Source organism: Dipodomys spectabilis, unplaced genomic scaffold (assembly GCF_019054845.1).
Source record: "Dipodomys spectabilis isolate Male_0828 unplaced genomic scaffold, ASM1905484v1 ptg000034l, whole genome shotgun sequence".
Lineage (NCBI taxonomy): Eukaryota > Metazoa > Chordata > Mammalia > Rodentia > Heteromyidae > Dipodomys > Dipodomys spectabilis.
This window is the reverse complement of record NW_024870711.1, coordinates 8,782,506-8,852,216: the sequence shown is the minus strand read 5'-3', so window position 1 is coordinate 8,852,216 and position 69,711 is coordinate 8,782,506. Positions and strand designations below refer to the sequence as shown.

The window sequence follows — 69,711 nt, the reverse complement described above, 5'->3', positions numbered from 1 at the left end:
ATCCCGCACCTCCGTGTCGAACACGCCGGGGGTGTCCACCACAACGATTTCTTTTCCTTTCCACACACACGTCCTCTTCTCACAGGCCTTGGTGATGGACTTGGCTGAAATGCCCGAGTTAAACACCTTCTCTCCCAGGATGCTGTTCCCTGTGGCACTTTTTCCTGCTCCAGTTTTCCCCACTAACACAATTCTCACTTGGGGATTTCTGGGGAGTTGGTTTGCAGGCTCTGGAACAGCAAGGAAACAAAGGCCACAGTGATAGAAATCTCATCTTGCAGATGACATCTGAGATCTGAGAATTGCAGTTCGAAGCCAGCCCGGGCAGAAAAATCCCTGTGAGATTTTATCTCCAGTTAACCACTGGAAAACTGGAAGAGGTGCTCTGTGGCTCAAGCAGTACAGCGCCAACTTTGAGCGCACACACACACACACACACACACACACACACACAAAGGTCGGGAACAGCACCCAGGCCCTGAGTTCAAGCCCCACAACCAAGCCTTCATGGCTTCTGGTGCTTGGCCCCAAGGTGGCCTCTTCCCTCTCAGGGTCTATAGACAGACTGTGGGCCTAAGGTCTAAGTTCTTTTTTTTTGGAGGGGGGGTCTGATTGTGGGGCCTGAACTCTGGGCCTGAGGGCTGACCCTCTGCTCTTCAGCTCAAGACTAGCGCTCTACCACTTGAGCCACAGCACCACTTCCAGCTTTTTTTCTTTTTGCTTATGTGGTGCTGAGGAATCGAACCCAGGGCCTCAGGCATGCAAGGCAAGCGCTCTACCACTGAGCCACCTTCCCAGCCCCTAAGGTCTAAGTTCTGTGGTGCAGCTAGAGATACCTGGCCCTCCTTGGTCCCCTGACTTCTTCTTGGTCTTTCTTTTTTTTCAGGGTTCCTGGAAGCTCCTCACTCTGGTGCGTGTGGGTTACCGCTCGCAGAGGAGGAAATGCAATGGTGTCAGAGCAGAAGTGTAAGTTGCTGGTGGTCGCTGTTCAATGAAGGAACCCAGGAAGGAACCAAACCTGACTCTGGGGTGTCTGCCGTGGTACAGTCTCAAATTTACTTCTTTATCTTTTGGCAGTAGTGGGGTTTGACCGCGGCCTCGTGCGTCTAGTCTAGGCACTCTACTTCTGAGGCATACCCCACTCCTAGGAACTTTTTTTACCTTGATTACCTTTGAGATAAAGTTCTTGTTTCCTGCCCAATGTAGGCCTGACTTTCGGTCCTACTATGTTATGCTTCCCATCATAGCTACGATGACAGGCGTTTGCCACCAGTCCCGGCTTCTTCTTTTGAGATGGGGGTGCCTGGCCCCATGATCTTCCTAATCTTGACTTCCTGCTCACCGGGATGATGGGTGCTATTGACTGGCATGGCCTGTCACAAAATGTTTGTCTGGGCTGGCCTGGAACTGCAGTCCTGATCTCAGACTCCTCAGTAGCTGGGATTAAAGGCATGAGCTACTGTGCCTGGCTTCAAATTTGTTTTTAGGCTCAAACAGGAGCTTTTCTTTATCCTGTGAAGGAGGCAGGTAGGGGCTTATACAGCCCATCGTTCTCCTTAGGCGAGCTCCAGCGTACTTCTATCTATCTATCTATCTATCTATTTGTCAGTTGTGGGGCCTGAACTCTGGTCCTGGGTGCTGTTCCTCAGCTCTTCAGCTCACGGCTAGAGCTCTACCACTTGAGCCACAGCGCCACTTCTGGCTTTTTCTGCTTATATGGTGCTAAGGAATCGAACCCAGGGCCTCATGCGTGCAAGGCAAGCACCCTACCACTGAGCCACCTTCCCAGCTCTAGTGTACTTCTAAAAGTGCTATGACTGAAAACAGCCCAGTGCTGGTAGCTCACACCTATAATCCTAACTACTCAGGAGGCTAAGATCTGAGAATCGCAGTTCGAAGCAAGCCGGGGCAGAAGAGTCCCCTTGGGAGACTTTTATCTCCAATTAACCACTCAAAAACTGGAAACGATGCATGGTGGCTCAAGCAGTAGAGCACCAGCCTTGAGCACAAAAAAAAAAAGCTCAGGGACAGCGCCCAGGCCCTGAGTTCCAGTCCCACAACCAACAAAAAAGAAATGCAAAAAAATAGAAGTTCTATGACTGAAAACAGTGAATACAGGAAAGCTAAAATTAACTACAGAAAAAATGTGAGTGACAAAGTCGTCTCTGCTTGAATGACTCTGTCATGCTCTCTCTTTTCAGAGAAAGGGGCATTACAACAGTGTATGGGTTGCTAGTATATGGTTAGTGTATGGTTAGTACGTGGTTAGTATATGATTAGTGTATGGTTAGCATATGATTAGTATATGATTGGTATATGATTAGTGTATGGTTAGTACATGGTTAGTATATGATTGGTATATGGTTAGTATATATGTTCTCCCATCAAAATTCAGCGCTTGAACGTGGGTGGGCTGTGTGATGGGCTTAGGATGAAGCACCATAGAAGAGGCCAAAACCGTGAAGTACTGTGCTAGCCTTCTCTGCTCAGCTTTCCTGCCACTGCAGGCAGACACCGGGATCAGTGAGCTTACTGGCCACACTGGCCTGCCCAGAAGCAGCGACTCTCCCATGTGCAGGTGAGCCAATCAAGACCCTGCTTGCTTCAGAGCCACTAGCTAACCGCAGATGGGTCAGTGAGCACACAGGTTAGCAGAAGGACAACCCCCATCAACCCACTCAGCCTGGACCAAGCAGATGGATGGTTTGAAGGTACAGTCCGTTTCTTTGGGTAAAGGAGAAAAGGGAGGGTTATGTGAGAGGCTGAGTGAGCCCTCTGCTTACTTTGTGGATAACGGGAAACTAGGCCCATCCTGTGTCCTTCTTTCCAGTAACCCTCTGGACTGAAGAACTGGACAGTAAAGTATCCAGACAGGCCATAACCAGCTGTTCTGCTATGACTACATTGTGGGAGCCAGGAAGTCATGGACCAGACCGGCCTGAGGCCACTAAGCAATCTGCGTTGAGGAAAAAGAATAGAAAGGCGGGAGACGTGAAAGAATGGGCGCTGGTGGCTCCCGCCTGTCATCCTAGCTACTCAGGAGGCTGAGATCTGAGGATTGCGGTTCAAAGCCAGCCAGGACAGGGAAGTCTGTGAGATACTTATCTCCAATTAACCACTGTGGCTCAACAAGGTAGAACAGTAGCTTTGAGCAGAAGAGCTCAGGGACAATGCCCAGGCCTCAAGTTCAAGCCCTACGACCAACACCCCCGCCAGAAAAGAATGGGGTACATGAAGGGGAAAAGAATGGGGTACATGAAGGGGAATGAGGGCAAAGCAGAAACCATTTTCTCTTGCTCAGCCAGGGACTGGCTGTCAGAAGAAGAGGGACCCCCTATCTGCAGCCTGCCTAGGGACCCCAACTCCCCTTACCATAGCTGTCCTTGGGTTGGCCGGCGTAGGAACTCACACCTTGGTACTGGGCTGCCATGATAGCTAGAATTCCTGTACAGACAGAAACACAGCCCTGCTGTTTAGTGAAGTGGACAGTAATCCCCCTCCTTCCGTAGCAAACATTTTTGTGTTCCCACAGAGTCTCGGCTTTCATTCCCCCTGCCTGTTTCCAAGCACTTGCCTCCACATTTCATTTTTGGTCTTGTTTTCCTGTCAGTCCTGTATTTTTCAGGCGTTTCCTTAACCTTTGTGCAAACATAAGCTCTTCCAGCACTTTCCAAGGCACTGCTCCCTGGTCTGGCCCTCTCTCCCTGGCGGGTCGGCCCTGTGCTGGCAGCCCAGGCTCTCTCAGAGTTCCAGACTTCTGGTTTTGTTATCTGAAATGCACGCCTTCCCTCCTTGGGCCCTCGCTGGCTTTGAACTGTGTGATCCACAGATCTCAGCTGCAAGCAGAGAGACGCTGGACAGCACTGCCTCCATTTTGTGCGAGTCTTTGCTCTGAGCCATGCATCTGGGCAGCCGCTTTAGAATCCAGGAAGGACAGAGTGACGGATGGCAGGCTTACAGGAGTGATGAGGACACTGTTCCCGAGAAGAGGAGCAGCACAGGCCCCTCGGGACCGGCCAGCCACCCGGGGCAACAGGGAATGTTTGTCCACATGGCTCCCCGAGGGACGGCAGGGACACCAACTTTCCAGAAGGAGGACTGAGGCAGGAGGGACAAGGCTACACCTGCAGCTGCTGTGCCCACCTGTGGCTCCCAGCCCTACCCTTGCTCTATTTAAACCTAAACTCAGCTCTGTGCCCTAAGATCTCAGAAGAGGTGTTGAAGTGTCAGCTTCACCTTCCTGTGGCTGCCTGCCTGTGCCCTGAAACCAATCTTCTTCCTCTCCTCGGCATTACTCGTGCTTTGTGTGTCTTGTAGGAGAGGGGCCAGATCTGACATACGGAGCCTCTGTCACTTGGGCCTGAGGCCTAAAACTCTGGTTTCACCGCCGTCAGTGCCAGCCCACAGGCCACTGACCCTGGCTCTAACTGTGCTCCAGAGATTTCTTCCAGAACGCATACTGTAAGCGGACATTTTATCACCTGCCCTGACACTGAAGGCTTTGTGGTGGGAGGGGCATATGTGCCTGGTGGCTGCCTTTATTCACAAGGAACCAACACTACCCTACACAGAGGGAAGGACCCACTAAGTGCTTGCTCAGTGAGCTGATCCACGACCCTCTGCTTCTTGCCTGTCTCTGATTGAACATTTCGTCCTGTCATGTCTGATCTGTGAAAAATGAAAATCTCTTTGCTTATTAATCAACATGCATTGGCATTCATTCTCTTCTCTCTTTCTTTTTCTTCCTTTCTTATGTTCTTTCTTTTTTTTTTTTAATCTGAGACTGGGACTGAAATTCACTACCGATACTTTTGCTCATCAGCTAGTGCTCTACCAACTGAACCGTATCTCCAACTCCTCAGAGTTTTCTTTCACTAGTACCAACAAACATCTTAAATCTAACTCTCTCAGCCATCCTTTTCTTTTTCTCTGTCTCCCTTCTTCCTTTTTTCCTGCCTTTCTCTCTGTGTCTGTTTCTCTCTGTGTGTCTCTCTCTCCATCTCTGTCTGTCTGTCTGTCTGTCTGTCTCTCTCTCTCTCTCTCTCTCTCTCCATCCCTCTCTCCCTCTCGTGTCCTTGGCAGAGTTTCATCATGTAGATCAGGCAGCTTTAAAGTCATGACTCCCCAGTCTCAGCTTCCAGAATGCTAAGATTTCAAGTGTGTACCACTATGCCTGGCCCACAATCCTTTGGAAGAACTTTGTCCAGGAAGTGGGGAAATGTTTGTTCCTCCTTAAGGTCAAGGCCACCCAACTGGGAAACCAAAACTTAAAAACATATAAGAAAAATCCAGGCATTCCTTTTGAAAGAATTAATTCTTTATAATAAAGACTTAAGAAAAGGCTTCTTATACACTGGGGAGAGAAGTCAGAGAAATTTTTAAAAAATCAGCTTTGACACGAAGCTGAGATTGATGATTGGTGTTAGGAGAGGAGACGGGGCGCCCGCATCAGGAGAAGAGCGGGTGGCTGGATGTGTGTGCACACCCCCCTCCCTCATGGAGGCCCCTCAGTGCTGTTCTGATTCTAATCCAGATATAGAACCAGGAGACTGGTTTCTGCAGGAGCTGACCTGGTGCTAAACTGCCTACCAGCCAGCGTCCCTCATTCCCAGGTCTGGCTTCCATAAATCAGAGCGACGTAGGTTGGCAACGCCTTCCGCCCTCGGGAGGGGAGCCCAGACCTCCACCAACTCAGGAAGGGACTGTCCCTGAGGACAAGGCAGCTGAGCAGGTAATAACAGGATAACAAGGTCTCAGTAGTGGGGTAGCCATGGGGAGACCAGCCCTCAGCCGGTGCCACCTCTCCTCCTGGCCTGCAGTGGAGGCGTAGGGTGAGCTGTGCCGGTCCCCACTTCCAACGCTCTTCCCAAAACCTCTGCCACCCGCCTCACTCCTTTCTTGCAAGAATCAAGTTTTAGACTCTGGAGCCAGTACAGAAATCATTTGTTTGTAAAGCGATTCTCCTCTAAGCAACCACCCTGGAAAGAGACATTCATTTGTACGAATTGCTCCACGAAGACAGGAAAAGGAACTCACAAGCAATACATTCTGGTAATAAGTTTGCTGGAAGGTTTGGGAAATAAAACTAACAGAGAGGTCCCTTCCTGACCAAATTAAAGTCGTCCCCCACCCTACCTTTACCTCCTCCCCCCCAACCCCTCTTCCCTTACCTTGAAAATCTGGGTCCCACACCTTACCCTGATTTCTCAGGCAATGGTAAGCCACAGCTTTGGAGGAGAAGCAGAAAGGAAGCAAGGGGAGGAGTTGCATGCATTTGTCAATGCGAGGGATCTGCCCACCTGACCATCAACTCCATTCCAGAGCGTTCTGCAGGAAGGGACAGTCTTGTGCTCACGTACAGCGAGCAAAATCCACTCCTAGCCCCTGAGCACAGGAAATGGGACACGCAGATTGCACAACGGAATTCTTATTTCATTTATTTTACGTTACAGTTTAATCACCACACTGGCCTGGTGGCTGTGTGCTAGACCAGCGCAGGACTCCTCAAGGGTCCATTTTGTTTTTTGTTGTTGTTGTTTAAAAAGAACAATAACTCTCACATCTGCTGTATGATTCTTAAACGCTATACTTCTTCTTTGTCCAGTCTTTTGCATTGTCATTGCTATGAGTTTTCATCTAGATAAGCTATCAAGTCAGTGCTATTGCTTTCAAGAGTCATTTGCTTCTTTTTGTTTGGTTGGTTTCATTTTCTTGTGGTGCTGGAGGAAAAGCAGTAGCTTTTTGTCAAACCAAAGTGCTCTGTGTTGTCTATTGATATTTCCTGCTATTGATAGTTCCTGGAATTAACTGGGTTTGGCTGGTTGGTTGGTTTGTTACTTCAATTGTAACTACTGTTTGTGAACAGCAGCTTTGCAAGGAATATGAATCTTGCGTGGAAGGAGTTAAAAGGATAAGCTGTAATTACCAGGTATGTTGCTTGTGACCCGCTAGCCTTATTAGGGAGATTAATCTTCATCGACAGAATTAGAAGGAATGAGACCCCTCATGAGTGGTAGCGCTCCACCAACCTCCTCCAACTGCATTTGCCAGCTACCGGCTCCCAGCTCTGCTCCCAGCCAGCCGTGACTAGAGGGGGAAAATAGAACCTTTGATAAGAACAAAGAATAGCCCTCTTTCTAAGCTTGGTAAGCAATTATGCCTAGAAGGTGAGCCTAACTCCTTGACAAGGAAGAGGCACAGTTTGGACAGTGCCTGTAAATTACCTATATCACGTGTGTCTGTTCATTTCTGAAGGTCATTGTACGTGCTCGGCACTCTGCCACTGAGCTAGATGCCTGGCCCTCAATTACCTCTCCAAGTATTTTTAAATGATAAAAAGAATCTTTTTTTTTTATTCAAGTATTTATCATCTTTGGAAAGGTTTTCTGTGTCATTTAGAGATGGCATTCCGAGATGTGGATATATTTTCTGAAAGGAAATTGTAAGCATACACAATAAACAAAGTGTTTGTTTTCAGAGAGTAAGCAGTGACACTGAACCAAGACTCGAGGTGTCCCCTTCCCCAGTGTTGTTCCTTATCACAGGCAATTCTTCTGACTTTTAAAATGTTTCCTTCCGCCTTTTGAAGAGAAAGGTGCTTACGAGCAAGCTTCACGCTGCCTGCAGTTGTATGAGTTGGTGCGCACCTGCCGCTGCTCTACCTGCGTCGCTCCACAATTCATATACGACCTAATTCTTAGGCCAAACCATTTCTGGCTTTTACTTTTCTGGCTTTTATGTTTTTTTTCTCAAAAAAAAGTAAGAAAAATCCCATATATTTTCAGGAACCATCACCCATTAATACTCAAAGCTTCGATGATCAGAATCAGGGGAGAACCCTGTGAGTGCATGTTAGAGTAAATTAGACTTTGCCTGAAAACCACGCAGACAACCAGATACAAAGAACAAAGAAAAGCTTTATTGCCAGTAAAGGGTCCAACAAGGCCCCTTCTCACAAGAGAGAACAAGCGCCAGCTACTGTGTCCTACAAGGTTTTAGAAGGCAGAGACCCCGGTGTGGACGTGAGGGCCAGGGGCTTCATCATGGTGGTCTAGGGTTTATGGCTGCTGCCCAAGTAGTAGATAAGGGTCCTGCAGCTGCCCAGACCTGAAGGTCACTCTAAGGGGCTCTTGCTGCCTTCTATGGTGGTGGCTGCCCCAGAGGAGTGCCATCCCAAGGTAAAGGGGGGAAGTTGGAAGCTAATTATTTACTGCCTTTACTACATGGGCCAGTGTTGCCTAGGAAGGGAGAGTGCCAAGCTATGGGAAAGGGAAGGAGCGTGCTAAGCTACGGGAAGGGAGCTCACTGGACTGACTAACACTATACAAGAAAGAATCTGGCAGAGGGATATGGTTGCAAAAATATAAAGAACTATCCTTAAAGTACCAAGGACTTTGGAATTGATGAGGAAAATGAAAAGGCATAAAATGTGTACAGCTGAAAATACCATTGTATTTGTTCCTAATTTATTAAGTGTTTTTTAACAATAAACTGCTGTTAGATTTTGTCAAATATTTCTTGTGCATCTATTGAGATGATCATGTGTTTTTTTTTTTTTGTCTTTCAGCCATTAATATAACATGACACATTGATCACAGTTTATGCGTATGGGGCCAATAGTGCTACTGGGATAAATTGTTTCATTTTAGATTGTCACATTCAATTTGCTTATATTTTGATGAGTGTTTTTATATTTAGATTACTAAATCTATTTGCCCATAGTTCTCATTTTATGTAATATCTTTCTAGTACTAACCTCATGGAATGCATAGTATGGCCTATACCCTCTCTTACTTACAGAAAGTCTTTGTAAAGTATTGGTGTTGATTCTTCTTTAAAGGTCTATCTAGTTCTATAACCTCTGGGTCAGGAAACACAGGCCTACCACACTACTGCCCACTAACAGCTCTGAGGACCATAGTAAGTGAAAAACAACAAACAGGAAATGTGTGTGGTCGGGGGCAGAGGGGGTAGAGAGACACAGACACAGACACACGCTCACAGCTAGAGTTCACTCAATGCCCTGTTGGGTAGATTCCATATCTATTCTCAGAAATGTGAGAATCAAGGCCACAGAGGTTGCTCATGGGTGTGGCTGCGGCCTCTCTGGGGGAAATGGGAGGTTAGACCTCAGTCTGGGAAGCACCACAAGACAGCAGAGAGACAGGGCCAGCCGTATCAGAACAAACAAGCGAGAAGACGGGACAGGAAGGTGAACGGCCTTGCAGACACAGTGCTGATTCCATTTGAGTAAGAGGAGGCAGATGCACGATCAAGTAGGATGAAGTCACTTGTAGCTCACAGAGTTTGCTGACCATTAGCTTACTCTCCGTTTTGGGAATTTAGCCTATTTGTATGGGACTTTGTCTTTTAAATTATGTGACAGAGAGAAAGGGGCGGGGGAGGGAGGGAGAGTGGTGTGGGTGTGTGCATACACTCTCATACCAGTCCTGGAACTTGAAATCAGGACCTAGGTGTTGTCCCTGAGCTATTTTGCTCAAGGCTAGCAATCTACCACTTGAGCCACAGCTTCACTTCCAGGGTTTTGGGAGCTTTTTGGGGGAGGGAAAGGGTACTTAATTGGAGATAAAAGTTTCACTTTTCTGCCCAGGCTGGCTTCAAGCTATGATCCTCAGATCAGCTTCCTGCAAAGCTAGGATTACAGGTGTGAGCCACCAACACATGGCTAAAGGCTATATGTGTGTGTATGCATATAGGTATACATACATATTTTTTGAGGGGGGGGGAGTCCTGTCGTGGGGCCTGAACTCTGGGCCTGGGCGCTAGCCCTCAGCTCTTGAGCTCAAGGCTAGCGCTCTACCACTTGAGCCACAGCGCCACTTCCGGCTTTTTTCTTTTTGCTTATGTGGTGCTGAGGAATCCAACCCAGGGCCTCAGGCATGCAAAGCAAGCACTCTACCACTGAGCCACCTTCCCAGCCCCACACATATTTATTTTTTAAAGTATGTCTTTCTCAGTGTAGGAAGAGAGAAGTGAAGTCATGGGTTACTTTGAGAAAGGCAGGATGGTCTAGGGGTGCTAGATGACTCACTATGAAAAAAACGAGCACACTGTGAAGTGTATAATCGAAACTCATCAGCCACTGATGGCTCATACCTGTGATTCCAGCTGCTCAGGAGGCCGAGATCTGAGAAGCACAGTCAAAGCCAGTCCAAGCAGGACAGTCCATGAGATTTGTGTCTCCAATTAACCACCAAATGCCAAAAGAGGAGCTATTGCTCAAGTGGTAGGACACTAGCCTTAAGCAAAGAAAGCTTAAGGACAGTACCTATGCCCTGAGTTCAAGGTCCAGATCCAGCATACAAGAAAAACAAAAACAGGGGCTGGAAGGTGGCTCAGTGGTAGGGCGTTTGTCTTGCATGCCTGAGGCCCTGGGTTCGATTCCTCAGCACCACATAAGCAAAAAGAAAAAAAGCCAGAAGTGGCACTGTGCGCTAGTGGTAGAGTGCTAGCCTTGAGCTGAAGAGCTGAGGGACAGCGCCCAGGCCCAGAGTTCAGGCCCCATGTCTGACAAACAAAAAAAACAAAAAACAAAAAACCAATCCTGGAAATGCTCAGTGCTCTCCGCAAGGGAAATCTCTCTCATTTGGGAACCGCTGCATTACACGGGTGATGTCACTTGCTGAGCAACATGTCCAGATGGAAGTAGGTGGCCAGCATCCTGATGGATGAGACACCCCATGCGCTAAGACTCACAGGCTGAGAGAGTGGAAGATCGATTCTGGACTGCTGTCCCTGAGTCAATCGGTAACCTCTATGGCATTCTGTGTCCCCAACAAGAAGACGCTGAGAACCCAGAGGAAGGAGAGGCAGGAGCGTTCCCCCCCATCCCCAATTACCCACCGGGACACCTGGGGCTTCCTGTCCCAGAGCAGTGCAGGTTAGATTCAGGGCTGCAGCACAGAGCTCACAGAACTATGATCTATGGCTGCCACCTGGACACTTGGGATTCTTGTGTCCAGACACCAACAGACACAAAGAGCAGGCTCATTTTGCTGAGGCTGCACAGCAGGAGGAAAAGGGCTGCTGCCGCATGATGGGGGCCTAGAGGAACACTCGTGGACGGCCACGTGGGCACCTCTGGTGTTCCCTTGTCCAGTGGCAATTATGACGACAACTCATCAACTCCAGCCCAGGACAAACATGGTCAGCAGGGCCTCAGCTGGAGCCCGTGGAGGGAGGCTGTTGCTCACACCAGCAGGTAAGCACCAAGGCAAGCAGACGTGAAAGCTGAAGGGAGCAGAGCGTGAGAGGCAGACAGGGAAAAGCAGCTCAGGGCCTGGACGGCACAAGAGCCAACCACCAACATCAACCTGGACATCTCCCTCATTTCCCTTCAGAACATCCAAAACCCTGGAGGAAGGGATCCCCCAATCCTCACGCCAAAGTATGTCTGCATGATACATGCAGCTAGCAATGGCAGCGAGGACCTGCACCGCCCTGGAGGTGTAACCCTCCTGAACAAAGCCACAATCTTCCTAGACGTTTCCTACAGCAAGACCTGCCTGTGCCTCTCCACTGCAGGCCTTGGCTGCTGGCTGCTCTTCACTCCGAAGCTCCCAGGTCAGCCGGCACAGGCTGGGTCGGCTCTGCATCTCTCCTCCCAGTGCTCCCGTGATGGGTGCCTGATGATCACCACAGTCCAATTCTGCTCCATTCCCCTTTCCTCCTTAGCCCTCCTCAGGCATGAACCCCCACAACCCTCCCTGTCAGCACGCGCTTCTTCCCGCAACTGACACTGCAGCGTCGGTGCCCTGCTCAAGAATGGTGGAAAAGGAAAATCACACCTGGCGCCAGTGGCTCACGCCTGCCATCCTAACTGCTCAGGAGGCTGAGATCGGAGGATCATGATTCAAAGCCAGGCAAGGAAAATCTGTGAGTCTCTTATCTCCAATGAACCACTAGAAAACAGGAAGTGGTGCTATAGCTCAAGTGATAGAGCGCTAGCCTTGAACTGAAGAGCTGAGGGACAGCGCCCAGGCCCAGAGTTCAAGCCCCATGACCAACAAAAAAGAAGAAAAGAAAGAAAAAGAGAGAGAGAGAGAAAGAGAGAGAGAGAGAGAGAGAGAAAGAAAGAAAGAAAGAAAGAAAGAAAGAAAGAAAGAAAGAAAGAAAAAGAAAGAAAGAAAGAAAGAAAAGGAAAGAAAGAAAAGGAAAGAAAGAAAAGGAAAGAAAGAAAAGGAAAGAAAGAAAAGGAAAGAAAGAAAAGGAAAGAAAGAGGAAAATCACAGCACACCGGTAGCTTACACCTGTCATCCTAGCTACTCCAGATGCTGACATCTGAGAGTAATATTTCAAAGTCAGACTGGGGGCTGGGAGAGGGGAAGGAAAGTCCATGAGACTTTCATTTCTAATTAACCACCACAAAAGCCAGCAGAGGAGCTGTGGCTCAAGTGGTAGAGCATTAGCCCTGAGCACAAAAAGCTCAGGGACAGTGCCTAGGCCCTGGAGTTCAAGCCCTCGGGTCTGGCAAAGAAAAATAAAAGAAAGAAAAACCACAGGATATTCTTGTGACGTGTTCTTTAACGCACACACTCTTGCCTGGCGCAGGTCCAGTGTCACCTGCTCAGTCACCAGTGGTTCACTGCGATTTGTTCCGGCCTTTCAACAGAAAGAAAGCTCAGGGAAGAGGCACAAAATTGCTCTCAGACTTTATTCCACCACGTTCCCGTTCTAATATTACTTACATTTATTAGTCCTTACCGAAATGAGATATCTAGAACAGAAGATTCCTGAGCTGCCAGCGGCCTCCCATCCGCGTGGCTCTCATTCATTCGGAAGAGCCTCGCACACCAAAACGTGCACACCCTGCCTAGCTTGAGTCCTCTGCACAACTCAGCCGCCCCTTCTTGGCGGTGTACTCTTCCCCTACGTCAGAAAAACGGGCATCAGAAGAGGACACGCCTTCACAATCTAATTCATCTTTATTATTTCATCACTGATATACTTAGACATGCATTTTCTAGAAGTTAAAAAATAGGTGGCATTCAAAGGCAGTAGAGGTGACGGTTATATCTGAAAAACAAGCTGATCTGGAAGGTAACATTTTCTGGGGAAAGTGTATAAATGGCATAGCCCCTACTTCCAATATGCATCTAAAAGGGTGAATGCCAAAGATGTCTGACCCTTCATCTACCTTGCAGGAGATTCTAGATTTGCTATGTCATGTACACCTCAGGTGGCTCCCAATAGAATTGGCTCAGTCATGGACAGGTACGCTCATCCTAGAAGCAGGAAGCCACATGTCCACAGAGCTGGGGCAGGAAGAACAGAGCCAGAATGTTGCTGTCCACTAGCCCCGGAATGCTCATTCCCAGACTTCCTGACATGAGCTACAGTCAGGCTCTAATATGTTTAAATCATTATCGTTTCATTTGTCTGAATTTTAACAATCCCATGGGGCTGGGAAGGTGGCTCAAATCCCCAGAGATTTAAAAAGGGGAGTGGGCATTACAAAGGAATTTCCAGAAGCTTTCTTTGAATAGGAATAGAGCTAACCTTTGAATTTGAGAATTTTGCTACATCTTCAAATTTAAGGAATTTCACTTCAAATTTTTGCTTTCGTCCAATTCACTGAGATGTTTAGCAATGAACTCTCTCTCTCTCTCTCTCTCTCTCTCTCAAAGACTGGTCAGGTACAAATGGCTCTCGCCTGTAATCTCAGCTCCTTGGGAGACTGAGATCTGAGGATTGTGCTTTGAAGCCATGTCAGGGCAGGAAAGCCCATGAGACTCTTATCTCCAATGAACCACCAAAGGCTGGAAGTGGAACTGTGGCTGAAGTGGTAGAGTACCAGTCTTGAGCAAAAAAGCTAAGAGGAAATGCCTAGGCCCTGAGTTCAAGCCCCAGTGTTGGCTCATGCACACGTACACACACACACACACACACACACACACACACACACGTACACACACACACACGCACACGCACGCACGCACGCACGCACGCACACACGTACACACACACACACGCACACGCACGCACGCACGCACGCACGCACGCACGCACGCACACACACACACACACACACGCGCCATCAGAAGGGCCGCCAGAGCCCACTTCTCCATTCTTCCATGACTAATGGTGTGCTGAACATGGCTCCGCTCTCTGTATCTGGGTGCTCTGAGTCCTGTTAAATGTTTTTTCTGGTCAGCATGGGGCTTGAACCCAAGCTCTGGGTCCTATTCTTAAGTCCTTTTTGCTCAAGGCTCATATTCTACTGCTTTGAGTCACAGTTCCACTTCCAGTCTTCTGGTGGTTAATTGGAGGTCAAAGTCTCACAGACTGTCCTGTGTGGGCTGGCTTTGAACTGTGATCCTCAGATCTCAGCCTCCTGGGCAGCTAGGATGACAGGCGTGAGCCACCAGCATCCAGAGTGAAACTGTCTTTATTCTGGCCCCATGCTGACGTGGAACTTACACAAAGTGCCCATTCTGACTCCATCTTTCCTACACTGATACATTACTGAGGGATTTTTGTGATTCGACTCTAATATAGCTGGCTATAGTCCAGCCATTTATTTACCTAAAATAGCCACAGCATCGCAAGGTGAGATGTGTTTGCCTCTGTAGCCTTCAGAGCCGCACACCTTCCTACCATTGAAGCCAACCTGCCACCCCCTCCTCACGAGCAGACAATGTTCTGAGCTTCCCCAGACCTCAGGCCTTCCAGCTACCTGCCTTTTAAATTACTAAAAAACTGTCTGAAACCATCCTTTACCTGCACACTTTTAATATACTGTCTGACTTTCTCCAATGGATAGGGATACCCTTGCTCATCATGGCTCTTTTTCAGCTCATTGGCCATTGTCAAAAGATCTTTCACCTGGGTGTCCTGGGATCGGTCAGTCTGTCTGTTGTTAAAAGCACACACTCGCCCCCTACACTTTTTAACTATTTTCTTCAGGCCTTTGTTATTTGTCTTCTGGATGTAATCTTCAAACGTCTCGCTCCCGAGGTCCTCTTTCCGAGTGAAAAGCAGGATGGTGAACTGCAGGACATCACTCCCAAAGATGGCTTCCAGCTGCGCCACCGCTGCCTCGTCCGCCTTGGTGAACCGCCCCAGCTGGAACACCAGCACAAGAATCTTAGTTCCTTCTTCACAAAGAGCCCAACAGCGTTCCACCTCCTTCTCTAACCAGGATGGATCTTTCTCCACACCAGGAATCTGGGTGAACAGCGGCGTGTCCACAACCACAACCTCCTGCCAGTCAAATGCCGTCCTGCCACTCTGGCATGTCCGGGTGACCGGCTGGGCACGGAGCTGTGACAGGAAGACGGATCTCCCTAGGATGGTGTTCCCCGTTGCGCTCTTGCCCGTCCCACTTCTCCCTACGAGGACCAGGCTCAGGGTTTCTGTGCAGAGGAAATAAAAGACTCATGGTCACGGGCTGATATGGAATTCACCTTCCCAAGTTATTTCTTTGGTGTTGGGGGGGTGTTGAACTTAGGGCCTGGGGCGCTGTCCCTGAGCTCTTCTGCTCAAGGCTAGAGTTCTACCACTCTGAGACACAGCTCTGCAGTTTTCTGGTGGTTAATTGGTGCTTGGGTGGCTTTGAACTATGATCCTCAGATCTCAGCCTCCTGGGTAGCTAGGATGACAGGCATAAGGCACCAGAGCCCAGCCCCCAAAGTTATTTCTAGAGCAGGGTTACATCACTACCTGCCTCTCCGGCAGCCGACAGGACCACCTCTGCCTGAGAGGGATTTGTCCCTGTTCACAGAGTCCGTGAACTCAGCAGCACGACTCAGACACTGGTCTCTGTCAGTGCTCACTCATGAACGTGGCCCTGCTCCTGCGTCTGATCTGCCCTGCTCGCTTCTCCCAGGAATCCTCTGACTCCCTGGCATCTGTGACACACACTGGCTTGATCTTTGCCTATCCCAGCTGGGTGCAATTCATCCCCATCTTCTCTTTCTGCTCCAACTCTCTCTCCCTCTCTCTCTCTCTCTCTCTCTCTCTCTCTTTCTCTTTCCCTCTCCCTCTCTCTCTCTCTCTCTCTCTCTCTCTCTTTCTCTCTTTCTCTTTCCCTCTCCCTCTCTCTCTCTCCCCCTTCCCTCCCACTACCACAGGAAATCATCGCAAAATCTCTCAGAGGTATCCAATAACTATTCCATACAATTGATTTTCAGTAACCACTAAAACTACTATGCTAGTTTACAGAATATAAGGCAGCTTAATCCTCTGACACCCCCATATCTGCTGTGTATTTCAGCCTCTGCTTCCTTTTCTTTTCTTTTGGTACCTACGAAAGATCTGGTTCTCGGTCAGGCACCAGTGGCTGTAATCCTAGCTACTCAGGAGGCTGAGATCTGAGGATCATGGTTCAAAGCCAGCCCGGTCAGGAAAGTCCATGAAACTCTTATCTCCAATAAACCACCAGAAAACTGGAAGTGGCGCTGTGGCTCAAGTGGTAGAGCACTAGCCTTGAGCTGAAGAGCTCAGGGACAGCACCCAGGCCCAGAGTTCAAGTCCCATGACCGACGAAGGAAGGAAGGAAAGGAGGGAGGGAGGGAGGGAGAGAAGGAAGGAAAGGAAGGAAGGAAAGGAAGGGAGGAAGGAAGGAAGGAAAAGAGGGAGGGAAGGAAGGAAGGAAGGAAAGGAAGGAAGGAAGGAAGGAAGGAAATAAGGAAGGAAGGAAGGAAGAAGAAAGGAAGGAAGGAAGGAAGGAAAGGAAAGGAAGGCAGGCAGGCAGGCAGGCAGGCAATGGCTTTGTGTGTGCAGCTTACCTTTCTCTCTGAAGACGCAAGGCCTGCCCCCGTTCTCTTGCGCTACACTCTCCACTTGAAGCAGGAGCTCGTCCACCTGACTCTGCTTCTCCCCTGGCATTGCCCAGTGGTCGAAGATTCTGTATCTGTGTTCACATTTCTCAATGAGTTCACACAGAGCTTTGTTCTTGCTTAAGTGTGTATTTAGGTCTTCTCCCTGTAAATCTTCTTTCCTAGTGAGGAGAATGATCATGTATTTAATGTATTTGTCTCCAAACTGGCGTTTGATGGCTTGTAGCACCTCCATGTCCCTCTGGCCAAAAGAACCCAGTGGTGTCACCAGCAGGAAGGCATGGGGGCCGGCAGCCATGCTTTTCCTAAGCTGAGACGCAGCAGACTCTGAAGCTGAGAGCTCTGGAGCATCAATGACCAGAACTTTCTTCTCTCTCCAGATCCTGCTCTCACACGCACAATGCTGGGTTACTGACTGCTGGCTGAATTGAGTCTTAAACACCTGCTTCTCCAGAATGCTGTTTCCCACTGTGCTCTTTCCAGAGCCCTGCCTCCCCACGAGGAGAACCTGAAAGTCCAGCAACCCAGGGTCCTGCTCAGGTCCTGACGCCTGCAGTGGTCCGTCTCCCGGATCTAAGGGATAAAAAGGCAGATTCAGAGCCTCCTCTTATGGTCTTACGGCTAGGTTTTAGGATGTCTCTGCCCTGACCACATAGAGTGAGAATGGCAAAAGTGTTCTGACCAGGTCAGAAGTCAGCCAGCAGGTGGAGACGTGAAGCAGAAAGAAGGGAACTAGGGGATGCACGGGGAGCGGGAGACTTCCCAGGAGGGCGGAGATGCTGAATTAGGGGCTGCATTGGTCCCTGTCTTTCAAAGGAATTACTGAAGGAAGCATGAGGTCTCTGAGCTTAGGTGAGAATGAGGAAGAGCTGAAGTAAAAATGTCCTCTTTTTAATAGGACCATCACAAAATAAATGCTGCTCAGTAAAAACAAAAACTACTGATGCGCAACAGGGATGGAACTCAAAAGCATGAACCCAGAGCCAAAGCCCACACCCCATGTCATCCATTGAACACAGTTAAGAACCTGTGTTGGTTAGAGCTGGGGACATGGTTGTCAAACGTTCTAAGGTCATTAATGCACTCCATACCTGTGTCTACATGGGGTCAAGATGGAACAGGCCATCGAGTGGCTACCTCTGATTTGTGCATTTTACTGTAGGTAATTCAGGCCTCTGTGGATGGCGATCAAATCTGCAAATCTGTGCCCTGAAACTATCTCTGCACCTCACATCTGCCCCATGTCCTGTGGGGGTGTTCTTCACCACTGAACACTCAGTTCTTGCAGAGAGCTGGCCCAGAAATAATCTAGAAGTGCATCCAGGGCTGCCTCCTCTGTTTCTGTCCACATTGTGGAAGACACCTCCATGATTAGTAGGTACTGGATTGTGCACTAATCATTATAGGCAATGAAAACCAGCTACGGCAGCAATACTTGCAATATCTTTCCACTGTGAATGCTGCATGTTGTGGTTGTTTGTTAAGAGTGGTTTTGGCTTTGCATTCATAGCCAAAACATGGACCATGCTGGACTCGGATCCAGGAAAAAGAAGCTGAGTTAGGAAAGAAGCCATAGCAAGCAAGCCTGGATCATACCATGCCAGAGGGGCCGGGATATGACACATGGCATCCAGGGTTGGTGAGGCCCCAATGCAATGTGTTAGGATTTCCCCCAGTATAAGTGTGGCACGTACAAGCTTGGTCCCCGGATGTACTCTGCTTCTGATTCACATGGACAGCTTTCCTCCTTCCCTCTAGCTGCCCAATGCACTAACAGAATGCAGGTGTGAACCTAAACTGTTTAAAGGATTGACTTACCACATGGACCAGCTCCTGCTTGACATGTAGCTTTATTCACACAATCCTAGAAAATAAAAAGTGATACAGATTTTTTATCTCTTTTTTTCACAAAAATAATGAAGTTTTACCCAGAGTTCTTGGCCAGAGGTCCCCAACTCTGGAAGTTCCAACATCTCAGGTCTGGCTTGTCACCCCAAAATACCAATGAATGAGAAAGCAGAGAAAGGAGACGTATCATGTGACACAGACACACTGTAAGAAGGAGAGGACTTCAGACTGCCTCAGGGGTACTGGCGTGAACTTTAGGGTATTATCATTATTATCTTGAAGTAGTTGTACAAACGAGTTTGCCACTCAACAAAGCAGTTTATGAATACAATCTATATTGATCGGTGTTAATCCTTTCAACATTCTCACCCACCTCTCCCAACCCACCCCTCCCCTCACTTTTCTTAATTTTTAGGTTATGTATTGAATATTTTGCTATTTCACAAAGCAATCTATGCATACAATGCATCCTGATCAGTGCAGGAAGAATAGAGACAGGGCATGAGAGGCATGCATTACTAAGCAATCCCAATATACAAGTGCTTTAGCATGGAACGTTTTCTTTAAATGCAAGAGATTATGCCAATGTAAATGTGAATGCTACAAAAATTAATCATCTTTCCAACTCTAATCCAAGTGGTAGAGCACCAGCCTTGAGCAAAAGAGCTAAGAGATATGCCCGGGCCCTGAGTTCAAGCCCAAGACTAACAAATAAATAGATGATACAAAGATAGATAGATAGATAGATAGATAGATAGATGACTGATAGAGTATATATCTTAAACAAAACCTTTGGTCTTTCACACAAAGCAGTCTTCCATTCAATTGCCCCACCTCCAACTCACTCACCAGCTCTCACCTGGAATTCACTGCCTGCCATCTTCAAGTTCTCGCAGCTCAGCCCGCTGGTCTTCAGCAGCAGATCCTCTATCTTGCAGAAGAGCTCCGACACCTGGGAGTGGCGCTCAGCGCCCTGCGCCTTGTTGTTGAAAGCACAGACCCGACCGCTGACCTGTCGGACCAGCTCCCTGAGGGACTGCTTGCTGTCGATGTAATCCTGCAGGAGCTCATCCCCCAGGTCATCCTTCCGCGTGAAGAGAACGATGACGTTCCTGAAGGCGTCCGCTCCAAACACGTCCCGGATGCCCTCAAAGGTGCCCTCATCTTCCACCGTGTAGTAGCCGAGGGTGATGACCAGCAGCAGCGCGTGGACGCAGGGGGCAGCGAGCTCCAGGCACTGTCGCGCCGTCTGCTGCCGGTCGGGAGCACTGGCCAGTGCAGAGAAGAGGGCAGGGGTGTCGATGACCACCACCCCCTTGCCCGCCGCCGTTCCACTCTCTCCCTGACACACCTTCGTCACCATCCGATCGCTGAACCTGGACTCGAACACAGCTCTGCCCAGAATCGTGTTCCCAGTGGCACTCTTTCCCGCGCCCTGTTTCCCCAGCAGGAGGAGCCGCAGCTGGGAGCCGCCGGGGTTCTGCTCTGCTGGGCTGTTGGGACAAAGGGAACCCATCAGGTCCCACGATGTCAAGTGGGAACACATTCTCCTCTTCCCTCCAGACCCCCAGAGAAGCTGAACTGCTGGGATCCCAGGGTCAGACTAGATTGTTCCATGTGACTTTCTGTGCTCCCCCCCCAAATCCTTACAGTCTTTCAACCATTTTTACCATCACAACACGTGAGACTCGCTGCATACCTCCAGCGCTGTTGGTGGTGGTTATTTTGAGACAGGGTTTTGGTTTTCACCTGCATCTGTGCCTAGACCATAATCCTCCTATTTTGTGCTTCCTGCTGTAGTTGACGGGACAGCTGTGGCAGATGCCCTCCCCATTCCCGACGTCTGCTGAGATGGAATGCCACAACCCTCGTGTGTGTCAGGTGACGACTGTCATGTCCTTAGCCTCTTGTGAAGCTGGGGTGGCAGGTGTGAGCTGCCCCCCCACACACACATACACACACACATATACACACACATACACACACATACACAAAAACACATACACACACATATACATACACACATATAGACACATACACACATACATACACATACATACACACACACAAACACACACATACACATACACACACATACACATACATACACACAAACATATACACACACACACACACACACACACACACATCCCCCAGCTATTCTTTGACCAGGGGTCTTGTCAATTTTTTGTCCTGTCTGGTTTCTAACCCCAGATTGTTTCCATCTCGACATCCTGAATAGCTAGGGTGACCGGGGGAAGCGCCACGTCGGGTTTCCCGTCCAGTAAAAACTGGAGACCAACACAAAGCACAACAAATGTAGAACATGAAATAAAATGGTTGAAAAGAACCTGGGTGGGGGCTGGGAAGGTGGCTCAGTGGTAGAGCGCTTGCCTTGCATGCCTGAGGCCCTGGGTTGGATTCCTCAGCGCCACATAAAGCAAAATGAAAAAAGCCGGAAGTGGCACTGTGGCTCAAGTGGTAGAGCTCTAGCCTTGAGCTGAAGAGCTGAGGGACAGCGCCCAGGCACAGAGTTCAGGCCCCATGACCAGACCCAAAAAAAAAAAAAAAAAAAAAGAACCTGGGTGCCACCTTCCACATCCATCTCCACGCGCAACTTGACAAAAACCCGACACAGGGGCTGGGAAGGTGGCTCAGTGGTAGAGCGCTTGCCTCACATGCATGAGGCCCTGGGTTCCATTCCTCAGCAACATATAAGCAGAAAAAGCCAGAAGTAGCACTGTGGCTCAAGTGGTAGAGCGCTAGCCTTGAGCTGAAGAGCTGAGGGACAGCGCCCAGGCCCAGAGTTCAGATCCCAGGACCCACAAAAAAAAAAAAAAAAAAAAAAGACAAAACCTGACCCACGCAGGGCATTTGTGTTACCAAAGCAGAATCGCAGGGCGGGCGCTGGCCCACGCTCCCCGCACTGCCTTGAGCTGTGCTGCGCCACCGCCCCAGCGATGGAAAACTTCCTGCCTGCTCCTTCCTCCACCATGCCTGCGTCTCCCGCCTCAGCAAGGCTGAGCCCTCCCTCTCTCCCACCCCCTGGGAGGAGGGCAGCCCCCAGCCCCTCCTGTGAATTTTGGGACAGCATGATTACCACCATGAAGAAACTTCCCCAGAGCTGGAGCCTCCGCCATCAAACCTAGCACAGGGGGCAGCTGTCTGCCAGGGTCACTTCACTGTGTGTCTAGTGCACACGCAGCACACACACACACACACACACACACACACACACGCACCACACACACCGACCTACCTCGGTCCCAGCCTCTGGCTTGTAGCCTCAGGACCTCCATCCTCCACCTGGCTCCATCCGTCCATGCCGAGGCTCTGGACAGCAGCTGCTGGCTGCCCTCCGGCCAGCAGGAAGGATAACCAGGAGCTGCAAGGCGAGAGCCACCAGCCTTCCAAGGCCCGAGTCCCCTGGCAGGAGGGCTTCTGAGTTATTTCCAAGGGAGGAAGAGGTTTCTAGAAATAGAAAGGAAGTTGAGGAGGCCAGGTCATAGCGTGAGCACGCAGCAGCAGCCGCAGCAGCCTCAGGGGCCCAGGGAGGGGCCAGCGCTGGACACCAGACCTCTCCTCAGCTGCTCCCGGCTGCCCCCTGCAGGGCACCACCCAGCAGAGCACTGTGGGACGGGGTTACCTGACAGGGGCCAGCTGCTAGCATGGAGGACACACAGGTCAGTTCTGTTTCTGAGCGCACAGAGGCCCGAGGGCTGGAGCCAGGCCGTGGAGGAGTGTCTCAGAGCCTCTGCCCACCTCGTCCCTACCGCCACCTCACTCACCCTGGACCCCCAAGATTTGGGTAAAGATAAGAAGGCATTGTGTTTTTCCCACTAACTCCCTAGCTTTGATTGACCTGGACGTTGCCTTTAAACCTTCCTTGGGTAAAGTTCATGCCTCAGCTTTTAGGAAGGTGAAGCAGGTCCTGTCTAGGGTGTGGGTATGAATGGGAGGAGGGAGGACAAAGGGAGAGGGTGAAGGAGAGAGAATATGAATAAAATACTTCATGTGCACGCATGAAAATAGTACTATGCTATTCAGGAGACTGAGATCTGAGGGTCCCGGTTCAAAGCCAGCCCAGGCAACAAATCAAGAAACTCTTCTCTCCAATAAACCAGCAAAAAGCCAGGAGTGGAGGCATAGCTCAAGTAGTAGAGCACCAGCCTTGAATACAAAAGCCAAAGGTGAGTATAGAATCCCAAGTCTAAGCCCAGTACTGGAGAAAAAGAAAAAGGAAGAAAGAGAGGAGAGAGAGAGAAAGAAGGAAAGAGAGTAGAGAGAGAGAAAGAAGAGAGAGAGAAAGAGAGAAAGGAAGGAAGGAAGGAAGAAGGGAGGGAGGGAGGGAAGGAAGGAAGGAAGAAAGGAAGAAAAGAAGGAGGGAGGGAGGGAGGAAGGGAGGAAGGTAGGAAGGAAGGAAGGAAGGAAGGCAGGCAGGCATGAGGTAGGAAAGAAGGAAGGAAAGAAGGAAGGAAGGTAGGAAAGGAGGGAGGGAGGGAGGGAGGGAGGAAGGAAGGAAGGAAGGAAGGAAGGTGCTTGTTGAGCTTGATGCAGGACTGAGGGACCATGACAGAGGGTGAGATGATCAAGTTATATTGTTTTATTGGGGATGTGTCAAAATGACACCCCCATTTTTTACAAAAGTAAAAATGATATTTTTATTATGCTGTCATTAAAGTGATGGGAAATTTTGAGAATTAAATCATAATTGTAAAAACCAACAAAAAACAAAAAAGCTGCTTCTTTTACCCAGCCCCCTCCCCCAGGGAGCTGCCCCTCCGGAGGACGGCCTTTTCCACAGGCCGGCACAGGACAGGACAGCGCAGCCCAGAGCAGCCCAGCACAGCCCAGCAAAGGAGGCTGAAGTCCTAGAGCACAGCCAGGGCCTTGCACTTCCCAAGGAAGCGCAACGTGAGCAGAGGGCTAAGCAGAGCGCCAAGCAGAGCACCCACGAAATGGAAGCTGCCGTCCTCATCCTTTCTAGATGTTGGGTACACTAGAGTTCAGTCCACCCATAGTGTCAAGTTCCAGAACTTTCCACCCTGTGACAAGGGACTCACTGGACTCTGATTTCCTGCTCTTACCCCCTCCTCCCAACCCCCGGGCTCCAAACCAACTACCTTTCTGCTTCTATGATTCCCCACCCCACTTTGGGAGTGGAACTCCCGGCCTCACACTCGCTGGGCAAGTGTCCTTCCACTTGAGCCATGACCCCCGTCCTCCAGCTTTCACACACTTACACACACGGTCACACTCACAACATATATATACTCACACACACACACACACTGCACATGCACACACAACACACACTAACACACAGCACCTACTCACACTCACGCATACATACATGCACAGTCACAACATATACACACAACACATGCACACACAACACACACTAACACACAGCACCTACTCACACACATACATACACACACACAACACATACTCACACACATATACACTCACACACAACACACACTTGTACTTGCACACACTGGTCTCCCTTGGCCAGCCTCAACGACCCCTTTTCCTGGTTGTGAAGCTGGGATGTTAGGGTGGCCCAAGAAGCTTTTTTCCTTTCGGTGCTGGTCCTGAGGCTTAACTCAGGGCCTAGGCACTGTCCCTGTGCTTTTGTGCTCCAGGCTGGTACCCTACCACTGAAGCCACAGCTCCACTTCTGGTAGTTCATTAGAGATAAAAGTCTCATGGACTTTCCTGCCCAGGCTGGCTTTGAACTATGATCCTCACATCTCAGCCTCCTGAGTATCTAGGATTACAGGCAAGAGCCAGCAGTGCCTGGCCCGAGAAACTTTTTAAGGACACACAGCTGCATCTTGCTAGAGAAAACTGACTGACAAAACTTCTCCCATTCCCCCTTACCTCCTTCATTTAAAAAAATAGAGGAAGAAAAAAAAGGGGAGCGGGGTGCAGGTGGCTCACGCCTGTAATCCTAGCTACTGAGGAGGCTGAGATGTGAGGTTCATGGTTCAAAGCCAGCCTGAGCAGGAAAGTCCATGAGACTCTTATCTCCAATAAACCACCAGAAAACCGGAAGTGGCGCTGTGGCTCAAGTGGTAGAGCGCTTGCCTTAAGCTGAAGAGCTGAGGGACAGCGCCCAGGCCCAGAGTTCAAGCCCCACGACCAACAAAAAAGGACCCATTCCAGAAACAATCCTCCTTTCCCTGGGTACCAGGGCCAATGCAGAATGACATAAAAACAATGCCTAAAATGATGAGCCAAAAATCTCACCCAGCTCAGTACAGTTACTTCCAGAGGCAGATGAGGCCGAGATTAGAGGCAGAACTCAAGGCCTAGCAAGATGTTCTTTCTCGAAAACAGAGAAGACAGAAAAGTGAGTGGAGAGCAAAACATATATTCTTAAATAAAATATTAAGCATTTGAGGTATACTTGGAATATAACCAAAAGCCTCAAATAACTCCTCAAAGCTTCAGCAAGATAATTATTTGCTGAGTTGACTGTTTTGCAAAATGCTCTTTCAACAAATGGGCTCTTAAGAGAATTGATTTTTCCCTTGGAAGGAAGGCTGCCCAGGATTGAAGTTTGGGAAGAGATGTGGTTTGCCTGCCCCCTAGTGGCTCTATGAGCAATGACAGGCATGGTGGCTACCGCTGTCTCTCCCTGGCTCTCAACAGGGGTAGAGAAAGAGACTGGACATCCGAAAATCAAATAGCCAGGAAGACTATGGTATGCTGGAAAGGAGACATGTACCAGAACCCGGCTGTGGGTGAGACGCAGGGGTGCTGGATTAGCAGTCACAAGAAGAGCTCCATCTGAGGACCGGGAAGGGCCCAAACCTACCATTAGAAGACAAAGCCAGGGCCTGTAGTAAAAGGTGCAAAAATAACCAAATGGGGAGTACCAAAATGGAGAAGTTTTATGCCTAGGAAACATAACACGTAATCTACATCCTCAAGACAGGTAGAAATGACTGCCAGGTAACGGAGGAAAGGCCTCTCTGGGAGATGAAGAGTGGAAGATATCACCATGTAAAATGTAAAATCAGAGACAGAACAAAATTATTAATCATTAAAGATAGGGCAAAGCATTAAGGGAAATTTCAGAAGTAAAGACCCAAAATAAAGAATGAAATAATAAATAAGTTAAACATCCGGTTACTGAAATGTAGCAGAACTCAGGAAAAGCCCAGAAACCCAGAAGGTAGTTTGGCCTTAGACTTGGAAGGTGTGAAAGGTGTTTTAGTAAATAGGATGTTTTTGTAAATAGGAGCATGTTTTGGTAAACATTTGGTAAACCCTAACAAAGGGACCCCCCCCCCAATGTGGTCTTTGCTTTAGTGGAAACTGGTATTTGTCACGCACACACCTGCATGTGGCCCTTTCTATACGCGGCTACCTGCTCATGGCCTCTTTCCTATGTAAGCCACAATGTGAGAGACCATGGCTGCCCTGCGTCACCACCTGATGGGTGGGGCATAGTCACAGCAGCTAATAAAGACTCCTTGTACCTTTTCGTCTGAGCCGGTGGATATGTTTGCAGGAATTGTATTTGTAGGAGCCAGGATTCTACAACACGTTCAGGAGAAGAGCCTGACATGATCAGGGAAGTGGGTTCAGGCTGGAGGTCGGAGGCCCAGACAGAGCATACAGCAATGGTCCAAGCTAGAAATGAGGAGGACATGGGAAATTACAGTAGAAGTTGGAGCATACTTATGATTTATTCAGGAAATAGAAGTAAGGAAATCATTTCTTTTTTTTTTTTTTTTGTCGGTCGTGGGGCTTGAACTCTGGGCCTGGACGCTGTCCCTCAGCTCTTCAGCTCAAGGCGAGCGCTCTACCACTTGAGCTACAGCGCCACTTCTGGTTTTCTGGTGGTTTATTGGAGATAGGAGTCTCACGGTCTTTCCTGCCCGGGCTGGCTTTGAACCGCGATCCTCAGATCTCAGCCTCCTGCGTAGCTAGGATTACAGGCGAGAGCCACCAGCGCCCGGCAAGGAAATCATTTCTGTGTGTGTGCCAATACTGGCGCTTGAACTCGGGGCTTTGTGCTTTTGCTTAGCTTTTGAGCTCAATGCTGGTATTACAGCATGTAAGCCACACCTTCTAAACTTCCAAATTTTTGCTGGCTAACCAGAGACAAGAAGCTCACAGACATTTCTGCCCAGGCTGGCTTCTAACTATAATTCTCAGCTCTCATCCTCCTGAGTAGCGAGGATTACAGGTGTGAGCCACCGGCACCTGGCTCACAGGTGTATTCAAAATGCAGATCAATGAGGGGTTGCTGTTCGTTGCCATATTGAGAGGAATGTTATTCACAGCAGAGACGTCTTTTTTATTTTGAAAATATTATTGCATGTTGTTTCATTTCAGAAATGAAAAATGTGTTTACTACAGCTCGGGCAGATGGCGGGGAAAGTGTCTTATAATTCATTTTGTGTATTTTGACAATTTTCTGATGGATTTAAGAAACCCTGGACTGGAGTCCACGGTTGTTACAGTGACAACAATTAGGCATAACGTGCTTCCCTTCCTTCCTGACTTGGGGCCTCCCTCGGCTGGCTGGATGTGGGGAGCCGAGCTGCCCGTGTTCTCTAGTTCTTCATGAACACAGGACCATGGGGGGGGGCTGTTTTGATTATATTTAAGTAGTTGTACAAAAGGGTTTCAATTTAACATGTAAGTTTGGGAGAAGCATGTATCCTGGGCAGTGTCCCTTTGTCTACCCATTTCCATCTGTCCCCAACCTACTCATCCCTCCCAGTTGTCTGGTTCCATTGTTGTGCATATGCATTGCATATCATGACTCCCTCTCTCCATCCTTCTGCTCCTGCTACCTCGACCTCCCCCTCCCCCACAATAATGCTCCAGCCTCTTGGCATTCATTCTGTTAAACTGTAAGTCAGGTAATCACAGGAGTTACACCATTGGAATCCTTCCTGGTATATACCACACCTTAATCAAGTTATTTGTGCATCTGACCCAACACACACACACAAATATATATATATATATGTATATGTATATATATGAGTCAGATATATATGCATATATTCATAATTTAGATTGAACATCCACATGATTGAAAACATGTGCTTTTTGTCTCAGTGAGTTTGACTTCACTTGACATTTTTTCCAGATCTCTGTAAATGGCATATTATTTTTCCTGATGGATGTGTAAAATCCTATTGTGTGTGTGTGTGTGTGTGTGTGTGTGTGTGTGTGTGTGTGTGTGACTTTCTTGATCCATTCACCCATGCATTGCCGGGCACGGGCTGCGCTCTTGGGTTTGGGAGGGGAGAGGGGCGCAGCAGGAGGCACACTTGGGGCGGGCACAGCGGGTCCCGCTGATTCCTGTCTCAGACAGGTTACCTCTACTACCTTTTCACTGAAAACAACTAAAATTAGGGAGATTGAATTTTTGTTTTTAATCTTAGGAAGGCGAGGCTGTGAGCTCTGAGACTGTCCTTGCTGAGCAGCCGCACCCCACCTCCACTCTCCAAACACATTTTGCCAGGTGAGGTGACACATGACTAATCCCTCAGAAGCCTGAGGCTGGCGGATCGTGAGTCCCAGGTCAGCCTGAGCTACAGGAAGAGACTCTGTCTAAAAACAAAAGTGAAAAACATAAGAACAATACCTTCATCCTCTCAAAAGCATTCAATAGGCAAAGGGACAAGGAACAACCAGGCCAAAGCAAAATGCTGAGAGGAGTTCAAGCCCAGAATGCCTTGCCCCAGGGCGTTATTGGAGAGGAGCAGGAGGGGGTGTGGAGGGGAGCTCTTGGCTTCCAATTTCCACACAAATCACAGAACTGGAGATCCACTACGAAAAGCATTGTGAGGGGGTCCCACAAAAAAGAAGGTAGAAAGGTGGGCCCTGTCTGGGGGGTGCTTTCATTTCCAAGCTGGGGGCTCCAGCTTGAATTCCCATCTAGATATGCAATCACATCACCTAACAATTTTTTTTTCTTTGGGTCCGGTCATGGGGCCTGAACTCTGGGCCTGGGCGCTGTCCCTCAGCTCTTCAGCTCAAGGCTAGCGCTCTACCACTTGAGTCACAGCGCCACTTCCGGCTTTTTTCTTTTTGCTTATGTGGTGCTGAGGAATCGAATCCAGGGCCTCAGGCATGCAAGGCAAGCGCTCTACCACTGAGCCACCTTCCCAGCCCCCATCACCTAACAATTTTAATCACTTTGGCTACATTTTCAAAGATGAAGACTATTACTGCAAGTATGGAGACAAGTGGTCTAGGGTGGGCTTATTACTCCAAATACAGATGCTCCCATTTGTCAGAAATGTCCTCTTAGTTTCTGTCTCACTAACTATTCCAGGAAGCGCAACATCTAAAAGGAGACAGCAAGCTGGGTGCTGGTGGCTCACACCTGTAATCCTAGCTACTCAGGAGGCTGAGATTTGAGGGAAGGTGTGAAGCCTGAACAAAATATAGCGATTTTAAGTTTAGATTCCATCCTGTTATAACTAAATTCCAGGAAATGTGTCAACAACCCCTTTGCGGGGAAACTCCCCTAACAACAGCTAATGGGCAGGTGGCAGGAAATACCTAAACTTCCAGATGTTCCTGCAGTCAAAGACCACTGGGTCCATACCCTTGGGGCTCAGATCATCCACTTTAGCCAATCATTTTATACAGCATCCACTCCATGAGCCAGCCAATCACCTTTACCAGGTCTGTTCCCGCCACTGGTTACACTACTCATTTTTTAGAATTATTTTATGACTTTCCCACGGTGTGATAGGATTTGCTAAGTGATGCTACGACGCATAGAATGTGCCTGAAAACCCTACAAAAACCCTGTTAACTGAAGGGTCAGGGCTCTCAACTCTGACCTGCCACGTCAGTGACGTTGGGAGCCCAGGCTCGAGCTTAGGATAAATGACTCTCATTTGCTTACATTGGAAACAGCTCCTTGGTGGTCTTTGGGGATCCCTGAAATGGACATAACAAAGGAAAGATGGTGAGACTTATCTCCAATGAACCACTAGAAAACCAGAAGTGGAGCTGTGGCTCAAAGTAGTGCTAGTCTTGAGCAAAAGAGCATAGGAACAGGACCTGAGTTCTAGCCCCACTACTGACAAAGATAGATAGTGCAAGGTCTGAACAGGGACACCTCCCTCCCTCTTGGCTAAGTTTCCGCCCAGTATCTGTTAGCTAGGTAACTGGCAGACCTGGAAGTAGTCACCTTGCCCTCCTGCTAGGTCACATCCTGGGCCACCTCTGGTCACATGCTTACCCTCTGACTCAAGGAGGGTCCCAGACCCTGAGGTCACAGCCAGATCCAGTGTGGCCACACCTCTCCCCCTCTTGGCCACACCTCTTCCTGTCCCTGGCCTAGATAAGTCCTGGCCCAGAGGTGGGCTGGCCCTCTTCCAGCCACCCCCCCCCACCCTCTTCCTTTTCAGCCATGCTTCTCCACCATGCATGGTGGGGGAAGCAGTTCGGTAAATAAACTTCTCCTGCCTGAATTGCACATGGTGTTCTCCTCATAAGCTAACTAATGAAACCTACCTATTTAATATACCTTACAGATAGATAGATAGATAGTTGAATCCCAGTCTTGCAAGTAAATCCACCAACTCAGATAAAAGTGCAAGGAGTCTTTATTAGCCTCCCAGCAACTGCACCCCACAGCATGGCTTATAAAGGAAAAAGCCACACATAGGTGGCAGTGTACATGACAGAAGCAGAATCAGCAGTCAATAATCACAAATAGCAATTTCCAATCAACAAAGCAGTAAGTCAGAAGCAAAGACCACATCCCAGATTTTCCCTTTGTTAGGGGTTTAACTGATGCTTACCAAAACACATGCCAAGCTTCCTATTTACCAAAACACATTCCAAACTTTCTAGTTACCAAAACACATTCCAAGCTTTCTAGTTACCAAAACACATCCCAAGCTTCCTGTTTACCAAAACACATCCCAAACTTGCTATTTACCAAGTAAGACCAGACCACTTGGGTTTCCGGGCTCTTTATGAATTCTGCTGTTATTTACCGCATTTCAGTAACCTGGTGTTTAACTTGTTTTTTATTTCAAACTCTAGGTCACTTTGAGCCTCCACCTCTGGAATTTCCCTTTAATAATTAACCTGTAGTGCCGGGCGCTGGTGGCTCACGCCTGTAATCCTAGCTACTCAGGAGGCTGAGATCTGAGGATCGAGGTTCAAAGCCAGCCCGGGCAGGAAAGACTGTGAGACTCCTATCTCCAATAAACCACCAGAAAACTGGAAGTGGCGCTGTAGCTCAAGTGGTAGAGCTCTCGCCTTGAGCTGAAGAGCTGAGAGACAGCGCCCAGGCCCAGAGTTCAAGCCCCACAACCGACCAAAAAAAATAATAAATAAATAAATAAATAACCTGTAGTTTCTGTCTACAAAGAGGTCCTGCCTTTAATGCTTTGCCCTATTGGTTTTTGTTTTTTTTTTTTGGGGGGGGGGTTGTTGTGGGGCTTGAACTCTGGGCCTGGGTGCTGACCCTCAGCTCTTCTGCTCAAGGAGAGTGTTCTACCACTTAAGCCACAGTGTCATTTCCAGTTTTCTGATGGTTAATTGGAGATAAGAATCTCACAGACTTTCCTGCCTGGGCTGGCTTTGAACCATGATCCTCGGATCTCAGCTTCCTGAGTAGCTAGGAGGACAGGTGTGTGCCACCACACCCGGTGCTTTGCCCTATTTTTAATAATAAATAATTTTGTTCTGTTTCTGATTTTGCATTTTACAAGATGATAGATAGATAGATAGACAGATGGAGACAGCAGACTTGCCCTGTACGCTTATGCCAATTAGGGGAGATGGTAGCCTTACTTGATCTCTAAAGGGAAAAGAACTGTGATGGGAAGGCTGGCTCCTCTGACTTTCCAGCTTTGTTCCCTGGTTCTGTTTCAATTCCTGGGCCTGGCTCTAGTTTATTTTTATTGTTTTTAGTTTCCTTATTGCCTGTTCATCTGTTCCACCTCTGGGAACCTGGCCATCCCAAGCAAGGGGGCCTTGCTTTGTAGGAGGCTGCCAGGAACCAGGCAGCTGACTGGGCAGAGTCGGGTCAGACCTCCAACCATGAGGTGGAAACTGGACTCTGGAGAAAGAGAACCAAGGGAGAAAACGATTCCCACATGGCCTCCCTTTCCTCAGGCCAAGGAAGCCAAGCTCTGGCCCGCAGCCTCAGAAACAAAAGGTCTGCTCCTCAGATCAAGGTCCCAGCTTCCCCTCTACCTGGAGAGTTTCCGGGGTCCCCCCAGACTCCCCCCCATCACCTGCCCCAATCCCACAGGCTCCTCCCCTATGGCCTGAGCGCTCCTAGCTGCTCTCGTGGAGGTGGTGAAGCTGGCCATCATGGCAGCCATCCTGCATGTCTTCTCTTAAACTTATTATCTGAGAACCAGCGAAGGGAAGAAATCACGTGAGGCTGGGAGCCAGAGGAGGCGAGATTATGAAGTGTGACCAACATAGACGCCTAGGACCCTGGACAAGCCTGAGGCTGGCTGTACTAGACACACACACTCTGCACCCCAACCTCCAGCCAAGACTCCCCAGCCCGGCGAAGCCCTTTCTCCCGTTCTGGTCTCCTATGGTTAGGGAACAGGCTGCTGCCATTGGTGACACCATTTTGCTTTCCTCCTGCTCCCTTTCTCCCCCTCAACTTTGACTTTGCATTCCTTTGCTCTTGTTCGTTTTTCTGAGCTCATTCTTGGACTAGCTGTTGGCCATAAGAACAGACTCAAAAGGAAGCCTCCTGCCCTGAGATAAGCGAGAGCCGGCAGGAAGCCACCAGGTTGGGTCAGGGCGGGGTGTCCAGATTCAGGTTCCTGAGAACTGCTGATTTCCACGCAGCCTCTGACCTGACTTTTGTCCCTCAAAACACTAGAGAGGAGGGACTTAGACCAGCCCCCTTTCCAGGTTGCTGTATCCTCAGTAAAACCTACTTTCTCTTGGATGCCAGTGGCTCATGCCTGTAGTCCTAACTTAGGAGGCTGAGATCTAAGGATCTCAGTTTGAAGGCAGCTTGGGTAAGAAAGTCCGTGAGATTCTTATCTTCCTTAAATCACCAAACAGCCAGAAGTGGAGCTGTGGTTCATGGGGCACCAGCCTTGAATGAAAAAGCTAAGGGACAGCATCCATGCCCTGAGTTAAAGCCCAGTACACACACACACAAACACACACATTGTCAGGCAATGCTTCCCCTGCCATGAAGTGACCCGCAGGCCCTACCAAACAGATTACCTGTGACAGGCAGAGTAAGAATCCGGCCACAGCAGTCAACAAAGAATGCAAGCCAGGAGAGCATCCGCCACTTCGAGTTTCGTCACTCATGAGCAGATGAGACTCAGGGACAGACTGACCGCCTGGTTTGGCTAAGGGCCCATCAGTGTTGCTGATGACCTCATAAGCAAAATCCCTCCAGGCCCACTGCTGGAGAGTTTCCTGGGACAGGCTAGTTTCTAGAACAGCTTCTAAAAGCAAACCCTCAATCAATGAGGACGACTCTTCCTGACAGCCCTGGGCACACGTTAGAATTTTGCAGATTAAGACTATGAAAGATCCACTGGTCAAAAACTGAGAGGGGATCAAACTGGACATAGTGGCTCAGGCCCGTAATCCTGGTTATTTGAGAGACTGAGATTGGAAGGATCATGGTTTGAGGCCAGCCTTGGCAAAACAATTTGTAAGACCTCATCAGAAAAAAACAATCAACAACAACAGAAAAAGACAACTAAATGTGGTGGATCATACCTGTCATGACAAACTATTTGGGAAGTATAAATAGGAAGATCACAGTCCAGGCTGCCCTGGGCAAAAAGTGAGACCTTATTTGAGAATGACAAGAGTGAAAATGACCAAGGATATGGTTCAAGTGGCAAGAATGGTTTCCTAGCAAGCACAAGGCCCTGAATTCAAATTCCAATACTATTCATTATGGCTCCAATATTCATGGGTCATCTGACATCACCCATGGGAGACACTGTCCCAAGGCTGTAAGCCAGACCGCTAGTGAGGCTAGATCCCCTGCAATTCTGCTTCTGCGCTGTGTGCAGGAGGGTGCATTGGCCTTTCCTCGGGGTCCCTTGGGAGCCATGGGCTTTCCCATCAGGCAGCAGGTACCCCGTCCGTATTTGGTAAATTTGCACAAAGATTCTTGTCTCCCAGGAAATCAAAGCACATGAAGAGTTCCCCCTCCGCAGTTAGGGCTAGCTAGTGTGTGGGAATCCTTCCTTGCCACCTGGAGGCAATCAGGGATATCGGCGGGCATTCGCCATCTGCCAGGCAGCCAGATGGAGCAGACAGAAGCCATGTAGAGGAAGCCAGGAAACACAGCCTGAGACATGGGGCAGGCCCGGCTAGGCTAAGCAGCTGAGCCTGCAGAGACAGCTTTTGTGCTGGGATCTGACACTCCACAGCCTGGGAGAAGTGTGTGTGTGTGTGTGTATGTGTGTGTGTGTGATGAAAACTAATTACTACTCATAAGAATTTTGGAGCAGGGAGCCGGGCGCTGGTGGCTCACGCCTGTAATCCTAGCTACTCAGGAGGCTGAGATCTGAGGATCGAAGTTCAAAGCCAGCCCGGGCAGTAGAGACCGTGAGACTCCTATCTCCAATAAACCACCACAAAACTGGAAGTGGCGCTGTAGCTCAAGTGGTAGAGCGCTCGCCTTGAGCTGAAGAGCTGAGGGACAGGGCCCAGGCCCAGAGTTCAAGCCCCACGACCAACCAAAAAAAAAGAATTTTGGAGCTGGGGCTGGGAAGGTAGCTCAGTGGTAGAGTGCTTGCCTTGCAAGCCTGAGGCCCTGGGTTCGATTCCTCAGCACCACATAAGAAAAAAGCCGGAAGTAGCGCTGTGGCTCAAGTGGTAGAGCACTAGCCTTGACCTGAGGAGCTGAGGGACAGCGCCCAGGCCCAGAGTTCAGGCCTCACAACCGGACCCAAAAAAAAAAAAAAAAATTTTTTTGGAGCTAACCCAGACTTCCCTCAAGAGTCTATTTGCTAGTTGTGACTTTAAGATCTCCCTCGCTTCATGAGGTCAATCTCCTATACCAAGGACCTAGTCCTCTTTGACTTCTTTGGGGAGAATGGCAAAAGTCGACTGAAAGATACACTACCCATGTTCCAGATTCCTGGCACAAGCTGACCACTGGGTGGCTCCCACCTAACTACTCAGGAGGCTGAGATCTGAGAATCAAAGTTCAAAGTCAGCCTGAGCAGACAAATGTGAGAACGTTTTCTCTCCAGCTAACCAGAAAACAAAAACAAAAACAAAGCCAAAAGGAGAGGTATAGCTCAAGTGGTAGACTACCAACCTCGCACAAAAAAGCTAAGCAAAAGCACTAGGCCCTGAGTTCAAGCCCCAGTACTGGTGTACATACACACACACACTCACACACACATACACACACACACAGACTCCTGGACCAGCATATATTCCATACCACATGCTATTTGATGATGTGCTTTTCAGAGGCTAACAGATTGTGAGAGTTATGATCAGGAAAGTCTCTCTGCCTAAGAAGCCACACCATACAATACAGTTCAAGGACCTCAAGGACTTCAGAGCCAGACAAAGCTGGGCTCAAGTCCCAGTGATACCAGAGTCACATTATTGAGTCTAGAAAATGGAGTCTGGACCCAGAGAAATGCAGTCAAGACTCTCGACTAGGTCATCTGTTCAAGCTAAATAGGAGACCCAGCTCTGACCAAGAGCAAGTCACGTGCCACTCCCCAAATGAGGAAACATTGCCAGCAGTTCCCAGGTTCTCCCAGGTAAATAAGGGATTCAAACCTGTGGAGGTCTGGGGACCTGGCTGTGTTGTATGCAGGTCAGCTCTGACCCTCGGGGGGAGGCTGGTGCTCAGGAGGCTACCCCTGTACAGCGGGACCTGACTGTAGTTGCCCTGCTTTGATTCTCAGGGCTGTGAGTACTGGGTCTCTGTTCAAATCTCCATAAAATCATAAAACTTCCATGACCCCTCTTCTGAGTCTGCTCACTTTGTCCTCTTCTTGACTGACCCCCCATTGTCTTGCCGGGAAGCACACAGGAGCCATCGCTGGATGTTCACCTGGGTCCTCCTCATCTCCTGACACTCTGAAGCAGGTGTGCACATGGCCAGCTTGCCCACACACTCCTGTCAGCACCAACACCTCTTTCTTCAGGACACTCTAAAAAGCCCAAGTCTCTACACATTAACTCATTTGGTTGATATTTAGTGAATGCCTACACAGCCTGACTTGGTGGCATTTCCATTCCAACATAAAGGTGGACCCTGAGAGCTCTGGACAAATAGCCATGACTGAAAAAACAAGTCCATGGAATCAGCTTCTACAATGTGCACTAGAGGGCGCCACCCTCCTATTGGTGTGTTTCCAGAAAGCCCACCAACCAACTTCAAATAATACTCAGCCTGTTTGCCTCATAAACATCTATCTCCAGGGTCCCTTCCTGTCCCCCAGCAGGTGTCTGCATAATGGAAAACTCAGCTCTGCCACTCCAGGGGGGAGAATCCCAGGTCCTGCCGGCACCTGGAGACCTCGGTCAGGTTTTGCCTTCAGTAATTTTTCACAATGGTGATTGGCCAGGTCTGAAGCATCTGCACCTGAAATGCTTTGGAGCCCCAGGTTCATTCAAGAACAGCAGCAGGTGTTCATTTTGCTCTAATGTAACTTCCAGCAACAGATGACCTTCCAGAAACAAAGAAGAGCTGCTCCAAGGTGACTTTCTGTGCCTGCTGCTAGCAATTGCTAGCAACTGCAGACTTCTTGCTTAAAGGTGGGGAAAAAAATCACTCATCCCAGTTCATCAAGCATCTGTTCCGCAACAGATACTGTGGTCGCATCAGGAAAGAGCAGGCTGGGTCTTAGAAATGCTGTCCAGCCGGGCACTGGTGGCTCATGCCTAGCTACTCAGGAGGCTGAGATCTGAGGATCACAGTTCAAAGCCAGCCCAGGCAGGAAAGTCCATGAGATTCTTATCTGCAATTAACCACCAGAAAACCACAAATGGCAATATGGTTCAAGTGGTGGAGCACTTGCCTTGAGCTGAAAAGGTGAAGGACAGTGCCCAGGCCCAGAGTTCAAGCCCCACGATCGAAAAGGAAGGAAGGAAGGGAGGGAGGAAGTGCTGTCCAGATTGGGGAGCAAGGCCATCCCAGGACCTCTGCTACCCACTCCAGGAGGACTGGCCGCAGAGCCTGTGCATGTACCTTCCTCAGTCTGCATTCCTTGAAGTGGACACTGAGATGCGGCCCAAGCTGGTATGATTCCATTTTGAGCTTTGCCTTTGTTTTAGGGATTTCAGACTTGATAGGCCTAGTTCCCAGAACGAAAAAATGCATCTGGTCCCCCTCCCCTGAACAACCTAACCCACCCTTGATTGTATTGTTGAGTTAAAGACTGACTCATAAAACAGATAGGTTGTAATCTGGCACATGCTTACGGTAAACCCTACCTTTTGCATGCGCTTACGGTAAACCCCACCTTTTGCCTACCAAAAGGTAGACGCCGCCTTACCCACTAAATTTGTGTGCTATTTTAAACCAAGGTGATTGGCTGGTTTAAATAGCCATTATAGACAAACTGTAACCTCATTGGCCACCTGTGTGGTCTGGTATGACTGTACAATCCTTGTGTGTGTTACAATCCCGTCGGTCAGCTGCACGTGACCAGGCTCTACCTCATGGATTTTGCCTTGAAAAACCAAAGCATGGGGACCACTCGGGGTCGCAGTATCAGCTCCCGAGCCTGTGCTGTGGCCCTGGCTGGTTAGTGTAGGAACCTTCTCAATAAAGTTGCTTCTTGGTTAATAGCTTTGTTGCGGTGGGCTCTGTCACTCCGGACGACTAGGTGGGCTTGCCTGCCTGAGTAGGAGTCTTCCCACTAGATCCTCAGGCCCCAACACATTTCAGATGAGCCGTCTAGGACACACCCACGGGAAACCTCAGTGTCAACTGTCTATCCCACTCGGTCAGCGGAAGGGCCTTGGCCAAGGTCGAGACTGGACGCGGAGCCTTGTGCACTAGACTCCTGTCCCTTGTTTCCAGCTGGGAGGGACAGGAGTCTAGTTCACAAGGCTCCGTGTCCAGTACCATACCAATGCTTCGGGCCTCCTGGCCGGGGGAGATGGCCGCCTGGCAGCCCCTGGGGGGGGTCTCCCCCACGGGTCCCAGCACCATGCAGTACCACCACAGGAAGAGGCGGTTCCCCTCTCGAAACTTACCCCACACGTGGAATCCCAGAAGCAGAGGCCCGAGAGGATTCTCCTCTGTGCAGGGTGAGAAGTGTTGGAGAGGACTCCAAAGAAGGGGAGGGGGCTAGTCCGCTGGGACTAGCTTCAAAATGGTGTAGCACCCCCTCAGGAAGCCCTGAGCACACGTCCCCTCCCCCCACGTCACCTCTCACCCCTCATCGGGTGGGCGGGGCCGGGCGCAGGGCCAGGCTGGGCAGCTGTGAGCCACTAGTGCCCAGCTTCCACCACTGCTGGACACAGAAGACATTTTCTCGTGTGGACATTATTGGGGTGAGGTCGGTGAGGTTCCGGGGAGTTGCAAGGTGGCATAAGGAGGGTGGAGGTGGGAATGGGGGTGCACAGACAGGGATTGGGCCTGCTCTAGAGGAGACACGTGGTCCTTACCTTTAGCCTTTCCTTCTGCACGCACTGTGCTCTGGATTCCAGCAAATTCCCATGAAGCCAGGCTGGGCAGGCCGGGTGAGGTGAACCGTGACGGTGTACAACTGGGGTTGGGGTATGAGGAGGAGTGCGCCAGGCATCTGGACGCTCACTAAGGAAGCAGCCTCGTTTCTCTATACCCCCAAAAGCTTGCCCCCAAGAAAAACCCCTCTGCAGACAATGGGGTGACGGAGGCAGCCTCAGGTTGGGCTCTGGGCAGGCCCTGTGGCCCTGGAGTTCCATCAGGCCTCAGGACACTAGCAATGTCTACTCAGCTCTAGTTTCCCCCCCCCCCATTTGCACACTGTGGGCTCCAGGTGGGGCTGGGCCTTTCCACAACAGGTGTGGAAACCAGCCATTCATCACAAACAGCTGCTGCCCCCACTCCTACCCCCTCTTCCGCCCCCATCCCCTCCGCTCCCCTCACCACAGAGTCTGGTCAGGTAACTGGCAGTGGAGCAGGCTGAGGGCCAGACCTGCCGCCCCAGGGAGGCTTCAGGGAAAGAAAGTGAACGGGATTCCCAGCACTGACCTCAAGTGACTGGCCACGTGGAGTGACTCACCACACAGGACCCTGCTGGGCTCACAGAGGCTGTGGATGTAGTCACACAGCCAAGTGGACAAGCAGGATGCAGAATGCAGGTGCTGGAGCGCACCTTGGACGCGATGAGGTCTGGTCCCTTTATTATCACGAAGGACACCACTCAAGCCGTGGCAAGTGGGCCTCCGGTCAGCACCTCCTCCGAGAGAAGATACGGCAGTTGGCTGCAAGCTTTGCCTTAGGGTAGAAGACAGTGATGTGTCTGATACTTACATTAATAGCTTGTGTACCTCTTTGCTTCTTAAACTAATTCCATGAGGTGTGATTTTTCTCCTGTCATAAGAGGACTTCGATCAAGATCAAGGCTGGTCTAGGAAACCCAGGCCCAGAACATATTCTCCTGACTTGGGCCATCTTGAAGGCACATCTCTGGTCCCCATGAAGTTACCCCAAATCTGCTCTGCAGGTCTGTCCCCACTGTGGGCTGAGCAAGCAGCTGGAACCCCAGCATGCCTGGTAAAAAGACAGGATTGGAGGCTGAGATCTGAGGATCACAGTTCAAAGCCAGCTCCAGCAGGAAAGTGTGAGACTCTTATCTCCAATTAACCACATAAAGCCAGAAGTGGAGCTGTGGCTAAGTGGTAGAGAGCTAGCCTTGAGCATAAAAGCTTAGGAACAGCACCCAGGCCCTGAGTTCAAGCCCCAGACCAGCAAAAATTTTTAAAATAAAATGAATTAAAATGTAAAAGCCAAGAAGCAAGGTGTGGGTTTTGATTTGTTTCCTTTTGTCTTTAGCCATCTTATGACCATATTTCAACGGAAGCCCCACCCTGCTCCAGCGAAGACCCAAGGACCACCTCATACCAGCTGATAGTAACAGAACCTTTATTCTACTCCAACAGCTCCGCTGGATGTCAGAGACCCCCAAAATAGTCAGCCTGCGTGACTAGTTCTGTGCACTCCTGTGTCACCACGGCAGGCTCCCTCTTTCTCCCGCTGTCCCACACAGGAGAGGATTCGAGGCCTCCGGTGTCCATTACTGACCTCCGAGGAACCAGCCCACAGCCCAGCAAGGCACACCCACAAGGGAACTCACGGGCCCTCTCCCTCTCTTGCACACCTTGCAGCCTAGCCCCCACCCCTTCCAACATTTGCTTTCCCTAATCCACGGAGAAGGGTTTCCTGAGTGACTAGCCCAGCCCGGTGCTAGACCCAGTTGGGAGTTCAAGAAGAAACCACGCCGCCTCTTGCCCTCAGGGAGCTCAGTCTGCTTCTGTGCACTTGCACACGCCCATCTGCACACACACACACACACACACGAAAGAAACGAGTTGTGATTAGACAGCACACAGTCCTGGAGGGTGACACGGTGTATTAACATGGGTACGGCTCACAGAAGGAAGGTGCACAGGGGTTACACGGACCGGAAATCTCAGCTTCCCCTGTAGGTAAAGAGGGCTTGAGGGGCGGGGGAAGGAAAGGGGGCTTCCCAGAGCAACACGTGGGGGCGGGGGGCACAAATGGGGGGCAGGGCACAGTTAGGACATGGAGGAGACTGCTGGACCAGTAGCAGAGAAGGGATGTGTTCTGAGGTTTCCTCTAGATTAGCCAAAGATCAATGCTGAATGCAAGTTTTAGGGGCACAAAGTGCCTCCCCTGTCTCTGGCCTCCCTCGGCAACCCCAGGACGATCGATGGTGGGGGCAAACCTCCTGGGTAACAGGAGCAGAAAGACCACAGGGCAGGAATCCACAGGCTTCCATCCCATTCCCAGGGGTCCCACCTCTCCCAAGGGGCACTTTTTTCAGGGGCGGTGTGCACTCTTGTGCTCCCAACTAACACACGCAGGTGTGCAGCCTGCTACCCACCCCTAAACGTGAGGATGCACCGCTCACTGCCCGCCTTACCCACACTCCAGAGCAGAGCTCTGGACCTCTTCCTCCCCGCTCTTCCCGCTGGACACCTGCCTGGGGCTGGGGTGGACACAGACCAGACTCGGGCTTCCACCAGCCTCTCAGCAGTCTGGTCTCCCCAGCCCCTGGAGACCTCAGTGAAATCGGAGCCAACGCCCAAGCACAAAGCACCATTGTGAAAACCAGCTGGCTTCCAGGAAGGACGAGAAACACAGAATTAACCCGGGAGACCTGCTCCCCACACTGCAGTGTCAGGAAAGAGAAACTCGATTCCAGAAATCTAATCACCGTTGGGGTGGGAGAAGGGATTGACTGAAAGGGCTTCCAACTCAGAATTCTTTATTCCCAAACAAGGGAAGGAGTCTGGGGGGGTGGGGGGGAGAAACACTATTTGTATGGAACCCTAGATGGGGGGGAGGGTTCTATGAACGCCAGGTGAGGAAAGCTGAGGCCCACAGGGCTGGGAGTTGGGAGTAGTTGCCTGGGATTGTTAAGTCCACGTGAGGACGTGTGTTCTCAAGAGAAGTCCAAGGCTTCCTCAGATTTGCTAAGGGCGGCCCTCTCCAACACTGCAAAGAACCTTTCTGACTCAGAAAACCCACAAGTGTCCTTCATATTTGGGGGAACATTTGGTCTCTAAAGCCAGCTCTGCCACCAACTTGCTGCCCTGGCTCAAATCCGGCACTTTCCCTCTTTGAACTTCAGCCAGGCAGAAGCAGAGAAGCCAGCTCTCTACACAGGTGCTGTCCCTGGTGCCTCGGGGAGAGCTCAAGTCCAAGGTCAGGCAGCCATGCGTGTAGACCTGCCCAGGCCAAACTAGGCCTGTCTTCCCACAGGGACGTGCAATGGGCCTCTAATGCCAGGCTCCGTTGGGTCCTCTCTACAGGTCACTGCAGGGCACTTCCGAGGTAGGTCTTCTTAGGACGTGTTCTCAGACCTAGGGGCAGTGCCAGCCATGTTTCCAACATCATGACATCTCTGTGCCCAGATGTGCCCTGCACCTTGTGGGTCCTGAAGTCCTGTCCACTTCACATCTGTTCAGAAAAACAAAGAGATCAGAGGGGAATCTTATTCTGGGACACAGCCCTATACACCCACTCTGCTGAGCTGCTCCAGCCAGACACGTCTGGGGCTTTGAGCAAGCCTACTTAGTCCCCTACGAACCACTGCCAGGATCATTAATTCTATTTACAGACAAGACTCTTTGGGTTCAGGGCAAGTGGGTAACAAGCTCCAGATGTCCCAGCGCCTTGTTTAATGTTCTTCAATCAAATACTAGTTCTCAATGCAACTGCCAGAAGGACAGAAAGCAGAGAGTAACAGATCCCTGAGGAGCCACACTGAAGAAAGAATAGAGCCAGGCACCAGTGGCTCACGCCTGTAATCCTAGCTACTCAGGAGAGTGAGATCTGAGGATCAGCAGTTCAAAGCCAGCCCGGATAGGAGAGTCTGTTAGACTCCTAACCTCCAATAAATCCCTTAAAAAGCCAGAAGTAAAACTGTAGCTCAAATGGTAGAACCTCGAGCAAAAGAAAAACCAACAAAACTCATGGACATTGCCCAGGCCCCTGAGTTCAAGCCTCAGGACTCACAAAAAAAAAAAAATCAAGCAGAGGGAAAGATTGGTCCCCTGCATTTGGCAGCAGCCTGACAGGCAGCAGAGAGATCTGGGAGCAAAGGTCTTTTTGGAGCCCTCAGCACCCTCCCTCCATGTCCCCAGGGGCCTGTCTCCCCCATCACAGACAGCACGTGGCACCAGCCACACGGCTGAATCCTTCCAGCTCCACCTGCCACGGTTTAGCCATTCCATTGAAAGCTCTAGGAGTACTGGGTAAAAACCAAGGCCCAGGCCCCCCTCACTATCACACTAAGTGCAACTCTGACTGCGGGCAGGCGAGGGCATGCCTCTGCTCCTGGCTTTGGCGTGCCACCGTGCCAACAGAGGCCCTCGAGCTCAAGTCCGCTGCAGGAGCTTGGCCAAGCGTCTTTGCTACCACAGCACCCAGCGCTCCAGGGCGATTCAGGGAAACCTCAGGGAGGAGGGAGAATCTCCATCCTTATGCTCCACTTAGAGAGGAGCAACCTGAGACGTGAAGTGAAATGACGTCTCCAGGTCCTGGGGCAGTGGGGTGCAGGAGGCCCAGGCCCCGGGCGGGGCAGCATGGAGAGGCTGAGGGTGGGGCTGTGCTCTCTCCTCGTTCCTGCAATTTTAACAACATTCTGGGAATGAAGGTCCGGGAAGCGGGTCGTTCTAAACAGGGCTCCAGCCCTGGCACTGACCACAGGGTCCCCTGACACCGCTGACCTGTGTCCCACACCCCCCCCCCCAAAAAAAAGCTTGAGGGGGCATCTGACCAGCTCACCGGTCTCACCTGCTTTGTAGGCCGCACGAGTCCAACGCTGGAGCCCAAAGCCGCGGCGTGCTGCCGGCCAGAGGATCTGCGGGGGAAGGCCCGAGCCACACCCCAGCACCCCACGTCTGGCTCTCCCCCTCTCCCAGAAGCCCACCCCCCCAGGCGACCGCAGCCCAGCGCCTGTCCCCAAGGCCTCGGGCCGGTGCCGACGGGGCGGCGGCCCGCAGGCGTGCCTCACAGCACGCGGCCTAGGTGGGGCGCCTGGGCCTCGGGCCCGTGGCCGTGGCTGCGCTGGTGGGTCTTGAGCGAGCCCTCGCGCGCGAAGCTCTTGCCGCACCGCGGGCAGAAGTAGGGCCGCCGCTCCCCGAAGACGCCGGGCCGGCGCGGGTGCGGCGCGGGCATGCGCGCGTGCGTGCGCTGGTGGTTGAGCAGGAAGCGCGGCTCGCGGAAGCAGCGGCCGCACTGCGCGCACTGGTGCGGCTTCTCGCCGCTGTGGATGCGCCGGTGCGTGAGCAGGTTCTGCTTGAGGCTGAAGCAGCGGCCGCACTCCGGGCAGGGGAAGGGCCGCTCGCCGGTGTGCGTGCGCTGGTGCACCTCCAGGTTGTGCTTCACGCTGAAGGCCTTGCCGCACTCGGGGCACACGAAGGCGGCCGCGCGGCCCGCCCCGGCGTGCGCCTTCTGGTGCCGCACCAGGCTGGGCTGCTGCGAGAAGGTCTGGCCGCACAGCGGGCAGCGGTGCGGCGGCTCCTCGGCGGGCTGGTGGATGACCAGGCCCGGCTCCTCCCCGGGGCCCTCCTCCCCGTCCCCGAGCGGGGACCGGCCCCTGGACGACACCAGCTCGGTCATGGGCACTGCCGGCCGCAGTCACCGACCCCTGGGGAGGCAGAAGCAGAAATGGGGTCAGGTCTGGCCGGGAGAGCTGCGCCGCCCTCCGCGCCCCCTCGTGAGGGCCCGCGCGGAGCCTCACGGGAAGTCACCTGTGTCACTCGGTCACCGACCGCGACAGCAGAGGACCCCGGGGCTCGGAGGCCGCGTCCTGAGCCGCCCGCCCCCCCACTCCCCGGGCTCTGGGGTCCCTTCACCGGCCTCCGTGGTGGCACCGCCTCCCCGAACCTCCGCGATGGCCCCACCGTTTGTTCCCGCTCTCTGCGCGCTCTCTGCGCGCCTGCGTCTCCGGGGAGGGCGGGTCGCCCCCACCCCCACCCAAAGTCAGCTGCTGAAACCACGTGGCGGCCTCCCTTCGGCGAACCTTACATGCGATGCCAAAGCCTGGGAGGGGATCGTGTCCGGGGTCGCTGGATGTCCTCCTCCCCCTCCCCGAGGGCCAGTCTGCTCCCCACCACCCCTTCCCCAGACCCAAGCTGCTGAAAGCCAAAGGAACCCCGCCTCAGATCTCTTGCCTGTCCCATGGCTGGCTTTGCATCTGCCATACCGTCTCCTCTCTGGCGAATGACTTCCATCTACAGGCCCTGTGTGTCTGTCTTCCCTGATGTGGTACCACACCAGAGATCCCCTACGTCTTTTTGGCTAGTCTGTTCTCCTTTCAGGGATGCTTGACTCGAGAATTCGAATCTACATCCTTACAGAGCCCCCTACATCCTCACCAGACGGCCTTATAGGACAGACATCAGTCTCAATGGCCCAACCCTTCTTCGGCTTGTGCCCTGGAGACCGAGACACAGGCTGGGTCCCAAGGACCCCACCTAGGTTCCCTCCTTCAGGCTAGTCATTCTGGGCTTGAAACCAAATCTAAAATCAAAAGAAACATCCACTTAGAAATTTGGCCTCAGTATCAAATGGACAATCACAAAATTAAAGAACTTAACCACTTAGAAATTTGGCCTCAGTATCAATTGGACAATCACAAAATTAAAGAACCTAACCACTTAGAAATTTGGCTTCAGTACCAATTGGATAATTGCAATCGCTGACCTGAATATAGCACTCTGGACCCCACAATATTGCAAGATTTGGACAATTTCTGTCAATGCAATGGTGAATGGTCAGAGGTTCCATACGTTCAGGTTTTCTTTGTTCTCCGTGCTCATCTTTCTGTCTCTTTAAACAAACTCCCTCTGTCAACCTTCATTTCTGCCTCCCAGCCATCTCCTCTAGAAAGGTAACTTGTCGTGTCTTGTAGTAGTTCAGTCTCTCTCTCTCTCTAGTGTGCCCTTCTTTTCTGCTTGTCTGTCTCCTTGCTTGCTCAGTAAAGCTCTGCCAAGTTTTCTGCCATCTTGGCCACATGGTGGGTTAAGAGTATAGCCTCACCCTTCCTTCAACCAAACTTACTCCTCCACCCATCCAGCAACTATGCAACAGTCAATTCATATACTAATGTGCCCTGCTAACTAAGTTGCCATCTCTCTTAATAGGCCCTGGAAACTGAGCCCCCCTCAGTGGTTTGCTAGCAAAAATGTCTAAACATATTCTGTTCTTGGCTATTTAGGTCTTGGTTATCTGTAAGAGATTCTGTTTGTTGTCAAAAGTTTTGTGTCTTGAGTTTTCCCTTGCATTTTTTTTTTGGTTTGCCTGTTTTTCTAGCACTGATTTACTGGAATTACAGAAAACTTACAGCTGATTTAAAAAACAAAAACAAAAAACCACCTAAGTGTGCTTAAAACTTTTGTGCACAAGTATGTGTGTGTGTGTGTGTGTGAGAGAGAGAGAGAGAAAGAGAGAGACCATGTTTAATATAACCTCATTTTAATGCATTAAAAACTATCATATTCTGGGCAACGGTAACTCACACCTATAAGTCTAGCTACCCAGGAGGCTGAGATCTGAGGATCGTAGTTCAAAGCCAGTCTGGGCCGGAAAGTCCATCAGACTCTCATCTCCTATAAACGACCAGAAAAACGGCAGTGGCACTGTGGCTCAAGCGGTAGAGTGCTGGCCTTGAGCTGAAGAGCTGAGGGACAGTGCCCAAGCCCAGAGTTCAAGCCCCATGACCAACAAAAAAAAGGGGGAAGGGGAGTTAGTAGAGAGTGGCTTTGGAAAGGGAATTAAAAATGGCTTCCTTTGGGGGCTGGGAAGATGACTCAGAGGTAGAGCGCTTGCCTTGCATGCATGAGGCCCTGGGTTCGATTCCTCAGCACCACATAGCAAAAAGAAAAAAGCCAGAAGTGGCACTGTGGCTCAAGTGGTAGAGCGCTAGCCTTGAGCTGAAGAGCTGAGGGACAGCGCCCAGGCCCAGAGTTCAGGCCCCATGACCAGACCTCCCCCCCCCAAAAAAAGGCTTCCTTTGGGTAAAAAGAATTTGGGAAGTAAGAATTGTTCTAAATGTTTGTTTCAAAATGGACAGAAGAGAAAATTAAGACTATCAAAGTTCACTTAAGTATCTGTTTATGTCAAGGTCTTTCAAATGAACACTTTTTGACTCAAATGCTATTTTTCACAGTCTAATGTCTGTTTCCCAAGGATGTTAGCTACTTTGGATACAGAGCCATTTTTCTGCATTTGTCATTGTAAACACAAAGGTGTGACTTAGTAACAATGATTATAATTAGTGTCCTAAAGTACTATATTCAGTTAAAAATTAAGAAATACGATTGATTATATCAGCTGTTATTTCAAAACTCAATATTAGACAGTTTTGTCATTACAGATTTAGTCATACCCACAGAGGCATAAATAACTCTTACAAATATTTATTGGTCAAACTTAACTTCTTCTATTCTTGACAAGTTCCTGATAAGCCCTGCTTAAAAACTATTTCTCTTGATCTTGTTGCTTCAATTGGAAATGAAAAGGGTCTCTAGGCATCAACTCTCTTTGGATGAAGTCTGAAAGAATCAGATACCCCTGGGACGAAACTTGTCCTAGAGTCCATCCAGAGGCAGTTGGAAAAACTGTACAGACAAGATGGAATGGTATCAGATCCTAAATGGAGTCATTTTGTGTTTTGATTAACCAGAAATCAAAAGAAAATAGTTATTAAGCATGCCTATCTAATATCCATACCTAACTTCCAACTGGATGGGACCTTACATTCTTGCCTTTGCTACCTGCTATTTATATTTATAGTGAGTCTTAGACTCAGGATAGTTTGCCTTGGCACATACAGTCCAGACATCCAGAGTCCATCTACCTCAAGGGCTCTCACTGGTCCCAGCTTCTGACTGGTTATTCTTAACCAGTCCACCATGCTCTTCCCTACCCAGTCACCAGATGTTAGCCAGTCAGGAGTAGTTCGTTATGGATATGATCCACCAACTCCAGGACCACCTGGAATACAGGAGATAGGAACTAGCCAAAGCATCCTTTTTCAATCTTTTTCTTTTCGGCCCTGCATGGATAGCTGCCCTTCCTTCTGCCATTTGTGTGTCCTCTAATCTTTCTTTTGTTATTGTTCAGCCCCTATCTCATGAGACTTCTTTCAGACTTCATCCAAAGAGACATACATATGACCTGTTACAGCTGCCTTCTCCCAGATCTGACAACATCTCTGCCTTTTACCCCTGGAACCCAGGCCCCTTGGCAGCAGGAGAGCAAATGAACGCCCCCTTTATAACTATCAAAAGGCTGGAATGTTAGGTCTGCCAGAAGAATAGCGCCCTCAGCCCTCCTCTTTATGAAGGATAGAAGATAGTCTTACAAGAAATCACCTGCCACAAACTAGTAACCACCTGTAACAGAACCACCTGACTGTGAGTCAGCAGAGGACCCCAGGCTCTGAGGTCACTGCCTCATTCTTTGAGGTCACTTCCTGAACTGCCCCAGTCACGCCTCCTTCCGACAGTGAGAAGGTTCCCCAGGCTCTGAGATCACTTCAGCATCCACTCCACCTTTTCCTATGCAATCTTTCCACCATTAGTTCTTGCTATCTGCACGCCTCCATCTCGTGCAGGCCAGCAGTTTGCTCTCCCCCAAATAAACTCTTTTCTGCCTGAACCACCTGGTGGTTCTCTTTCAGCAAACATTACTGGAATGAGCCAACCCCTAAGTGGAGGGGTCACTCTACTCCCACAATGTCCAGCACTCACCCTTCTAGAACAGTGTTAAGCCAGTGCTTTCTCCTCTACCTGTTTGTCACAGCCTGCCTTTCTCATGAGCACCTCTCCATAATCATCTCCTCCAAGAGGCCTCTCCTGACCTCTGCAGCCTCTCCTTGAACCATGCTGCTCACCCTTGACCTCACTTGCTGCCCTAAATTGAGGGACATCACAGGCCTCTGTCCTGTCCCCCAGCTCAAGGACACAGCTACCTTCTTATAACTTGGACATCAACCCTCCCAGCCCCCAGATAAATGCTGCAGGGGAATATGGCCCGTCTTCACCTGGCTCCGTTCCATCTCTCCAAACAGATTCCCAAGGAGGAAGTAAAGGAGGTACACTCCAAACTGGCACCCAAACCATTCCTACAAAGCTTAACGCAGGAAACAAACAAAATCTCTGGAAACTTGAAAGTGACCTCAATAGGTTAACTATTAAGGCTGTGCCTCTTCATTTATGAAAATGAAGCAAGGGCTGGTTGCAAGTCACTGATCTGGAGCTTGAGCTCACAGGGCCTGGGTTTCAGCTAGATTCCTCTGGGTCACCCCCCTGCAAAGCCTGGGCCAAAGGGCTGAGCAATGCATTCCATGTTCAACAAACATCCCCAGCACCTGCTCCCTCTACACCACCCTGGAGACCCCTCCCTAGACCTCCCTGCTCCCCTGAAAGGGTTTTATCCTCATAGGGGCCCATTTTATATATGGGATAATTGAGGCTGGGAAGGTCATCAAACAAGGTCACCCAGCAAGGTGAGCCAGGCCTAGGCCCTAAGTCTCCCAATTCACTGTGGAAAGCTGATTTCAATATACCAGCTGTTCTGCAACTCAACACCCTTCAACACACACATACACGCACACATGCACACATGCACACATACACACACGCACACCAGCCCAGCCACTGCAGACCCATCCGTTCCCAAAGGGCCACTGCTGTTGTAGGGACATTCCCATGACCTCTGCCAACTGCTGCAGACCCAGGGGGCGGCTCCGCGCGTCCCACGTCCCCAGCTCCTCGGGGTCCTCCCAGGACCACCCTTGCAGGCCCGCCACACTTTCAGCTCAATGTGGGGTCTCAAAGGCACCTCGTGTCTTCCTCTACCGCGGCCGGGGCAGAGCGGGCGCTGACCCTGGGGAAGGAAGGGGACGGGGACCGCTGGCCACAGTCCCCACCCACAGGTCTGTCCCCGGGCGGGCAGCTGCCCTGACATTTGCAGCCACAAACCCTCGAAGTCCCCTCGGCCAATCTCGGCCTGGCCGGGGCCCCCTCCGCACTCCAGGCCCCGCCCGCCCGAGGGTCCGCGGCCCCCGTCCTCCCCGAGTTCCTCCGGCCGCACTCACAGCCCCGGCGGCGCCCGGCTCCTCCCGGTCTCCGGCGGTGGCTTTTTCCTCCAGAGGCTGCGCCGCCCGAGGCAAATACGGTAACTCTCCCGCAGCGCCTCCCGCGCCCCTTCGGCCCCGGCCCCGCCAAGCCGACCCCGCGAAGCCGGCCGGCCTCCGCCGCCGGGCTCTGGCCAAACACGCTCCGACCGGACCGCGCTCACGCGAGCGCCGCACCGCACCGCACACCCCGCCAACTCTCGGGACCACTGCGACCCCAGAGAAATATGGTAAAGCGCGCGCCGCAACCCCACCCCCAGGGAAATACGTGGGGGGGCCCGAGCCCCCACCCACCCTGCCCTGCGAACAGACGCGAGCTGCTCCGCACGCCCGCACGCGGACCGCGCGACCCCGCCTAGACGGGCGATCCCGTCCCCGCAGCGCCCCTCCCAGAAGGGCCGCGCGCGCCTCCCGCAATTACGGTAGCGCCCTCCCGCAGTGACCGCCCCGGGCTCCCGCGCGGGCCTCGGTAAATACGGTAACGGCCCCGGGCCCGGCCCGGCCCCGCGCGGACTCACGTGGCGCCGCCTCCCGAGCCCGGATCCGATCCGCCGCAGCCGCCGTCGCCGGCGTCGCCGCAGCCGCACAGCAGCCCCGTGAGGCCGGGAGGTCTAACTCGCCCATAGCTTGGCTGGCGGAGGACGGGAGGCCGCGCGCGGAGCGCGGGGCCCGCCCGGGCCGGGGACGCGGCGCGCATCCCGGGGTCCGGGGACGCATCCCGGCGCGCCCGGGGGCCCGGCCGAGCCCCTCCCCGCGGCCCCAGCTCCTGCGGGGCGGCTGGACGAGCGCCGTCCCCGCCTCCCTCCCTTCCCAGGCGGGAGCAGCCCCGGCGCTGCCCGGGCGGCGGGCGGGGAGGACGGAGGCGGGGAGCGCGCGGCGCCGCCGGGCCCGGCACCCCGGCCCGGAGCGCAGGCAGAGGGCGGAATCCGAGCCGGGCCTTCCTCGCCGGCCTTGGCAGAGCCCGCCCTCCTGTACGGCCGGCACCGGCCACCAGGTGGACCAGGGAGCGGGGGGGGGGGGGGGGGGCCACACCCGTAACCCCGCTCTGCAGAGCTGGGGTCGAGCCCAGGAGACCCGAAGTTGCAGGTGAAGCCCACGGAAGCCGTGGGTGCGAGGGGCGGCTCCGGGCCCCAGTTCCCCCAACCTGTGTCTACCTCTGACTTGTTTCACAGCTCGTTTCCCATGAGCTAGCCCGTGGGAACGTGCGGTAACCTGTGCAGTCTAGGTTGCACGGTGTCATTATATATTTTATAGGTCAAACATTAAGAAACAAAAAGGTGTCTGCATGCCTGTAATCCCAGCACGGAGGAGACTGAGACAGGAGGACGGTGAGTTTTAGGACAGAGCCTGGGTTATACCAAGAAGGTGTGTGTGTGTGTGTGTGTGTGTGTGTGTGTGTGTGTGTGTGTGTGTGTGTGTGTGTGTGTGTAAAAAATGGCTTCCTGCACAAGACCCAGATTGAGGTGAGCAGATTCCAAGTGATAAAGTTCCTCCCAATTCACAGTTGACTGGAAAAATGATTTCAAATTACAAGTGGAGCCAGGTACCATAGGCTCAAACTCCTCAATCCTGGGATATGAGGACCGTGGTTCAAAGCCAGCCCAGGCAGAAAAGCCCATGAGACTCTTACCTCCAATAAACTACTCAGAAAGAGCAAGACGTGGCTCTGTGGCTGAAGTGGTAGAGGACTAGCCTTGAGCACAAGGATGCTCAGGGTCATCACCCAGGCTCTGAGTTCAACCCCACTCCCCACCCGCAAATAAAATTACAAATGGGCATCAGGCATGGTGGTACATGCCTGCAATCCCAGCTTTCAGGAAGCTGAGGCAGGAAGATTGAGTTGGAGACTGATCCGAGACACTGTCAGAGACAGATGATGGAGACAGATGATAGACAGGTAAAGTTACCAGCAGCAGAGGAACATTAAAAAGCTTTCTCTCTGCGAATAGCTGCCAGGTGAAGGGAGTAGCTGGGATTTCCCAGGCTACTTGGGTTAGAGGCACACAGGGCTGCTCCACATGCAGGCTTTGGGAGACTAGAGCCTCTTGGTACCATGGATTTCCCCTGTGGCTCTACAAGTGCCTGTTGTGTCTTTTGGGTCTGGGGAACTGAAGAATTTGGGGAGGGGCATAAGGAAGCTGGGCCTGGAGGCCAAGCTGCCTTGCTTCCCCAACTCTCCCAGGGAGCTCATCCAGGCCCATCCCAGGCTCTGAGGACCCAAGCTACCCCCAGCTGTCCTCACAGCACTTCAGTGAGGTTCTTGGGCCCCTGGATCCCCTCCAAGAGACATTGGTATCTTAAACAGGAACAAAAGGAAGGGGGCTTGGGAAGCAGAGCTGATTTTACCCCTCAAATAGTGGAGCGTTCCTTCAGCAGGGACAGGACAAGACAGCAGGACCTCCTGAGCTCGTGCCCACCCCTCTGATCCTGGGACAGCCCCTCCTCCCAGCTCTCCACATCCCAGCTTAGACACCGTCACTTACAAGAACTAGTTTTTTTTTTATGTCTTCTGCAGGCCACAAGAGAAATGGAGACACTTAGTGAAGACAGGTTTTTAAAAGTAAATTCGGAAGTATATACACCTTAAAAATGGCACCCATATTTTTGGCAGCATTTTCTAGTCAAGCTGAACCAAAAAAAGAAAAAGCTAAGAGGGTTGAAGCCCTGGGCATTGAAGGAGAAAGCCAAGAGAGCAGGCTTAATCCTGATTCCATTTGCTTCTTGCTTTACATCCATGCACACAGCCCATCCCCACAACAGGAAGGTAATGTGGCAATATTCTGCAGACATAGCCACACTTCTTCATCCAGGTAGGACAGTGGCCCACGTGTGACCCCTGCCATCCTGCGAGGCCCACGTGGCAGCTGGAAGCTGGCCTGGCTCCCTCCCTTGTAGTTAGAAAGTATGGCACAGATAGTCCAGTCTGGGATCTGTGTTCCTACCCTGGGTCCCCCTGGGACAGCTCTAACCACTGCTGGTCCTCCCCCCAGCTCCTCCCACACAAGACTCCGTCCCCTGGACTTCTGCACACAGCTGGCCAATACCCCATCCACAGTCATAGGACAGGTGTCCCTGATGAACCTTGTCCCCAAAGCATCTGGTGATAGACCTCAAATCTGTAGGCCGTTTCCGTCCAGTGTGCATGTGGAAGCAGCCATGTCTCCAGGGTATAGCCCTGAGAGGTCCCAGTCCGTGTCTGTCAGGTGAATGGGTGTGTGTGGAAGCTCCAGCTGACACCATGTGAGCAGCCACGGAGGAAAGGCTCCAAGGCTGAGCAGTGTGCTAATTACACATTAACAACAACAAAAATGAATTGTGGGCTGAGCTCCAAGCCCAGCCACAATTTTGAGAGCTGGAAGAAGCTACCGAGACCTGGATGAAGATTTGAAGTCTTATCTACTCTGAAGTTCTCTTTCCTTAGAATCAAAACCTAAGTGTGATCTATGACATCAGTTCTGCTGAACCCTTAAATGTGCAACAGGATTATAGACTATGTCTATCATCCTAGCTACTTGGGAGACCGAGATCTGAGGATCACAGTTCAAAGCTAGCCAAGGCAGGACAGTCCAGGAGACTGATCTCCAAGTAATCACCAAAACCCCAGAAGTGAGGTGTGGCTCAAATGGTAGAACACCAGCCTTGAGAGAAAAAAAAGGGTCCCAGGCTCTGAGTTCAAGTCCCAGTACAGACACCAAAACAATAAAAAGAAAAAACAGTGCAGAAGGCCTACTACACTATAGTAGTGATTTGTTCCTCAGGGAGACTGGGAAAAATGGGAAAACCCTTTCCCTGACTTTCCATAAGTGCACATGATCTAAAAGCTGCCACACGTAGCGTTTTAAAATAATTATTAGTACCATTTCCTCAATGCTTGCTGAGTGCCTGGGATTGTATACTGCATGCTTTAGTTTATGTAAATCACTTTCCAAGGTCCCATAAATTAAACAGACTGGATTTAATCCCATAATAGCCTCTACCCAGTATTCCCCAAAATAAACAAACCCCCAAAGTTCTTTCTAAATTTGGGCAGTAGGGAGAGGAGGAGGAGACCAGTTTAGCACCATTCCCAGGAATATACTATCCAAGGGCTGTGTGCAACTATTTATTACAACTAAACAAGCTAAAATTCCATTTCGCTGCCTTCTTTTACATGTTCAGTAGCCATATGTGGCTAGTGGCTGTCAGATATGGAATATTTCAACATGGCAAAACGTGCTACTGGACAGCACTGGCCTAGATACTGCCCCTCCATACCCAGGCAGCCCAGAACCAGGCCCTCTGTAGTCTAAGGAACACCATTGACCTCCCTCTCTGCCCTGCCCATGTCTGCACTCAGAAACAAGTGGTACAAGACCACATACAATTTTTAGCTCCAATACTCCTACCAGAAGGTCAAAGTATTTCTTTGCCAAATTCAAACCATGTTTGAAATGTTTCTGAAGCACCTCTACCAGATCCCCTGCTAAGACCCTGCTGGGCACTGGACCTGCCTGCTCCTTGACAAGGTACGCTTGTGGCCGCTGAGCAATTGCTTCTCTGGCCTTGTCAGGCCCCTCCTCATGGCACCAGCAAGCCCTGAGCCTGGGTGCTCAATACCAGATCATCCCCAAGAGCCTGAGCACCTCACATGTGGACTTAACACTCACACTGCCTGGCAGAGGACAGCCACTGTTCAAGTAGTCTTTGTCTAGGTCATGTTCCTTAGCAACCAGACCAGGAACCCCAGCCCCACCCAGCTCATGTGGGTTTGGTTGCAAGCTTGGCCATAGGTCCCCACTGCAAACCTGTACTCACCTGGCCGAGGACCAGACAGAAGTCCTTTGAGGTCGTCACTTTCTTCCACATGGTTGACTGTGCTCCCCTCTGGACCCCTTCATCTCTGCAAGGCTGCACAGGATCGTGGATCATAAATGACAAGTCTGACTTTCTTGTGTTTGGTTTTATGATTTGTCTCTTTGCAATATTTTCTGACCTAGTTTTATGGCTTTGAAATAAAAGGCAATGGAAGTTGCAATGGACAATAACTCGACATTTTTGGAGAAGTCTGTGTTTGTAGCAGTGGATATGGATTAAGATAGCGGGAAGCCTGGGACCTGCTTCCAGTCTGTGCCACAATCTGTGGACAAGCCACAGCCCCTTTTCCAGTGGGTACAATAGTCTGTCTACAGTACTAACCACACAGACTAAATAAGGTAAAGAAAGCCTTGTTAATAAGGCTGGGGCTGGTGATGATTTGCCCAAGAGTTGACCATATAGATTACACCAAATAGTGCATGGTATCAGAATAATTTTCTGTGAAGGTTCTTGAACAAGGGTAAAGACTATGTCTTTTTCATTCCAGGAGTCTGGTATCCTCAGAACCATGAACCTCAGATCTCAGCCTCCTGAGTAATTAGGTTTACGGGCATGAGCCCAGCTGGCTCCATGTACCCTTTTGTAATATGACCATGGCCAGAGGTTTTCCCAAGATGAAGAGATGTACACTAGATCTGGAGAGAGGAGTAACCAGAACCAGACTTATCCCTCTAGAACCATGCTGGACCCCTCCTTCCCATCTCCTAGCTACCCAACCCAGGCTCCTCAATCCCCATCCTCATCCTCTGTAACTCCCTCCCCTCTGGGAAGTTTCCATCTCAGGCTCAGGCAGCACCAGGAGTAGGACCTCAGTGAAGCCGGCTGTGGAAGGGTGAGCAGCGATCTCTGGGAGGGAAAAGGCTCCTGGCACAAACTGGGGAAGAGACTTGAAGGGGAGGAGAGCAAAAGACCATCCACGCCAAGGAAGTGGGGGTGAGGAATTGCTGTGTGCATGACAAAGGCTCCCTGCCCTAGTCTGGCGTGAATACATCCCTGGGAGTACACACACACACCAGGCTTCAGCAATGGTGGCTCAGAAAGGACACTGTGACACCACGTGGAACATTCAGTCCTTCATTTTTCTTTCACAATACCAGGATGGGTAAAGATCCAAGTCAGCCACAGCCCCCCACTCCCTTGAGGCCAGCGAAAGCAGTGGCGACCGCTCTGTCCTGCCCAGCCACCTCCCAGAGCAGACACGCTTCCACTGAGACCACCAGTCTGCACCCCGGAACCATTACACCCAGGCCCGTTCTAGGCCCTCCCCATCGTACCCCGCACCCTGGGCGGCGGTGCGCTCGGGATTGGGCACGGACCAGCAAACCGGGCAGCCCTTCCAGAAGTGGTTGCTGGGTGGCCGGTTAGTGCTGGCACTGTCCGTGGTGCTGGGGACGTGCTCTCCCTCCCTGGAGGCCGCCCTGCTCTTCCCACGGAACCGTCTGTCACCACCATGGGGACGCCCCGGCCACCCTGCAGCCCCGTGTGGCAGGCCGATGCCGCAGCTGGCTTATTCCACACCAGGAGCCTCTCCGAGGCCCCCCAACAGCCCTTCACTCCGCACCTGAAATGTGAGGATCTCCTGAGGTGTACAGAGGGGCCCGGCGCACCCCAGACGCATCCAGTGCTGATCTAACCTTCCTCAGCACCCACCCCAGATGCCACCCGCGATGCTTCTGGAACTTTGACCCTTTTGATAGGGTCTCGCTCAAGGCGTGCTGAGAGCCAACGTTTCAGGCCATCCTCGGTCCCCCTACACACCACGCACGCGCACGCGCATCCCCGTGGTCAGTCAGGCAGGACCCGCATGCGCAGGCACATCTCCCGTGGTCAAGCAGGCCGGACGCGCATGCGCACTACGGCGCCTCCTCGGCCGGGCGGGGCCGGGGCGCGGCCGCCACGCGGTGCACGCGCTGGTGCTTGAGCAGGTGCTGCTTCTGGCGGAAGCCGCGGCCGCAGGCGGCGCACAGGTAGGGCCGCTCGCCGGTGTGGTTGCGCCGGTGCCGGGTGAGGTTGGGCTTCTGGCTGAAGCGGCGGCCGCACTCGGGGCAGGCATAGGGCCGCTCGCCGGTGTGGATGCGCCGGTGGATGGTGAGCGCCGACCACCACGAGAAGCTCTTGCCGCACTCGGTGCAGATGAACTGGCGCTGCTCGCCGGGCCCCGCCAGGCCGCCGCGGCCCGGGCTCCACAGGCCTCCCGCCGCCCCGGGGGGCCGCTGGGGACCGCGGGGCGGGGTGGCCGAGTCTCGGGGCGCCTCGGGCCTGGGGGCCGGCGGCCTGGCGCCGGCGTGAGCGCGCGGACGGGCCCCGGGCAGGTGCGTGCGCTGGTGCTTGAGCAGGTGCTGCTTCTGGCGGAAGCCGCGGCCGCAGGCGGCGCACAGGTGCGGCCGCTCGCCGGTGTGGTTGCGCAGGTGGCGCGTGAGGTTGGGCTTCTGGCTGAAGCGGCGGCCGCACTCGGGGCAGGCGTAGGGCCGCTCGCCGGTGTGGCTGCGCCGGTGGATGCTCAGCGACGACCACCACGAGAAGCTCTTGCCGCACTCGGTGCAGATGAACTGGCGCTGCTCGCCCGCCGCCCCGGAGCGGCCCTGCGCCGCGCCCCGGGCCCCCGGCTGCCCCCACAGGTCCTGGCAGAGCCCCAGCCAGGCCCAGTCGGGGGGACCCCGCGGGGCCCCCGAGCGCGGGGCCCGGGCGCCCTGGCGGCCGCGGGCGTGCGCGCGCTGGTGGATGCGGAGGCCCACCTGGTGGCGGAAGCAGCGCTGGCACTCGGGACACGGGTGGGTGGCGGGCCGGGCGTGCGTCTTCTGGTGCTTGAGCAGGTGCTGCTTCTGGCTGAAGCGCCGTGCGCACTCCGGGCAGCAGAAGGGCCGCTCGCCCGTGTGGTGCCGCTGGTGGCGCGCCAGGTTGGGCTTCTGGCTGAAGCGCTTGCCGCACTTGCCGCAGAGGTAGGGCTTCTCCCCGGTGTGGGTGCGCTGGTGGATCTTCAGGGACGACCACCAGCCGAACCTCTTCCCGCAGTCCACGCACACGAAGTGACCCTCGCCGGCAGCCAGCGCGGGGCTCAGGGGCGGGGCTCGGCCTGCCAGCCGGGCGTGCTGCTGCTGCTCAGGCGCGGCCCACCGCGGCCCCCCAGTCTCCGGGGTCCACAGAGCTCCAGGCTGCCCCATGCCCTGGCATGGCCGGAGGCCGCGGTGCTGCTGGAAAATGTTCTCCTTGTCCTTCTCCGCAAGCCCGGCCTGCGGGGCCGGCGTCTGCAGCAGCCTCTCCGGCTTCTCCTGCTTGATCATCACCGGCTCATCTCCTGCCAGAGGCAAAGCGAGAGGACCGGGGAGGTCACTGGCTGCCCGGCGGGGTGGAGGGAAAGAGCAGCACCCGGAAGGGCAGCGAAGAGCTGCAAAGAATGAAGGCAGAGAGATTTATATGGAGGGAAGGATCTGGGGAGGCGATGGGGAACAGCAGAAAGGATGTGACTAGGGACAGGATGGGGGGGGGGGATGCAATTCAGGAAAAGTAAGATACGGGGATGTTTGTGAGGCCAGGGAAATGGAGTCCCTCCAGCTCGGCCACCTGACTTCTCTTACCCAGGCCTAGGATGTGCTTTTTAGAGAAACCACCGAGTGAAGTCTCCTGACCCATGGAAAAAGGTTGGCCAATTTTCTTCTTTACTTTTTTGTTTTGTTTTGTTTGTGTGGGCCAGTACTGGAACTTGAACTCAAAGCCTGGGCACTGTTCCTTAGCGTTTCACTCAAGACTGATGCTCTACCACTTAAGCCACAGCTCCACTTCCAACATTTTGGCCATTAATTGGAGATAAGAGTCTCCAGGACTTCACTGCAAGGGCTGGCTTTGATCCATGATCCTCAGATCTCAGCCGCCTGAGTAGCTAGGATTACAGGAGTGAGCCACCAGTGCCCAGCCAAATTGGACACTTTCCTTTTTTAAAAAAATTTTGTTGTGGGCTGGGAAGGTGGCTCAGTGGTAGAGTGCTTGCCTTGCATGCTCAAGGCCCTGGGTTCGATTCCTCAGCACCACATAAGCAAAAAGAAAAAAGCCAGAAGTGGCGCTGTGGCTCAAGTGGTAGAGCACTAGCCTTGAGCTGAAGAGCTGAGGGACAGTGCCCAGACCCAGAGTTCAGGCCCCACGACCGGACCAAAAAAAAAAAAAAAAATTTGTTGTTCCTGGGCACTGGTGGCTCAAACCTGTAATCCTAGCTACTCAGGAGGGTGAAATCTGAGGATCAAGGCTCAAAGCCAGCCCAGGCAGAAATGTCTGTGAAACTCATCTCCAATAAAACACCAGAAAACCGGAAGTGTTGCTGTGACTCAAGTGGTAGAGTACTAGCCTTAAGCGGAAGAGCTGAGGGAGAGTGCCCAGGCCCAGAGTTCAAGTCCCACTACCGACAAAAAAAAAAAAAAATTATTGTAAAGGTGATGTACAGAGGGGTTACAGTTATGTAAGTCAGGTAATGAGTACATTTCCTTTTGAACAGTGTCACTCATTCCCTTGTTATTTCCCAGTTTTTCCTCTCCTGACCCGTGTAGTATCACTGCTGAATCAGTTCATACTTTGTCCCACCATTTCTGTGCTTTCCCTCCCCTCCCCAAAACAGATAGACTCATATACAAGACAAAGGGTACAGAAATCAGTGACAAAAGGGAATAAATCAAAGGGAGGAAAAAGAACCACTAAACATACTGAAACAGGTGCTCAAAAACTGCTGGAAAAAACACTGACTACTTACTTAGGCCCATGAATTAAAAGCAGGTGAACAGCTTGTCATCCCTGCGTCTTTGTCCTTTGCCCTGAGCCATTCTTTTTTGCAGGCAAATTGAAGCCATCTTGAAATCCACAAAGCAAACAGGTGAACGTGTCACCATGACACCAGTTATCAACAATTCATTGTAAGAAGGTCTGACCAGACCAACCCTGAAACAATGGGCTGAGCAACCACCTCTGATGCCACCCCACACGTGCTCATGATTGGGTTTGTTTAACTGCATACCTCACGCCCTGCCCCCCTTTGTCTATGTAAACCTATAGCTCATAGCTGACTCCTGAAAATGAAGGTGGGCTAAAATGTGTCTTCCCATGGCTGCCCATGCCATATAATAAACATCCTTTCCCTACCATTACCATGTCTCTTTCTATGGCATGTGGCGGTGATGGCCAGATCTGACTCGTGGAGTTCCTGGAGTTTGGTCTAGGTCTACAACTGCTCCACGACAGGAGCTACAGTGTGGGAATACCTCATCTGTTTGGCAGCTTCACCATTCATTAATAAAACCAAGGATGAGATTAGCCAAAAAGGCCTCAGCACAAGAAACAGGTGTTGCCTTGTCCTCAAATTCCACGCAAGTCCTTTCTCACAGGGCAACCTGCACCACCCTAGCTCACATCGCACATCCCTGATCCACAGGTCTCCAGAAGTTCTCAGAGATGCAAAAACCAAAATGAAAGTTACCTGCTCACTGAAGAATATGTGCTATATAATTCCATTTATATGCACATCAAGCTGGCAAAAATAATCTGAGTTAGCAACTAGGGAGGTGGAGACATTAAGGAGGCCTGGGTTCTGAAGGGTGGGCAGTGTTCTTTCTTGATGTGGTGCCAATCACAGAGTCTTGTGCTTCTTCACTTTGGAAGATTTTAGGGAGCCCTGAGTCTTATTTCAATAAGAGTTCACACACAAGAAAAAGTGAGTGGAATAAAACACTTGTGGACAAAGAAGAGAAATACCTCTAAGCCACAGACATCAGCATTGCAAAGGCAATAAAATAAACCCAGCCAGGTGCCAGTGGCTGATGCCTGTAATCGCAGCTGCTCAGAAGGTTGAGATCTGAGGATTCCAGGTGAAAGCTAGCCCAAGCAAGAAAGTTTATGAGACTCCTATCTCTAACCACTAAAAAGCTAAAAGTAGAGCTGTGGCTCAAGTAATAGCGTGTTAGCCTTGACCAAAAAAAAGATTATCCGGGCCCCAAATTCAGCCCCAGTACCAACACAAAAATTAACCCAAAAAAGGAAAAAAGAATAAAGATTACAGATAAAAATAAAGATTGCAAAAGAATTTTTTTTTTGTTTGAATTCAGAGCCTGTCCCTGAGCTTCTTTTGCTAAAGGCTAGGACTCTACCACTGGAGCCACAGTGCCATTCCAGCTTTTTTTTTTTTCTGTGTATATGGTGCTGAGGAATCAAACCCAGAGCTTCATGCATGCTAGGCAAGCATTCTACCACTGAGCCACATTCCTAGCCCTACAAAAGAATTTTTAAAAAAATCTATAAATTATGTCCAGATTTCACATCAACAAATTTGAATACGCAAGATAGATAATCTTGTAAGATAATATGAATCAAAATTGACTCAAGAGTAGGTAGAAAGTCTGAGTATATGAACAAAAGAGTTGAGGAAGCCAAAGTTTAACCCCAAAATAGGGTCATATGCTGACTGCATCAATAGGTTTTACCAAAAATTCAAGGGGAGGACTATGTCTAGCAATGAAATTATTACAGTAACCAGAGGAAAGGAAAGCAGAAAGGTAAGTCTATTAAATCCAGTATAGCTCTAGTGTTAAAACATAACAGGGTCAGGCAAGAAATTACAGCCTTATTGTTCGGTGAGTAGACTCAAATCTCAGCAAATCAAGTTCAGCATTTATTAATAATAGCTTACCAGGACCTTGCTGGTATTTTCCCTGGTAAAGCAAAACTGGCTTTACAAGATTCATGATATAACTTTATTAAAAGGAAAACACTGGCCAGGGACACTGCCCAGTGGTAGACCACTTGCCTAGCATGCACCTGCTCCTTCCATCCTCATCACTGGAATCAGTCAATAAATGGAAAGCCTCATAGCATTCTCAACAGGTGTGAAAAAGCCATATGATAAAAGTCAAACATTGTTTTGTGAGAAAAAGGAGGAGGAAGGGATAAAGGAAGGAATTAGCAAACCAGAAGTATAAGCAAACTTTCTAGAGTTGGCAAAAGGTATATACTAGAAATTATAGTAAACATTACAACCAAATGTGAAAGATCAGAAGACAATTAGAGTTAGGAGCAAAATAAGAATACTCATGAGGCCCAGCTTAGTGCTATAGTACCTGCCTAGGAAGTGCGAAGCCCCAGTACTGCCACACCCCAAAAAAGCCTTTTTAAATACAAACCATAAAGACCAAAATATAAAAGACATAAGAAAGGCACTGGTAGCTCATACCTGTAATCCTAGATTCTTAGGCGGCTGAGATCTGAGGATCATAGTTCGAAGCCAGCCGAGGCAAGAAGAGCATGAGACTCATCTCCAATTAGCCACCAGAAGACCAGAAATGGAGCTGTGGCTCAAAGTGGTAAAGCCAAGTAAGAAGGTGAGGCCATGAGTTCACGCCCCAGTACCAGCACACACACACACACACACAAACACAATAAATATAACTAAACCAGAAATGACAGTTTGGAGCAGCACTTTCCAATAGAATGTTCTGCAGCACTGGAAATGTTTTGCCCACTCTAACATGGTACCTTGTACAACGTGGTAACCAGATACTTGAAATGTGACTAGTGCAACTTAGGAATTGTGTTTTAAATGGAAGCTAATTGAAATATACACTTAGAGTTCATGGTCATATGTGGCTAGCAACCACATCATGGCCAGCACTAGCTTGGGAAAATTATTTGCTGACCTATAATCAACAAATGACTAATATCCAGAACGCAAGGATTCTGCAGCCCCGATGCAGAGTTTTCACCTCCCCAATCAGCAGCAAAACACTAGAGTGCAGCATCTTTGCTGCCATTGCACCAGCTAAAATGGAAAAGGCGGGTAATACTTCTGCCTGATAGTATACATAGATGTATGGATTTGAGCAAGCACACCCAGAGACATATCCCGAGGTTCTGTGCTAATTGAAATTATCCTTTCCAACTAGCAATTTTGCTCTAGATATTAAACCTAAGAAATACATGCATGTGCAAAGAGGAATGCCCAAGAATACACACTCAAATGCTAATTGTAATTAGCAAAAAATAGGGAAAAGTCCTATAATATTTATTTACAATAGTTTTCTAAAGTATTTATTTGTTTACTGCCAGTCCTGGGGCTTGAATTCAGGGCTTGGGCACTGTCCCTGAGCTTTTGTGCTCAAAGCTAGTGCTCTACCACCTTGCACTACAGCTCCATTTCTGGCTTTTGGGTAGTGACTTTGAAATAAGAGTTCCTACCCAGAACACAGATGTTCCTACTTGGGCTGTGTTTGAAACAAAACCCTCAGATCAGCTTCCTGAGTAGCTAGGATTACAGGTGTGAGCTACTGGCACCTGGCAACAAGAGTTTGTTTTTGTTTTAGTTTTTTAATGCATAATATAAAAAAAAACATAACAATTAAAAAGATTGAATATATATATATATAATATATATGTATATATATATATATATCCCATGAAAAGATTCCCAAAACATGTTAAAAGAAAATTATATAAATAACCTGATCCAGTTTGTGAAAAATAAAACTGAGGGGCTGGGATGGTGACTCAGTGGTAGAGTGCTTGCCTCCCATACATGAGGCTCTGGGTTCAATTCCTCAGCACCATATAAGCAGAAAAGGCCGGGAGTGGCACTGTGATTTAAGTGGTAGAGCGCTAGCCTTTAGCTGAAGAGCTCAGGGTCAACGCCCAAGCCGAGTTCAAGCCCCACAACCAACAAAAACAAAAAACTGAACCAGGCATCAATGGCTCAAGTCTGTAATCCTAATTATTCAGGAGACTGGGATCTGAGGATTGTGGTTCAAAGCCAGCTGAGGCAGGAAGTCTGTGAGACTCTTTGTTGTTGGTGTTGGCTATGGAGCTTGAACTCAGGACTCAGGGCCTGGATGCTGTGTCTCTGAGCTCTTTTCTCAAGGCTCACGCTCTACCATTTTGAGCCACAGCACCACTTGAAGTTTTCTGTTAGTTAATCGGAGATAAGACTCTCATGGACTTTCCTGCTTGGGCTGACTTCAAACTGCAATCCTCAGATCTCAATCTCGTGAGTAGTTAGGATTACAGGCATTAGCCACCGGCACCCAGTTTCCTTGAGACTCTTATCTCCAATTAGCCATCAAAAAGCTAGAAGTTAATCTGTGGCTCGTGTGGTAGAGCACAATCCTTGAGCAAAAAAGCTAAGAGACAGTGTCCAAATCCTGAGTTCAAGCTCCAGAATCAGCACACAAAAAATAAAATAAACAATGTCCTTGTATACATGTGTACTTACATGATCTAGGACAATGGCTACCATCCCAAGATGCTGGTCACCCCCTGATATCATATGAACCGGTCAGAGTGAATGAAGAGGTCAAAGATGATCTCTACTTTATGTGTGTTGAATTTATATAGATGAGAATACTCAAACATGACAATCTTAACATCTTCAAAACTTTTTAAAAAATCTAAAGAAAAGCCTTAGGATCAAAGGGTCCTGCTCCCCTCCATGGCCCAAGGGACCATCATGGTACACGGGGTCATGGGAAAAGCTTGCCAGAAGCTGGTTTCTTTCCTGACAAAACAACTCCAGGGGCTGGGATAGAGCTCAGTGGCAAAGTGCTTGCTTAGCAAGTAAAATGTTCTAGGTTCCATCCTCAGTACCAAAAAAGAAAACACCAAATAAATACATACATACATATATACATACAGTTAACAAGCCCTCCAACCCTCCCTGGCTCATGCCTGTAATTCTAGCAACTCAGGAGGCTGAGATCTGAGGATCATGGTTCAAAGCCAGCATGGGCAGAAAAGTCTGTGAGACTCTTATCTCCAATTAATCACACACACAAACACACACACACACACACACACACACACACACACACACACAAAACCTAGAAGTAGAGTTTTGGCTCTAGTAAAGAGGTAGCCTTGAGCCCAAAAGCTCAAAGATAGCGCTCAGGCCCAGAGTTCCAGGACTGGCAAAAAAAAAAAAAAAACTCCAGAATGCTTGCTCTATGCTTGGTCATGAAAAATCATTTCAGTTTAAGAGTCATAATTTGAAAACAAAAGTAGCTATTTAAATTATGCATTGGCAGGAACTGAAAACCCATGCATAATGAGTTGAATTGATTTTAGGGCTGTTTTCTCAGCTAAAATGAAATGTTGGCCAAGGGATGTGTCTGGCACTAGGGGTCCAAATTGACACTTGTTCGTGAATCCAAGATACACTCACACAAGAAGGGACAGCTGTCCCTGAGTGACATGGTATCTGTTCATGCTCCCGAGTCTATGCCTTGCCAGGTTAAACTCAGCGCTGACCTGCAGTAGGTGGCTGGTGGCTTCAGGACACCGGATCAGAGCTTTCTCTCATCCACCTGCCGAAAGGCATCCAGGGAATAGAAAACCAGCACAGGTCCCAGCAAGCCCTACACCTGAGAAACGCAGTGAACTTGAACTTCAACCTGCCCCACAGCGTATACCCTTAGGGCTCAGAAGGGACCTAGGTAAGAAAAGGAAACTCCTCCCTCAGAATAAAAGAGAATATTTTAGCCAGCCAGGGTCTCATGACTACAGGATGCTGAGATAGAAGGATTGTGTTTTGAGGCCACCCTAGGCAGAAAAGTTCATGAGACCTCCCCCCCCCCCCCAGTTGGGTACACACCTGTCATCCTAGCTATGTGGAAGGCTGAGATTCAGAAGACTGTGGTTCCAGGTAGCCCAGGTTGAAAAGTCCTTAAGACTCCATATCAACAAAGGCTGCCACCTCCTAGCTACTCAGGAGGCTGAGGATCATGGTGTGAAGTCAGTCGAGGCAGGAAGTCCATGAGATTCTCATCTTTACCAAAAAGTTGAAAGTGGAGCTGTGGTTCAAGTGGTAGAGAACCAGCCTTGAGCAAAAAAGGCTAAGGAGTAGCACTGAGGCCCTGAGTTTAAAACTCATACACACCCACACATACACACACAGAGAGAGAGCTGCATGTCAACCTTGTCATCCTAGCAACCAGCTGTCCACCCAGGCAGAAAGCAAGACCCTACTCTCAAAAATAACCACCACAAAAAAGGGCTAACATTTTTGTGTGTGTGGCTCAGCAATAGAGAAATTGCCTAGTGAGCACAAGCCCGGAGTTCAAATGCCAAGACTGCCAAAAGAAAGAGAACATTTTAAATGGCTCAGATAAAGTAACTGTTACATTAAGACTGCTTGGGTACTCGGAAGTGGCGCTGTGGCTCAAGCAGTAAAGTGCTTGCCTTGAGCTGAAGAGCATAGGAACAGTGCCCGTGCCCAGATTTCGAGCCCCGAGACCGACAAAAAAAAGAGAGAAAGAAAAAAAGATTGCTTGGGCACTAAGTGCATAGTGCCACCAAACTGACACTTAAAAAGGTTAACATGGACTGGAAACGTGGCTCAGTGGTAGAGTGCTTGCCTAGCATGCATGAAGCCCTGGGTTCAATTCCTCAGCACCACATAAACAGAAAAAGCTGGAAATGGCGCGATGGCTCAAGTAGTAGAGTGCTAGCCTTGAGCACAGAGAGGCTCAGGGACAGTGCCCAAGCCCTGATTTCAATCACCATGACTGACAGAAACAATTAATTAAAAACATATGAATTAAAAGAAGTGAGTTCTCAATTATCTGACAAATGTGGCTACCAAGAAGGTATCATCTCTGAGCTGAGCAAGCAGGCTCCCTAAGGGGAGGAGCACGGCTGAGGCTAGCCCCACTGCCACCTAGGTCAGTTTCTGACTCTTCCCTAAAATCACAAGCTGTGCGGGACAGCACTGTGGGAGGACCAAGTCCCCGGCAACCAGAGCCCCCTCATGCCCTAGTAGGATCCTAATGGGGCTTATCTGGGTAAAAGAAGGTCCTTGGGCCAAACTATTTGCTAGTACATGTAGCACATATTCTAGGCTTTACGGTAATCACCTTAATGTCTGTACCAAACTGGCTCCTAGTTTCAAAGTGACTCAGCCCAGCCTGCTTTCCATCCATCACGGTGCTCCTTTCTATCTATCAGTGATGCTCCACTTTCCATCCATCACAATGCTCCCCTTTCCATCCACCAGTGCTCCCCTTTCCTCCACCATGCTCCCCTTAAATCCATCAGTGCTCCCCTTAACCCATCAGTGCTCCCCTTTCACCCATTGGTGCTCCCCTTTCCACCAGTGCTCCCCTTTCCATCCACAAGTGCTCCCATTTCCACCCATCACAGTCCTCACCTTTCCACTCAAAAAGCTCCCTCTGGAGTTTGTTGCTAACATTTATCTTTTACCCAGTTACAGCCTGACTTTTGTCCCAGTCTTGGGAGATTCTCCTGGGAGGGCCAGTGGCTTTCCCGGTGGAAATGGGGTCCATGGAGCAACTCCCCTGGGAGGAGGGGAGGGAAACAGAAACTTGAGTGGCACAGGGGAGGGGGAGGGGAGGGGCAGGGCTCCCAGGCTGTCTGGCCCTTGCAGAAGGCCCAGAGATACTCTACAGCTTGGCCATACAGGCCTGTACCAAGAGCAGGGGGCGCTGCCCACAGGTGCTAGGCCGCTACAGCCGGGTGCTAGGCTCTGGCCAAGAGCACGTGACCAGGTGTGAAAGCTTTCCACTCTAGGTAGCACTTGCCTAGATACCAAAATTCCCTGCAGAGTGTCATCAGAGCCAGCACAGCTGCTGAATGACCCCTGGACTCCCGGCCCAGCTCTAGGGCCCTGAAGATACTCCCATATCATAGAGCTGGGTTCAACCAACTGTCCCACCCAGAGGGCCAGGCTGACCCCAGAACTGCCTGAGCACTCAACTCTAGCAGCTAAAAGACAGTTTGAGCCAGGCACTGGTGGCTCACGCCTGTAATCCTAGCTACTCTGGAGGTTGACTGATATCTGAGGATCTCAGTCTGAAGCAAGCCAGAGCAGGAAAGGCCCTAAGACTCTTATCTCCAATTAACCACCAAAATGCTACAAGTAGAGTAGCAGTGGTAGAGCATGAGTGGTAGAGCATCAGCCCTGAGCAGAAAAAAACAACTAAGAGACCATGCCCAGGCACTGAGTTCAAGTCCCCAGTACCAGCACCAAAAAAATACCTGGAGGAGTTGTGAATGGAACTCTGTGGTCAAGTGCTGCACAAGTATGTGCAAGCCCTGAATCCAATCCCCAGAAACATGCACGCATGCACGCGCGTGCACGCACACACACCACAGAAACATCTGGAAGGCAGGCCTACCCTCACATTTCTTCAATCAGTGGCCCTTCTTTCGAAGGCCCCATCCATAAGCTAGCTACACCTTAGTTCTAGGGCCTCTCGTGGCCAGCCCCTCTGTGAAGAATATGCCAGTGGTCCAGCCCAGTTCATCCATCCAGCATTTATCCCCGCTACCCTTGCTCCTCTTTGGAACATTCCTGACCAGGTCTGTGCAAGCGCAGCATAGCAGGGGAGAGAGAGAGAACATGTGTGATTTGTGCCCTAAATGTGCATGGCACCAACGGGCATGCGTGGCTGTGAGCTGTGGCTCTGAGAAGAACCACCACGGTGGGGACTGCTTCTCCCACAGGTGGCATCTGGTCTCACCCACCTGTGTCCCCTTAGCCCCAAAGAGACTCTAAGCCAGATCCAGGATGCTTGGGGAAGGGGCTCTTCTGCCCCCACTGAGCTAGAAGTGGGGGGCAGGCATGTGAGAACTGAAGTGGACCCCGAGATGGGGCCCAAGCTGGTCTGATTCCTTTTTGAGCTTTGCCTTTGTTTTAGGGATTTCAGACTCGGTGGGCCTAGTTCCCGGAATGAAAAACATGCATCTGGTCCCCCTCCCCTGAACAACCTAACCCACCCTGGACTGTTGAGTTAAAGACTGACCCATAAAACAGACAGGTTGGAATCTGGCTCCAACTGGCGACACCACTTGTTTACAGTAAACCCTGCCTTTTGCACACCAAAAGGTAGACCTTGCTATTTCAAACCAAGGTGATAGGCTGGTTTAAACAGCCATTACAAACAAACTGTAACCTCATTGGCCACCTGTGTGTGGTCTGGTATGACTGTACAATCTTTTGTGTGTGTTACCATCCCACTGGACACCTGAGGCTCAACCTCATAGATTTTTGCCTTGAAAAACCAAAGCATGGGGACGCTCCGGGTTGCAGTGTCAGCTCTCAAGCCTGTGCTGCTGCCCTGACTGGTCAGTGTAGTAACCTTCTCGATAAAGTTGCTTCTTGTTTAACAGCTTTGTTGCGGTGGGCTCTGTCACTCCGGACAACTAGGTGGGCTTGCCTGCCTGAGGAGGGGTCTTCCCACTACAAGAACCTACTCACTCTAAAGAAAAATCACTTTCTCTGGGCACAGAAGAAAAACACACCTCCTTTTGGTAAGTTCTGGCTCTCTGCTTCTGAGACACATAAATGGTTTCAAAAGCTAAACAAGCCTCCAGCCAGTTTTGCAGTTCTAGAGCCAGGGAGCATCTATTTGAAATGTCAACAAAGAGGAAGGGAGGAGGGACATCCCTGGGAGGGGAGGACCCCTGACTCAGGGATGTGCCTCCCTCATAAAATTATGAGTTAATTTTCCTTTGGAAAGGGCGGCCTGGTGAGTGTAGGATGCGCTGCGTGTGGCTTGAGGACCAGCCCGTTTACGAGGTACACGGGCAATGGGTTCCTGCCGGGTTCCTGCCGGGTTCCTGCCGGCTGTGACCGGCACAGGGTCCTTTGGGCTGGCCATCTCAGCAGGTGGTCCAGATGTCATCACATTCTTCTAATGCTTATTCAGAAACCTCCTTTCTCTTTCTCAAGACCTTCACCTTCCCAGAGCTGCTGGGTGTGAAGTAGATTTGATTTTCAATTACTTCCCCTCTGGGGATCCATCCTCCATCTGGTGTGTTTTCTGGGCAGCTGAAGCCCGCTGGGGGCAGCAGAAAGAGGAAGTACCGCCCACCTGAGAGGCTCCACTGCCCCCGGCTCCTCTCTCCTCCAGGCCCCATTATGTGGCCTCCAGCATTCACACTCCCTGCCTGGAGTTAACATCTAACCTCTCAGGCCAATATCCTAGCTACCCTGGAGGCTGAGATCTGAGGATCATTGTTGAAAGCCTGCCAGGGCAGGAAAGTCTGTGAGACTCTTATCTTCAATTAAGCATCTCCACCACCACCCCAAAAACAGCCAGAAGTGGAGCTGTGGCTCCTATGGTAGAGTACTACTATATGTAGAGTGTTCAAGCATAGAAAAAACTAAGATCACACCTAGGCCCTGAGTTCAGGCCTAGGACCAAGAAGGGTGGCGGAGCACGGAGATGCGCTCCTCTGAAGTCCACAGTCTGAGGCCTATGGGAGCACGGGCCAAGGGCCCTGGGGCCACAAACATGGAGCAAGGACAGAGGCCAAGACAGCATCTGCAACACACCTAACCCAAGACAACACCAGAGTCGTGTTTGCCTTCCTGGCTCCCAAGAGCTGTTAAGACCCAGAGTCTCCTCAGGTAG

General features: G+C 50.7%; 3 protein-coding genes across 4 annotated transcripts in view; all 3 read right to left on the bottom strand.

Annotated features, from left to right (window-relative positions):
* Positions 1 to 6,318, bottom strand: part of LOC122105980 (GTPase IMAP family member 4-like) — an 8,048-nt gene extending 1,730 nt beyond the window's left edge. Inside the window, exons 1-3 of the mRNA XM_042677294.1 lie at positions 6,171 to 6,318; positions 3,373 to 3,444; positions 1 to 230 (exon numbers count right to left, since the gene is read on the bottom strand). The exon at positions 1 to 230 is cut by the window's left edge and continues 1,730 nt beyond it. Coding sequence (XP_042533228.1) covers positions 1 to 230; positions 3,373 to 3,444; positions 6,171 to 6,270 — 402 coding nt within the window. The 5' untranslated portion in view covers positions 6,271 to 6,318. The remainder of the gene's footprint in view (positions 231 to 3,372; positions 3,445 to 6,170) is intronic.
* An 8,001-nt stretch (positions 6,319 to 14,319) lies between these two features.
* Gimap8 (GTPase, IMAP family member 8) lies at positions 14,320 to 37,920 on the bottom strand. 2 transcript variants are annotated; one of them, XM_042677197.1, is made up of 7 exons: positions 37,845 to 37,899; positions 26,141 to 26,294; positions 21,907 to 22,118; positions 19,507 to 20,140; positions 18,618 to 18,663; positions 16,749 to 17,372; positions 14,320 to 15,374 (listed from the first exon to the last, which is right to left on the bottom strand). In XM_042677197.1, the coding sequence occupies exons 3-7, from the start codon at positions 21,969 to 21,971 to the stop codon at positions 14,692 to 14,694; spliced, it is 2,052 nt and encodes a 683-aa protein (XP_042533131.1). In that variant the 5' UTR covers positions 21,972 to 22,118; positions 26,141 to 26,294; positions 37,845 to 37,899; the 3' UTR covers positions 14,320 to 14,691. The 2 variants fall into 2 exon arrangements, with proteins under 2 accessions (XP_042533131.1, XP_042533132.1); XM_042677198.1 differs by lacking the exon at positions 26,141 to 26,294 and having other exon boundaries at positions 37,845 to 37,920.
* Positions 37,921 to 40,345: 2,425 nt separating this feature from the next.
* Positions 40,346 to 57,606, bottom strand: LOC122105851 (zinc finger protein 775-like). Its single transcript, XM_042677104.1, has 8 exons — positions 57,170 to 57,606; positions 56,982 to 57,060; positions 56,629 to 56,907; positions 56,180 to 56,472; positions 49,990 to 50,102; positions 44,215 to 44,370; positions 43,120 to 43,952; positions 40,346 to 41,781 (listed from the first exon to the last, which is right to left on the bottom strand). Exons 1-7 carry the CDS (start codon positions 57,604 to 57,606, stop codon positions 43,336 to 43,338), a joined length of 1,974 nt encoding a protein of 657 aa, XP_042533038.1. The 3' UTR covers positions 40,346 to 41,781; positions 43,120 to 43,335.
* Positions 57,607 to 69,711: the final 12,105 nt, after the last annotated feature.

What these genes read in the sequence shown, in the direction of transcription:
- Gimap8 (XM_042677198.1), bottom strand. Translation starts at nt 21,971, where the DNA reads ATGGACGGATGGAGCCAGGTGGAGGATGGAGGTCCTGAGGCTACAAGC. An exon ending in AGCCAGAGGCTGGGACCGAG is followed by an intron (nt 20,141 to 21,906) that starts GTAGGTCGGTGT and finishes TTGTCCCAACAG; the next exon opens with CCCAGCAGAGCAGAACCCCG. An exon ending in TGGCAGGCAGTGAATTCCAG is followed by an intron (nt 18,664 to 19,506) that starts GTGAGAGCTGGT and finishes TTTATTTTCTAG; the next exon opens with GATTGTGTGAATAAAGCTAC.
- LOC122105851 (XM_042677104.1), bottom strand. Translation starts at nt 57,606, where the DNA reads ATGATCAAGCAGGAGAAGCCGGAGAGGCTGCTGCAGACGCCGGCCCCG. An exon ending in CGGCCCTTCTGCTGCCCGGA is followed by an intron (nt 57,061 to 57,169) that starts GTGCGCACGGCG and finishes TTCCGCCACCAG; the next exon opens with GTGGGCCTCCGCATCCACCA. An exon ending in CCGGCCGAGGAGGCGCCGTA is followed by an intron (nt 50,103 to 56,179) that starts GTGCGCATGCGC and finishes GTCCTCCGCCAG; the next exon opens with CCAAGCTATGGGCGAGTTAG.